Source organism: Carlito syrichta, unplaced genomic scaffold (assembly GCF_000164805.1).
Source record: "Carlito syrichta isolate Samal-C Ts95f unplaced genomic scaffold, Tarsius_syrichta-2.0.1 Scaffold303678, whole genome shotgun sequence".
In the NCBI taxonomy this organism is placed as follows: Eukaryota; Metazoa; Chordata; class Mammalia; order Primates; family Tarsiidae; genus Carlito; species Carlito syrichta.
Genome location: NW_007247774.1, coordinates 469,223 through 538,492, shown reverse-complemented (window position 1 = coordinate 538,492; position 69,270 = coordinate 469,223). Strand labels below are relative to the sequence as shown.

Sequence of the window (69,270 nt, the reverse complement as noted above, 5' to 3'; positions counted from 1 at the left end):
TGCGCACTTGAACATGGGCTGGCTGGGCTTGGGGTCATCTGGTGTTACTTTTATAAGTGAAGACCAATCAACGGCCTTGCAGGAGATATTCTCACCCACTATCTCCTAGTACTGTCACTACTATACCACATACACAGACACACACACACACACACAAACACACATGCTAGAGGACACAGAATGGAGTCATTCCTCAGTTGCTGGCATCAGACTCTGTGGCTGAGCATGAGGTCTCACCATGGTAGACAGACCACCTGACAGCCCTGTGTTACTGAAGACGAGGTGGCACAGCGGTGCTGGTGCCCACCCGGGGTCCATATGAGAAGGATGTGATCCCATGCCATCACCTCCCATGGGGAAAGCCTGTCTAACCCCAGGGAAGAAGGAAGGACACAGTTTCAGGGATAACTTAAAATATAGTGTTTATCATTCCCCAAACTTGGGCATGTAAGAAATATAGCATTGCTTCTCCTTTACAATATTTTCATCTTCTTCACTTATACAAAGATGGGACTTTGAGTCCAGTAGACATACAGGGTGTGCTCTGGAGATCAGCAGCTGGCCACCCTGCCTTGAAGTCAGTGCTTATCTCCACGGCCCCCACAGGCATGCTCCCCATCACGCTCTGACTGTCCAGTTTTAGCCACTGTGCATTGACCCCTCCCGTGGTGAGGAGAATTTGGGTCTCCCTCAAACACACACCTTTCCCATTCCCCGGCTTTCCAGTGATCCCAGGCTTAGGATCAGACAAGGACTTGGTTTACTCTGATGATATGAATTTGACTCCCCACTGAGCCTACAGTAAGCTGTGGTCACCTTTCTCTCTCCTTCTCCTGCAGCTAACATTAGTCCTAATGTTTCATTTGCCTGGTTTTCTGGGACCCCATCATTCATTTAAGCCCAGGGTCTTCTCAGTCATCTGGCCTGTCTGTCTGGCATCTCCCTGAGGATGCCTCCCCAGCCTCCCACAGCTCCATCCTGCATCAGGACTGGGTGCTCTCTGGGGCCCTCCTCCCCTCTCTTGTGGGTTGGGTCTTCTGGTTCTGGGATCCCTTATCTTCCTCTCTCTTGCTTTACTGTCTGTCAGGGGCACATCTTCCAGCAGCTCTCCATGGAAGAGTTTGTGGAAGACAAACTCTGAGGCCTTTGGGTGTCTGGGAGTACCTTTATTCTGTTCTTACTCTTGTTTGGTATGTTGTAGGAAGCAAGCTCCTGTGGGTCCCCGCTCTCCTTCAGGATGGCTGTGGCTCGCTCCCTGGGTGTCCTGCCTCCTGTGCTGCTGCAGAACATTCTGATCCTGTGGATGGGATCTGATTTTGCTCTTTCTGTTGAGCTTTTTCTCTCTGGAAGCTTGTGGGACTCTCTCTTTGCACCCAGTTTTCTTAAATTTTACAGTGATCTCTGCTGCGACTGAACTGCAGCCTGTTTTCCTGCATTGTGCCAGGCCTTGGTGCACCCTGGAAAACCTTAGTCTTCTATTCTTGGCTGTATTCTTTCGTGATTTCTTTGAGCCACTTTGCTCATTTTCTCGGGTTCGCCCTTATGTCCTAGTGTTGGCCCCTCTGGAGTGGACCTCTCAATATTCTCTATTCTCTCTGGTTGTCCAGCTCTTTGCCATCTCATGCCACTTCATGGAAGATTCCATTTGTCTCTTCCAACCCTTCTTCTAAGTCTGCCAGTTTGCTTTTTTATTTTTCATTCCCAAAGGTTCTTGTTTCCAATTATTCTTTTTCTTACGGCATTCTTTTCTTACTTTAGGGTAAAAGATTTCTAATCTCCAGTAGTTTTTGTGAAGTTTTTTTTTTCTCCTAGAATTATCTCTGTTTCATCCAAATAGCTTTTCTCTGTTTCCCCTCATCTTTCTCTCCTGTGGTATATGCTTCCTCTGATCCAGAAACTCTAACATTTGAGGGGCACTCAGCCCCTTGGTCCTGTCTTGTATGGCCCTGCCTCCCTGTGGTCTGACCTCCTCCACTCCATTCCTCTGGAACAGCCCCCATCTGATTTCTTTCAGAGTAGCCTGTGAGGACTCCGTAGGGCAAGGAGCGCTTAACCTTCAAACCTTCCAGCAGGCAAGGGACAGACCTCCACCAACTGCTATAACAAAACAGTAGGAGTTTTCACATGGAAACCATTTGAACAGTCATGTTTTGTCACATTGGTCATAAATTATTTGTCACACACCAGAAATGGTGGCCACACGTAGGGTTAAGCGCCATTAGTCTTGTTCTTTAAGCTGGAAGTCTTCAAGCACTTTGGATATGCAGATGCCTGGTAAACTGAAAGTAGAGCACCAAGTCTTCTCTGTCAGCAGCAATGCATAAATGCATCGAAGACACCTTATATTTGAATATCTTTTTTTTTTTTGAGTCGGAGTCTTACTGTCGCTGAGGGTGGAGTGCAGTGGCACGCTCACGGCCACCACAGCCTCCATCTGCTGGGCTCAGGCGTTCCTTCCGCTTCAGCCTTTCAAGTGGCTGAAACTAGAGGTGTGAGCCACCACACCCAGCTAATATTTGAATATCTTTATTTGAGATTAGTGTCAGCTACCTTGCCATCCCTGCCCCCCCCACACCCAGACACATGCATATGCACACACACATGCACACAAACACAGGTGCACACAACGTGCGCTCATACTCATATGGACACACTCACCTGAATGGATGCCATCTGTCTACCCTACAACGGAGCCTCCTCGCCTGTGAATTTCAGTGGAAGCCACAAGCAAACTGGAAAGAGGATCTGGGCACTGGGTCGTCACTCCTTGCTCTCCCTTTTCCCCATAGGACTTTGTGATGGGGCTGTCCATCCTACTGCGAGGGACAGTCCATGAGAAGCTCAAGTGGGCCTTTAATCTGTATGACATTAACAAGGATGGCTACATCACCAAAGAGGTAGCGGGGAGACTGGGGGCAGCGGCATGTCTCCTCCTTCCTCCCGCTGCTCTACCATCCCCTCTCTTCCTCTCCTCCCTCCTGCCACCCGCCTGTCCACTACTCCTCCCCATCCAGAGAAAGGGCACTCAGCCTGGCCCTGGAGACAGCAGCTAGTGGGCTCTCCTCCTCTCCCGGGCTCCAGGTCCTAGATACCGAGGTACAGAGTGAAGGCTTGTGTGCCCCCCCACACACACATCTCCATCCAGCTCAGCAAGTGTTCTTGAGTCATCCTATCCTTCAGAGATGGCCTCAGGAGTTGCGAGTGAAACTGGGGTCCCAGCCTTGACCCCCACCCAACGAGAGGGCAGTGTGATCCCTTAAGATGGGTGCCCTTAGCACCTAGACAGGTTTTGTTTAACCCAAACATTTTTTAAAAAATCTGAAGTAGTTGCTACCCTGTCAAATGTTGGTGGCTAGCACTTGAAAAATCTGTCTCCAGATTCTTCGGGAGATAAGCTTCTCTTCGTGAATCAAGCTGGTCCCGCTACCACCCACATGGCCCCTCTCACTCACTCACCACTGCCCTGGAGATGGTCCCCCTGCCCTTTGATGTAGCCCCCTTCCCTCCGGCCATTGCAGTTCCCCCAGTCCTTGCGGCAGGTTCATGCCAGCCCCTCCCTCCCGGAGATGCTGGCTATCATGAAATCCATCTATGACATGATGGGCCGCCATACCTACCCCATCCTGCGGGAGGATGCACCCATGGAGCACGTGGAAAGGTTCTTCCAGGTGAGTAAGTTCGACCCAGGTGAGTGAACCCCACCCCCGTGGGAAGGGGAGCCTGGCAGGGGAAGGGACTCTTGCTCTTGGCAACCCTGGGCCACTTGCCCTCTCTGAGCCTTCCTGCTCCCCATGAGGAGGTTAAACTCACCTCTCCAACTTGGCTGGTTGTCAGAATCCCCTGAGAAATGAGGTTGGCTCCGCTGAACCTCATCTCAGGGAGGCTGGGGCTCATGATTCCAATGCAGCTGACCCCCTTGCCAGTGTTCTGGTGACTCCCAAGAGCTTTCCGGCTCCTCCAGGGGGTCACTGCAAGAGGAACGGGGTTGGGTGACCTTTGACCTGTGCTTGTGGGAGGTAGAAGGGCTGAAGCTCCACCTCCCCCTTGCCAGGGGCCCTCTAGGCATGTGGCCATCCTGTGACTCGGTTGCTCTACCTGCCCTGGCTGCATGTCAGGGAGGTGAGGGGGACAGATGAGTGTGGGGACAAATTCTGGGAAGCATAAGCTCAGGTATGCTCAGGAAAGTGGCTGAAAGGGGCAGACTGGAGAGAGGGTTGGGATGGGAGTGGTTAGAGAGGGCACTTTATGTGGCCCAGATGCAGGTAGAGGCAGAGGGGACAAGTCAGGGTGGAGGAAGCTCATCCGCCCCTCCGTCCACTGCCGTGTCCTCAGGCCAGGAGCAGAGGCTGTCCCTAGTGGGGGCACAGACTCACCTTGGGCATGACTTGGGTTGCAGAAAATGGACCGGAACAAGGATGGGGTGGTGACCATTGATGAGTTCCTGGAGACCTGTCAGAAGGTAAGTTGCTTAGAAGGCTGGTCCAGAGTCCAGCAGACACTATGTCAATGGGGTTGGCTGATACCGCCCACATCCCCCAAATGCCCAGTCCTGCCCCTGCTGCCCCAGGGAATACACCACGGATGCCCTCAGCCCCTCTCCACCAACTGGACAGCTGTATCACAAGCTCCACTCTGACTCTTGTCTCAGGCCATCCCCTCCACACCCCCACCCACTCCTGCCAGCTCACAGTCCACTCAGGAAGACCCTCACTCAGCGCTGCCCTTGTAGTGCCTCAAGTCAGAGGGGGCAGATGTGGGGCCAGCAGGAGGTGGTGAGCCCCTGTGCCCCCCAGGAAGGGTTACTCTGGGAGAAAAGCACCCAGAGCCTCCCCAGGGTTACTGCTGGCCCTCCTCTTTCGAGACCTCTTGGGGGGCAGGATACTGGGGCTCCATGGGCCTCACCTCTGTCTCACTCCCAGAGCAGCCTCTCTTAGCCCCAGCCTCCAGTGGTTGTGCAGCCAGGGAGGTCTCATCCATCAGTGAGCCACCAGATGGGATACAGTCAGGCTGTGGGGTGAAGACCGGCTGCCTCTGACCAGTCACTTAGCCCCTTTGCTCTGCAGCTTCCCCATCCACCTACTGGGACAGAGCAATCACTGCAGACCCCAAGTTCCTGACAGGCATCTGCCCAAGGGCGTGTCAGATTTGAGACCACTCCCCCGCCCTCCCACCCCCGCCCACCCAGCACTTGACAGGCCTCTCCTCCTAATATCTCCATGCAGGATGAGAACATCATGAGCTCCATGCAGCTGTTTGAGAATGTCATCTAGGACATGTGGGCAGGGAGCTGGGGGCATTGCCGCCTCCACCCCCAAGAAACTTCAATCCTGCCAGGAGCAGCCTCCATGAAAAACTTTTTAAAAATATATTTGCAAAAAGTGAACTGTTTGCTCCAGACACACACGCACACGCACACGCACACACACACACGCACACACACACCATTCCTCTGGGCTAGCAGAGGGGGACAGAGTTCAAGGAGGGGCTGAGTCTGGCTGGGAGTCAAGTCCAGGTGGTGAGAGCCGTACAGCCCAGGCCAGCACGCGAGGCTGCCTCGGTGAGCAGCTGAAAGAGCAGGTCTGCAGACCATGGCTGCTGGATGTCACCAGGAAGAGGCTCAAGCATCCCTGCAGGGCAGGACCCAACTACAAAGCAAAGACCCCTCCTATGTGAGCCCACCTCACCCCTCCCTCCTTCAGCCCGCTTTCCTGCCACCTGGTGGGCTAGCTACAGGACTTATCCGGCCCCTCCCCACAGCCACTCCTTGCCCACTACCTACACTCCCAGAAAGTACCTCACTGCAGGGACCAGTCAGGGTCAAGGGAGTTCTGACTAGGAAAGAGGTGGTGAGGGAGGCCCAGCCTGCTGCTTTCTGGAGAAGTTTCCCTGGGGTCCAGGACTCCTGCCACTCCACTGACCTGGGACAGCTGGGGCCTGTCCCAGGCCATCCATCGCAGGGCAAGCTTGAGTGCTGAGGGGCTGTTGGTGTCCATTCTCTCTTCATCCCAGAAAGAGAGGCCTTTTAAGCTCGAGGTTTGAGTTTCTTGATGGAGAATCTGCCGGACTGTCTGCCAATTCTGTGGGACAGGGAAGCCTTTTCTTGCCCCAGTCCTGGCTTAGAGGGAGTGTAGGAGGTGGTGCTGTCCATGCCCATTAGCGCCAGACTGTTCTTCCCAAGGCCCTCCTAGGTCCTGGGTAGTCACATGGCTCAGGGAATGGCAGCCGGGGAGCCCAGGACAGTGCTTGGAGAGGCCTGTCTCCTTTCTACCCTATCTCCCTTGGCTCAACAGCTTAGCTGTGTTCCCTCTACTGAAGCAGTGTGGCCATCTTTCTGTCCAGGTTCACCCCAACTCTGTACAAAAAGCACAAGCACCCCCAGTAGCTCAGGCTGCAGCCCATTAGGTGAGCCAAGCACGCTCTGCTTTTCAGAGGCAAGGCCTTCCTGGTGGACTGAGGCCTGGATCCCTGGAGCCCCACTATGGGTGGTCCTGGGAAGCAGCCTGGGGGGTATGTTCTGAGCCTCAGACCAGTGGGGACACAAAGCCCAGCCCAGCTCGCCAACATTCAAAAGCACAAACCCCGAGGACTGGCTAGGCCCTGCTCTGGGGTTGGAGGTCGATATCAGCCTGAAGCTGGAGCCACCAGTGAGGGCTGAGGGACCTGTGGCTGAGGGGCAGGTCAACAGAAACCCCCAGGAGGAGAGAGAGATGCTGCTCCCACCTGCCCAGGCCTCGCCAAGAAGGACCCCGGTCCCAGGCAGCATGGGCCCTTCCAGGAACATTCCCACATGATACATTCCATCGGTGGCCACCCCAACTTGGCTCAGGCCTGGCCCCAGGAGTCCCTGGGTGCCCTCAGGAGGCTAATCCAGGGTGAGTGCGTCCCTCTAAAGAAAGGGGATGGTGGAAGCTGTGGGGACCCCTCAGCATTCACACACAAGTGGGCCTCTGCTCCAGAACTGCACTGACACCCATCTCCAGTCTGACTGGAAGGGGCCTCTCCCTTCCTCCAGGAGGGCATCAGCTTTCCCTGGCTCAGGGATCTCCCCCATCTCCTCACTCCTAGCCCAGCCCTCCCAGCTGGTGTTGCTCTGCTTCTAAGGGGCCAAGGCCATGGGAGAGGGTCACCATCATGCCTCTGCTCCCCTTGGCTCTGGGGCCAGACTGGCTGCACGTCCAACCAGGAGGGGTCTGTCTCCCACACTGGGATACAGACTGGCCGCATGTCTGCATGGCAGAAGCATCTCCCTTGACCACAGCCTGGGAGGGTGGTTCCTGTTCTCAGCACCCACCAATGTTCAGTCCTGTATATTTTAATAAAATAAACTTGACAAAGGAGAGTGACTCCCATTGGCTTTATCCTAACTCTGAACTTCAGTCCAACTCCCCACCCCATGCCTGGTGCTATTTGCCACAGCTCCTGTCCAGTGCTGTGCTGGAAAATGCTTGAGGGCTGGCTTTGGGGGGGAGGGAACACACCTGAAATTCTCGGGTTCCAAATATGGCCTCACCAAGGCTGAGTTGGGAAGATGTGAACACAGTCAGCTGTTGGGAGCCTTTACAAGATACTCCAGCCCTGGAGCCTATTCGTTAACCACATAGGAGCCTATTCATTAACCACATAGGGTGACTTCTTGAGGCTCCACATGTATTTCATCCCCACGATTTTCCTTCTTAGTTTCAGGAAGTCATTCTGGGTGTACCCTTGGCTGGAGGGTGAGGGTCACAGAGCAGAAGGAAGCAGAATTTACCTGACACATTTTCCTTTCCTGGTGTTTATTTTTAAAAAGTGAGAACTCTGTGAGGATTATGCCAGGGAGGACTAAGAAGAGCCTGGGGGAAGACAAGAGAGCTCCCCAATTCATCATTTCACAGATTTAAGAAATTCCAACAAGTCCCAAGTGGGTTAGAGAAAAGGAAATCCTCACCTAGACATGTTATAGTGAAATTGCAGAACACCAAAGACAAAAAGATCACAAAGACAGCCAGAGAGAAAGCAACAGACTGACAGCTGACATCAGTAACAATGATGATAAAAGATGGTGGGGTAGTATCTTCAATCTGTTGAGAGAGAATAACTGCCAACCTAGAATTCAAAAATAACTTGAAAGTGTTATCTACCAATAGATACTCATTAGAGAAGAGTCCAAGGGATTTATTTCATGTGGCAGCAAGGAGACCTCCCAGCTCAAAGGGCTGAGATTAAATAAGAGTGAAGAACAGAAATAACAATTACTATTAAGCCTAAATAAACTCTGATTGATGAAATAGGAAGAATAATGCCTTGTGGTTTTGTTTGTTTGTTTGTTTGTTTGTTTGTTTGTTTTTGGTTGGAGTCTCACTCTGTTGCCCAGACTGGAGTGCCGTGGCTGCTCCCGGCCACCGCAGCCTCAACCTGCTGGGCTCCGGCGATCCTTTCGCCTCAGCCTTCCAAGTAGCTGAAACTACAGGCACGCGCTACCACGCCTAGCTAATTTTTTGATTTACTGTAGAGATGAGGTCTCGCCAAGTTGCTCAGGTGGGTCTCAAACCGCCAAGTTGCTCAGGCAATCCACTCACCTCAGCCTCCCAAAAGCGCTGGGATTACAGGCTGAGCCACTGAGCTCGGCTCCTTGTGGGTTTTTTTAATTAGAAAAAATTTAGAAACAAAAATTCAAGAAAAAAATTAAAATACATGGCATCAGTAATGTTTAAGTTAGGAGCGGGGGAATTCCTTATTCGGAAGGAGGAAGAAGATACTTATTAACTTTAGCCTTCATTAAGGTAGAATTGTAAAGAAATGCAATGCTACTTGCAAAAAAATAAATAATACTGAAAATTGATCGGTATAATTTCAAAACTAATCATAACAATATTTCTAGCCCCACTGCTCTTTCGGACCCCACCACTCCCTCATCAACAGATGGAGTTGAGTTCCCCTACCCTTGAAATTCAGTAGGACTTTGTGTGACCGTCTTGATGAACAGAACATGGCAGAAGTGACACAGCTTGACTTCTGAGGCTGGGTCATCAAAGGCAATATGGCTTCTACCTGGTTCTCTCTCGGGACACTTGCCCTTCGGATCCCAGTCACCATATTGTGAAGAAGCCCAGGCCACATGGAGAGGCTACATGCAAGTGTTCCTGCCAATAGTCCCAAGTGATGTCCCAGCTTGCAGCCAGCAGCATCAACAATCAAGCAAATGAATGAGTGAGGCTTCAGATGATTCCAGTCCCCCGGCTTTGAGCCGTCCCAGATCACGTTGCACAAGTAGAGATAGACTATCCCCCCTGAACCATGCCCCAACTGAAGCTTGATGAGAAAATAAATGTCGTTGTTTGAAGCCACTACATTTCAGAGTGGTTTTGGTATAGAAGTAGACACTAACACAATAAATTAAATGAAAAAAACCTTACGATCAACTTATTAGATACAGAAAAAGCATCAAGAACTTCCACATTCATTTATGATAAAAATTGGGAACCGAAGAGAACTTCCTTAAGTTGATAAAGGGTCTCCACAGTAAACGTCATACACAATTGTAACATGTTGGGAGCTTTGCCTGTCAGTCAGGCACTAGTCAACAGACATCATTGCCTGTAGGTAAAGGGTACTTTGGCTGAATGGCAGAAGAGGTACTCAGACATCTCAGGCTGATGCAAAATCTTGTGCTCTTTTTGCAGAAAGTGGGGTGGCGGGGACTAGGGGGAGGGAGGTCTGTTCAGAATGATGGAACGTCACCGATGACTACAATAGAACACAGGCTATATCATGCCTCATTTAAACATGGTAAGTAGAGTACAGAGAAGAGAGGACCCATTTCTGCCTAGGAAAGCAGGGGCGAAGACGGTGAGCAGGTTGGATAGATGCCCAGGGGCAGGAAGATGACAGGTGTGCTTGATACTTTGCAAGTGGCCCCGCTGGACAGAAAAGAGATGAGTGCGATATGGAATATGGACTGTGAGGTCACCCCAGAGGACCCTGAGTCACCTTAAGCACACAGGGCAGCCAGCAGCCCCCTACCACCACCACGCCCTTGTGACAGTCACCGAGGGTGGAGGCCCTGAAGCCAGTCTGCCAGAACTCAAACCTCAGCTCACCATTCACTGGCTGTATGACCCTGGGCAAGTGACACAATGTCTCTGTGCCTCAGAGGGGGCAAGTTACACAATGTCTCCATGCCTCAGTTTCCTCACCCGTAAAAGAGGCACAGGAAAAGAGCCTGCATTACAGAACCAGGCTTACATGAGCACAGGATGTTCAGGTACAAATCTGGCTCCAGTAATGGGGCTGGGCCACCTTGTGACCTAGTGTGGAGGAGTGGACCATTTCCTGCTCCAAGTACTGCTTCTGTGACACTTGGCTGCTTCTCTGCCATGTGCAGTGTCTTCCTGCTGTCAGACACTCCTCTCTGAAGGGCACACTCCCACTGCCCCCAGAGGAACCAATTGGTCTGAAGACTGCCATTCCTTGTGGGCATGGCTTTCCTTCTGCCACTCTTGCCAGTTGATGGATTGGTTGCCCTTGGAACAGGTGCCAGGAGTGGTCCAATCATCTCTGGGTACCAGGATTATGCCACGCCCATCCAGTTATCAACACAGAAGACCGAACCAGAAGGGGAGGAGGGCTGCCCAGGGTAGTGGGGGTCCTCCTCCTCCCTTCCACCCTCTTCTGGGGGCAGAGAAGGACTGGGTCTGTCCCCAGTACACATCCCTGATAACTCGTTGGCACAAGCCATGCCTCTAAGGCCTTGTGACATCTAGGGCATAGGACCCGTGGTTCCATTCTGGAACTTTCTGTGTCATCTTCAGCATGTCAGTTTATCTTGCTGAGCCTCAGTTTCCCTTATCTGGAAAATAAGCAAAAAATCCTGTAATGGGGCTATTATGATGATTCATTATGCAAATTTACCAGCCTCTGAATACACACAAGCTTCCCCCCATCCTAGCCACTAAAGTTTTCATGTTGTTCCCTTTTCTATGGAAGAGTAACTCACACCGGCAAGCCACTGGAGAAAAGACAGACATTTCAGGAGCTTCTGGGTCTTGGAAATGAATCTGTGCTGGCCCCCAGTTTCACTGGTAACCCCAAAGGCCATCTGGGGACCAGCTGGCTAAGGAGGGGCAGTCTATGCCATCGGGCCACAGCAGGTCACTCACTCTTAGTGCATGGTCTAGCTGACGTGCCACAGAGGAAAGAGGGCCCAGAGTGAGTGCCGGCACCCTGTGGACCTGGCCTGTCTCATTCACCCTCACAAGGGAGGCCCCTTGTCACCTGATAGCACCAAATTTTAAAAATGGGGTCCAGAGACATTGGCTAACACACCCACACTCTTCCCCATTGTGATCTGTGGCACTTTGCAGAGAAACAGCGGTCCCACTTAGAAGACTCCCCGCTCCTCCTCTCCATGTGAGGTTTTACTGGAGACCAAGGAGGGCTGAGGTTCCAAGTGGTGTGTGTCCCCTACTGATCACCAGGGGGCGACGGCTCCACACACCTCTTTCTGGCCTTTGGGTACCAGAGGAAGCTCCTTGGAAGGGAAGCTACTCCCCTTGGTCATTTCCTTGAGTGCTCCAAAGCTGTTTTCGTATTTCTGCCCCATGTTTCACATGGTTCGTCCCCCCCCAAACCAGAATTCATCAGCAAACAATTCCACAAGAGTGCCCCGAGCTGGGTGCTGGGGACGGGGGCATCACGGTGTCCTCCTAACTAGGGCACACAGAACTCCTCACACACGGAACCTGTGGGGCTTCGCCAAAACCTGAAGACATAGCTTGAGGGTCCCACTCGCACTCTTCACAGGCCCCTGTCAGGCCCAAGAGGCTGGAAGGAGGCAGCAGCCCATCAGGGACCCCCACGGGTGGAGCTGTGCTACAGAGCAGGTTTCAAACAGCCAAGAGAGGGTATGATTCTCAGACAACCAGACTTTGAAACAGTCATGCCCCACCCTCCACTCCCCAGGAGCGGAGATCTTTTAGCAACTCTCAGGACTCTCATGTCCACAACCTCTGCTCAGAGACACGGAGCCCTGAAGAATATCCAGTCCTTCTACAGGTTTGTGGCCGCCTTAGAGGCTTCAGAACATCTAATCATTGCACGTATGCTTCTTGCAGAGCTCTTTGCCCTCAGGAGCATCTTATTTGGGCGTGTCTGCTTTGGGGGGAGGGGGCTTTTGCCTTCTTCACATCAGGTGATACACTACATGAATCCCCTTCCCTGCTCCAGTCTATATGTATTAAAGCACAAACCCATACTGTGAGGAGACCACAGTGAATAAGTCACAGTGCCATCAGAATTCTGCCATCAGAATTTCAAATCTTGTGGGGACACCAGAAAGCAATGAGCAAAGTCCCAGGTGGTGATTCAGGCTTTGAGGGAAGTGGCCATGGGGCACAGGTAGGGGGGAGCCTATGCTTGCTGGGGACGATTTGGAGGATTTTAACTTTCCCGTAGAACTGTGAATGAAACATGAGTAAACAGGCTCAGAGTCGGGGATGGGGGAAGCCTTCCTTAGTGAGTGAGTTATCCGTGGTATGTTTAGATTGCTGGGAGCCTTTCTACTTTACCTGCCCTGCCTCCCCCATGGGACACATTCCAGTTTGCTGAGTGAGCAAGACTTTGATGCCTCCCATTGAGGTCCTCCTGGACCCAGTTCTGCTGTCCTGGAAGTGGTTTCCTGTTCTTTTCATTGCTCTCATCAACATTCTCCATCCCAGACAAGCACCCCCAAATCCATGGGTATCACTGCTAGCCCAGAGCAAGCACTGGGCTCTCCCCCTCCTGCCCACTCACCTGGGCCCCAGGGCCTTAGGTTAGGGGAGTATCAAAGGCTGGTTGTCCCTACAGACGGAACAGCTGGTCACACATGAGCCAGCTCTAATTACCTGGACTTTGTTTGAGCCAGATGGTTGTAAAGGAAATGTGCAGAGTCCAGCTGCCTGCACAGTGAGCTTTGCAGGGATCAGAGATTGGGAAAGAGAGCGGGGGCTAGGTGAAGCCCAGTCTTACAAGAAAGGAGGGCATGTGGGCTGGTGCCAGAGTCAGCATGGCCAAGAGTAACCCTATGTCTGAGTGGGGCCAAGTCAAGGGCATCTGGAAGAAACTCTCCTCCACCCCATTCCCGCCACTCACTTGGGAACATCTCATATATCTTGAAGGGGAAGACCGGTATCTAGTCAGTCCTTGGTCAGAGCTGAGAGGCCCTGGAAAAGGGGCAGTATCCTGGGAGTGGGCCTCTTAGGGCTCTGAGAGGGAGTCAGGATCCTCCTGAGTGACACCTGAGTACAGCAGTGGCAGCACCAGTCAGTGGACCTTCCAATCACAAAACTCCCCTGACTGCTGCCTGACCACTGAGGACTCCTGCCAACTGCAGTGTGTTTTTCTGTTCTGTCTGTTCCTCAAGCAGGAGACCCAGCTCCCCTCTAACTTACTGGCCCCAGTCATACCTGCCTTTGCTCCTATACTTTGACCTGTTCACAGAATCTCTTCTGGTCAGCTCCCTCAGCCAATGTTGAGCATAAGCAAACCTCCCTGCGGATGCAGGAGCTATGTCTACCCCACCCCTCTGCCTGGGATGGCTCCCCCATTTCCCTTTAGTAAAAGGCATTTGGGAACATCTCTCTCACTGATGTCCTCAGGCACCATGAGGGAAATGAGAAAGGTTGCCTGCTTGGGCACCAGTCTTCTGCCTTCTCAGCCTCTTCCTTCTTCTGGCAGTAGCCTCCCAAGTCTCACCTGGGGATCGCTCCTTCGCTTTCCACCCACAAAGCCCAAGGGAGAAGAATAAGGCCAAGCCTAAGCCAACTGGTACATTGCCATTCTGAGGTTATGATGATTGGTTGGGGCGGGCACATGACCTGATTACAGCCAATGAGGCCCCAGGAGGCCTTTTCTGGGAATGCTGGGAAAAGATGCTCCCTCCTCCTCACTCTCTGAAGCTGAGGAAGTGAGGCCTGGAGCTGCTGCAACCATTCTGTCACTGCAAGGAACCATGAACATGAAGCCCATGAGGAAGTCCTGACTGAGGGAAGCAGAGAGAAAGAACAAGATCTGAGGGTTCCTTCAAACTGCACCTTAAGCAACCCCCTCCCAATTTCTGGGCATTTGAGCCACTAAATGTATCCCCACCCATCTCACCCTTTAAGCCAGCTGGAACTGAATGTTCAGCACTTTTAATTGAAAAATGACTGACTGCTACGGGCCCTAATGTCAAGATCGTGCATGTGCTTTCCAAAGTCCAATGGGTCCTAAAGGAAGAAGGGCAGAGGCCAACATGCCCAGTGTTGTCTCCCCTGCCAGAGGGTGGACACTTTGCACACAGAAACCAAGGCGTTCAGCCCTCGGTCCCCAGGACTGTCAGAATGGCTAGCACACGTAAATGTTGCAGAAGTAAAGGTCACAGGGAGAGAGACCACTACAGTAGATCAGGAGACCCAGGCAAGGTTCCCAGGGTGGGGCCAGCTCTAGGCCTGGACCAGGGTCAAAGTATCTTTGAAACATCTCCTTTGGCCTGCACTGTAGTGGGGCTCAGCCTGGACACCCACCCTCATGTGCCCACCCCCATGCCAACCCTATTCCTGCTCAACCCACTTTTCTCTCCCATCCCTTCTGGCCATGTTCCAAACCAGGAGTGCAGCAAGTGAAGCCAGGCAGCACTTCTTCCCAGTTTTGAAAAATCACCAAATACAGTAAAACATCCCGAAACTAAAAATAAGGCCCTAAGGATTAGGCCATCAGCCAGTCCCTCACAGCCAACCAGGATTGTGAAATCCTCAAGTTCCTTACTTTGCTGACAAACTTTCCCAGCAGAAAACTTTCCAAGTAGAAACTGGTCTTGGGCAGAGCAAATGGGCCCAGAAGACAGGAATCACTAGTCTCCTCCCATCCTCCGCCTCCCAGCCCCCAAGTCTTTCCCTTTCCCTGCCTCTTGTAGGTGGAAAAAGTAACAAGACACTGGTGGGGGAGGTTCGTCATCACTCAAGCCCCCATCCATCCCACCCTAGTCTCTGCCCCCCATTGACTTCCCATTGTTTCATTCATTCACACATTAAAACAAAAAACACACACAAAAATAACTTGTGCACCCAGTGCTACGCCAGGGATTGGGGATAAAATAACAATATTTGCAAGTCCTTCCTTGGTAGAGCCCATAATTTCTTGGAGACAAAACATTAATAAATTAAGTCATACAAAAGAGTGTAAACTTACACCCAATGTCATGGCCACGAAGATGGGCTCCAGGATTCTGCAAGAACTTTGGAGGAGGACATAGGATTTTGGAGTTCGTCTCTACTCTCTCCTGCAGGTAATGACTCTCCTTTTGAGAAACGGCTTCTGGCTTGCTGTTGGGCTTTGGTAGAGACCGGACACCTAACCATGGGCCGTCAGGTGACGCTGGTGCAAGCTTCCTAAGACCATCTGGGTGTTGTCACAGCCACTGGGCAGAAGCTGAACATACATGGCAGAGATCTGTCATCAAATGGAAATGGTGGGTAAGAGACTGAGCACGGGTGGGGGTGTTGCAGTTTTTTGTCCCGTGAGTTGGCGAACTGGGTCCCCAAGGGATGTTGCAGTTTCCAATGCTGCACTACCAGCCCAGGATCCACACGGTGGCCGGGAACACGACGGCATCCGGATTGGGAAACACAGTGGCAGGGGAATATAGTGGCATGCAAGAACTTGGGGATGCCAACAGTTGCAGAGCCCCCGAAGAGTGTTACACCTCTCTTATTTTGGGGATCGGTGGGCCGAGCCCTGAGAAGCTGCCGGTTCAGTAGGCCAGTGAGTCAGCCTCTGAAGAGTGTTCGTAGCTTTGCCAGTTCAATGGGCCGGCAGGCCAGGCCCCCAGGAGCGTGGAAGCTCTCTCAGCTTGGTAGGTCCAGCTCTTCTAGTTCAGCAATTCCGGGTTCTTGTCTCACACCCAGGAAGAATGAGGGGGGACACCGGAGATTGAGTAAGTAGGAATTTACTAGAAGAAAGAAAAAGCACCCAGCAGCAGGAGGGAATGCGACACAGGGTTGCCACCACTGTCGCTGCAGTCAGGGATGTAGATGGTCTTGAGAGTGTGCTGACTGGTTGGTGGTAGAACCAATCCGAGAAAGACACCATGGTGTGGAATTGAAATGCACCGATCAGGAGAGGGTTGAAAAGGGCCAATCAAGAAGAAGCGCATAAAAGGGGCCGTCTATGGCACTGGAGGTAGGTGTTCTCACTCCAGTCCGTGGGGCTGGCCGCAGAAGTTTTTGCAGGGACCCATCCTAATCTGTCTGCCTGTCCGGTTTCTTCCTTTCTCCTCTCTCAGGGGGAGTTCGGCTAAGCTGGGGGGGGGTGTGGAGTCGGGTTTCTTTGACCCTCAAATCCGGTTGCGCTGCTGCTTCTCCCTCAATCCATACCTATGGTTTCCCGGCATGCTCGTTAGGGCCAGTTAACTGAGGAAGCAAAACCTCACGTGTGATTCACGGGGAAGGATTTTGTGTCCTAGTTCTGGTGTTCTCACTAGGCGGGCTCCAGCATTCCACGCATCCTCCCCGGTGCCTGCCTCCTGCAGGACGCTCAGCGTCCTGGTGCCTGCCTCCCGCCGCATGCTCAGGCTCCCCGGTGCCTGCCTCCACCTCCTGCAGCATGCTTGGCCTCGCTGGTGTCCGCCTCCTGCAGTATGTTCGGCCTCCCCGGTGCTCAGCTCTCACAGCGCCTGGTGCCGGAAGCCTCCCTTGGCACCGCCTCCGTCAAGCAGGTTTATAGCAGAGTGCCTCCCGTAAAACAGTCTCCATGAAGAGCGTTCCCAGTACCCCAGAGGGTGGATATCCAGTGAGTCCCGGAGGGCAGGCTCCAGTGAGTTGCACCAGTGCAGCAGGGCAGTGTCTTCTCTGCCGTCTCCAGCAGGGCCTGGGTCTCACCGTGGGGGCTTCATCCTTGGTGCTTCCTCGGATCTCAAGGCTTTGGTTGCTCCTTATATCTGGTACTTATTTATCCTTTAGTGTTCTCTTCACCTCCTACTAGCCAGTCTTTCGTGATTCCAATCCGCTGATATGGGCAGTACTTCCTTATTCTGGCCCAATTACGGTCTGATTTCTCTCTCCTGATGGGGCCCAGATGGATACACTGTTCCAAGAGAGCCAGGAAATAGTTGTATCACCTCCTGTTACCTAGCTGTTATGGGCTGAATCTTGGCCCCCCCAAAACTCATATGTTGAAGTCCTAACCCCCAGTACCTCGAATGTGACTGTATTTTGAGATAGGGTCTTTAAAGAGGTAATTAAGTTAAAATGAGGCCATTAGAGTAAGCCCTAATCCAGTCTGACCAGTGTCCTCATAAGAAGAGATCAGGACACATGCAAAGACATACAGTGGCACGTGTGCACGGAGAGACAGCCATGCAAAAGGACAGCCATCCACAAGCCAAGGAGAGAAGTCTCAGAAGAACCCAACCTACCGAAACCACAATCTCGCACTTCTGTCTTTCTGAACTGTGAGAAAATACATTTCTGGTGTTTAAGTCTGTGGTACTTGTGACAACCCAAGCAAATGAATGCATCAGGCTTGGAAGTGATGCAGGGTCATTCCATCACACTCTATTCGATAGGAGTAAATTGCTAAGGGCAGTCCACAATAAAGGGAATGGAAATTTAGACACCACCTACTGATGGGAGGAGTGTCAAAGAATGCATGGACATGTTCTGAAATCATCACAGAGGCCAGAGTGCATCCAGCCAGAATATAATGGTGTCCTGGCCTGGGACAATGGGAGGGCTAATGATTCCGAAGATTTGGGGAGGCAAAGTTGCCAGGACATGATGAGAAGTTGGAAGTGGAGTGAGAGTGAGGAAAGAGAAAAGGCTGAACTCTGGTTTGGCAGCTGCCCAGCTGGACACACAATCACACCATCCTATGATGTAGAGAAGAGGACCATATTTGATGTGGAAACATCATGAGCTCAGTCTTAGCCATGTCAAGTTTATGGTGCCCTTGAGACATCAAAAGGGAGAAGTCCAATAAACATTTGGGCTTATGGAAAGATATATATGTGCATCTTTCCGTAGGGGATCATTAAACCCACAAGCATGAAAAATACTGCTTGGGAGATTCTCTTGAGTGAAAAGAGATATAAAAATCATGCCTTGAGAGATGCCATTTACAGGTTGGATGGAGGAGGAAGGGAGTCTGAAAAAAGAGACCAAGATAGAGAAGGGAAATTCAGGATACTGCTGTATGATAGAACACTTAGCTCAGAAAATGTTTGGCTCCAAGTAGCAGGGATCCAAAATAACAGTAGCTTTAACAAAGATAGATTTTTTTCTCTATCGCATAAAATACCAAAAAAGCATTGTACAGAGTTTGTCTGGCAGCTCAACAATCATCCGGGCTCTAATTCCTGGCATCTTCAGCATGTCACCTCAAGGTCCAAGATGGTGCTCATGCTCCAGCCATCACACTCACATTCCAGTCAGCAGGAAGGAGGGAGAGTAAAGAAGAGCCTGCTGATTGTTTTAAAATAATTCCTTTGTGTCTTAAACTTATGAGTAAGGAAAATAACGATTCAGGGTCATGTCCAAATCCTCACTGCTAATGTGAGATGAATTTTTGAGCAGGTAAAGATTGCCCCTAGGGTGACCTGCCTGCTTTGCAGGATGCCTGTGAGTCTCAGTCTTGCTGTACCCCTTATGTTTAAAAATAATAATAATTCCTTTAACTCCCAAACTGTTCTGTTTAGAGCTTATTAACCAGACTCAGTGCCATGGCCAAATGTAGCTGCAAGGGTGGTTGAGAAACAAGTCTGTCTTTCAGGCATGTAGCTAACTAATAAATGGTGTTTTATGGCGAAGAAAGAGAAGGGGAAGGGATACTGGAGGGCAATTTATCAATTCTGTTGCAGAAACCACAGGAAGAGGTTGTTTAAAGCAAGAGGATCAGGACCCGCCTGGGCAACTTGACAAGACCTCATCTCTACAATAAAAAGTCAAAATGAGCCGGGCTCGGTGGCTCAGCCTGTAATCCCGCACCTTTGGGAGGCTGAGGTGAGTGGATTGCCTGAGCCCGTGGGTTCGAGACCCACCTGGGCAGCGAGACCTCATCTCTACAATAAATCAAAAAATCAGCCGGGCGTGGTAGTGCATGCCTGTAATTCCGGCTACTCAGAAGGCTGAGGCGGAAGGATCGCCAGAGCCCAGCGGGTCGAGGCTGTGGTGGCTGGGAGTAGCTACTGCACTCCAGTCTGGGTGACAGAGTAAGACTCCAACTCAAAAAAAAATTAAAATTAAAATTAAAAATAAAACAAGAGGGGACCCGGATGGAAGCAAGATGGCGGGCTGGTGGTGAACCCCGGTCGAGGGATGTACATTGATATTCCTTGAAGTGGAACATAAGAGCGACTTCTCTTCAGAACATCTTTTTTCTCATCACCTGATCCACCATGGCCGGAGCAGCAGTAAAGTGGGTGATGGCAAAGAGGACTGTCTTAAAGCATTTATTTCCAACTCAAAATGGAGCTTTATATTGTGTTTGTCATAAGTCTACGTACTCTCCTCTACCAGATGACTATAATTGCAAAGTCGAGCTTGCACTGACGTCTGATGGCAGGACGATAGTGTGCTACCACCCTTCTGTGGACATTCCGTACGAACACACGAGACCTATCCCTCGACCTGATCCTGTGCATAATAATGAAGAGACACATGATCAAGTGCTGAAAGCCAGATTAGAGGAGAAAAGCGGACATCTTGAGCAGGGACCCATGATAGAGCAGCTGAGCAAGATGTTCTTCACCACCAAGCACCGCTGGTATCCACGGGGACAGTATCACAGACGTCGTATGAAACTGAACCCTCCAAAGGACAGATGATCCTGAGGGTCTTGGGAGTCACAACGAAGGCACCTACTTGCTGTTGAGAGAGTACAGCCTGGTGCATTCACTCATGTGGTATAGAATAAAGTAGTAACAATAAATGTCTTTCATGTATTCGAAAAAATAAAAAATAAAAAAAATAAAACAAGAGGAACTGTTTTCTGTCACTGAAGATTCATTTACCTTTCTAGAGTACAGCAGTCCCTCCCTAGTTGTGGTTTTGCTTCCTGCAATTTCAGTTACTCAAAGTCAAACGTGGTTCAAAAATATTAAATGGAAAATTCCAGAAATAAAAAATGTATAAGTTTAAAGTGTGTGCCATTCTGAGTAGTATGATGGAAACTCACACCATCCAGCTCCATCCCACCCAGCACATGAGTCCTCCCTTTTTTCAGTGTCTCCCCCACCCCTTAGTCTCTTTGGAGTTGGCTGGGTGATCAGCTCTATTGTCATAGTATCTCAGTACTTGTGTTCAAGTCACCCTTATTTGACTTCATAATGGCCCCAATTCAGGTAAGCCAAAGAGAAGTCATGAAGTGCTTCCTTTGAGTGAAAATATGAAAGTCCTTGACTTAAGGAAAGAAAAAAATCCTATGATGATGTTGCCGAGATCTGCAGAAGAAATGAATCTTCTAGCCATGAAATTGCAAAGAAGGAAAAAGAAATTTGTGCCAGTTTTGCCATTGTACCTCAAACTGCAGACATTATGGCCACAATGTGAGATACGTGCTTATTAAAGATAGGAAAAGTGGTAAATTTGGGGTAAAAGAGGTAAACAGAAAAGTGTTCCGGTAGTTGGCAATGTGCTGCACCAGATTAACTTAATCTTAACTAAATTTTACTTAGGTCTGTATGTAGGAAAAAACATAGTACATGTAGGGTTTGATCTTATCCATGGTTTCAGACATCCACTGAGAGCCTTGAAATGTATCCTGCAAAAGGATAGATAAAGGAGAGTTACTGTATGCAAATGGAATCAGAGCATAGGTACTCTCTTTCTTTTTTTTTCGAGTTGGAGTCTCACTCTGTCGCCCAGACTGGAGTGCAATGGCCTCTCCCGGTCACCGCAGCCTCGACCTGCTGGGCTCCAGCGATCCTTCCGCCTCAGCCTTCCAAGTAGCTGGAACTACAGGCGCGCGCTACCACCCCCGGCTAATTTTTTGAATTATTGTGGAGATGAGGTCTCACCAAGTTGCCCAGGCGGGTCTCAAACCCGCGGGCTCAGGCAATCCACTCACCTCGGCCTCCCAAAGTGCTAGGATTACAGGCTGAGCCACCGAGCCCGGCCCCCAGGTACTCTCTTTTTATCTTATTTCACTCAGAATAATTATTTTGCTATATACACATCATATGTCAACAATTTGTCCCTTTTTATTGCTGAGTAATATTTCCTAGTGTGGATATACTACAATTTGTTTATTCATTCACCTGTTAATGGAAAATCGGGCTGTTTTCAGTTTGGGGATATTATAAACAAGGTTGCTGTGAACATTTGCTCGTAAGTCTTTGTGTGGCATATTCTTTTATTTCTCTGGTAAATACTGTCAACAACAAAAAAATCCAGATTTCTTAAAAAGATACTTTATTCAAAAGGATTGTTATAGGGGTGCTGGGGGAGGAGTATTGCAAAGGGAAACGCTCTGACCCTACGATCTTGAAATGTCTCAGGAATTAGGCAAAGGTTTATCTGGTGCAGGGAGGAGTAAACTTTGCTAGAAAGAACTGTTATGGGGAAGTGGGATGAGCAGGAGTGTCATGATCAGACAATAGATCAAGTGTGTCTTCTCCTGTCATCAGCCTCTTCTCAGGAGGCACCCACAGAAGGGCTGTCTGCTGGCTCGAGCTGAGGGTGGGTCAAAGCTCAGGGGCCAAGAGGAAAGACTTTGAATCAAAGTTTGGTTAACAAGCATTTTCTTCCCATTGATCAGTGAGGACAAGCACTTCAGCTAATCAGCTGATGCAAAGAGTGGAAATTAAGAGGGTCAGTGTCTGGCCTGGTCGAGGGTAAACAAAGGAGCATCTGGAAGTCTTATCTAAATCATATGGAAAGTCACTGGTTCTTTCCCGTATGCTGTTTGCTGGAACCCAAAGGGTGGAAGGATTTCTTAACCTTCCCTATTTCTAGAAGCACAAGACTAAGGTAAAATTCAATATTGTCAATATCCAGGAAAGAAATGGCTAGATCATATGGTAGGCGTACGTTTAACTTTCTTTAAAAACTGCCAAATGTTTTCCAAAAGTGGTTGTACTATTTTATAATCCCACTAACAGTGTATGAGAGTTCCAGTTCTGCCACACTCTTGCCAATACTTGGAAAAATCAATCTGTTTGGCCATTCTAGTAAGTGTGCGATGGTGTCACATTGTGGTTGTAATTTCCATTTCCTCAATGATAATGATGTTGAGCATGTCTTAGTGTTCTAATTTTCGATCTGTATATCTTCTTTGGCGAAGGGTCTGTTCAAATCTTTTGTCCGGTAAAAAAATGAATTATTTGATTTTTATCTATTGACGTTTGAGAGTCCTTCATATATTCTAGGTCAGATCTTTTAACACATATATGCATTGCAAATATTTTCTTCCAGTCTGGAGCTCATATTTTCAGAAAGTCTTTGGGGCCTCTAGTCTCAGGTTTCCCCCATGAGTAAAACAGGTGCAATCATCCCTCCCCTCCTCAATGATATGTCAGAATCAGAAGACAAAAATCTTTGTCAACCAGCACGCTGTGACTCGTCTCCTCAACCACCTTTTTGCCCACCAATCAGAACGGTGCCTGGCCCAGAAGCAGGGCTCAGGCGGGAGTGAGGCGGGCGAGGTGACTAGGCCAAAGCTTCAGGTAGCGCTCGCTCGCAGGTTCGCGCAAGACCGGGTCGCCCCGCAGAGACGAGCGTCTCCTGAAAACTGGAGCCCGGGGCCTTAAGGATGAAGTCGACGAGGACCGCCCGGAGACAACCCGCACTCCCACGCTGGGCCCACCCCGCGAGGATCTGGCGCCCTGCGATTGGCTGTCTCCCTGTGACGTCACCACCACGCGCCCGCTTCTCTCCAGTCTTCTCCCCGAGCTGCGGTTCCCGGGTCTACCCGCGGTCACCGGTGCCCGCGGTCAGGCCCCCGCTGCCCTTGACCTCCGGCCCCGCGGGCCCTAACCCTAAGCGCAGGGCGCCCGGCAGGACCGGCCCCCGCGGCCAGGTAGGCTGGGTCTGGGTCAGGCCGAGAGGGTCTCTTTGACGCGGGGCCCCCGCAGAGGGCGGGACGGGACCCCAGCCCCCGGCCGCATCCGACCACACGGACGGGGTGGACACTAGGGAGCACCCACTGACTGCAGAGGACAGAGCAGGGCATATAGGGAAACTGAGACACCTAGGTTCCAGGCCAGCGGACGGCGGGGTGGACTCCCATATTCAAACCCACGGCTCGGGCCTGCGTTGCCTGTGCTGTTTCCACCTCATGTCACTGTCGCTTTGCTTAAGGACTCATGCAGAGTTGGACTGAACTCGGACTGTGCTGCGTAGTGGTTACTGTAGCGGCACCGGGGCCATTTTCTGACTGGTACGTTGGCACGTGACTTCAGCTTATTGAGCCTCAGTGCCCCCGTCTGTAAAATGGGGCGCCCACCTGAGGGAATTGTAAGGTTGGGATGAGCCTGCATGTGTCTGTCACGTGGAAAGGGCACAATCGGTGAGGTATGAAGCTATCTTGCAGAGCAGGTAACCAGCCTTGTCTCTGAGGCAAGTGCCAGGAAGCGCCCACAGTTTCCAAAGATATGGCCGAGACAGTTGGGGCCTCTGGAGCATCTCCTGTTGGAAGTCCCTACTTCTTACCACAGCTTTCTGGATTAAAGTGCCTTTGGTGAGGGGAGAGAGGGTTGAAGCTAAATTATCTTGTGTGCATAACAAGCTTCTGAACTGAGGCCTTAAGTGTCACCTGGAATTGGATTCAAATTCCGGTGCTTTCACCTCCTAACTCTATGACCCTGGAACTTTGGGCAAATCCCTTAACTTCTCTAAGCTTTAGTTTTTTCATCAGTGATGTGGGGCACACAGTATCTACTTTTTGCAGTTGTCAAGATAATTAAATCAGACCACTCAGCATAATACCTGGCATTCAGTGACTGTTCTTTTAGCATGCGGAGTGTCTGAGTGCACTTTGACTCGAACAGCCTTTTGACAGTGATATGGTTGGTGCTTTGTAAGACAGCAGGAGACTAAAAAAGCCTCTAATTTTCTGATCAGACTTGCAGGCCAGGTCAGTGGTGACCTAAATCTAATGAGTCTTCAGCTGAACTAGGTAGATTAAATCATCTGGGTGAGGACCAAGAGTCAGGCTCAGAGAGCTACCTCCATATTTTGTATCATAAAAGGCTATTTTTAAAAACAAGGAACCATGCAGAGGAGGGACTATGTGGTAAGGAATGGAGGCTAGACTTAGATTAAGAACAAAACAAGAAAATGGTGTTTGTTTTTAAGTGGATCTTGGACTCAATACAGGACCTGAGCCCTGTTGGTACTTTCTAGATGATTTGAGGAGAAAAGGTTGGCAAGCACTAAGCTTTCCCAAGTAGTGAAAAGTCAAGTTTCTGCTTCTGTGATTTGTTCATGCAACGAAGAGCAACCAAGAGCCTCCTGTGCACCAGGCACAGGGCTGGGCAGTAAAAGAGACAGACTTGGCCCCTGGGCTCAGGTAGGAGATGTCTGGGTAATGCAGGTCAGACCTAAGCCCTGGTGTTTGCAGCCTCTTCTCTTGGGCAGCCTATGTGCTAGCAGAAGAAACAAAGTAATTACTGTCCAAGAGGCAGGTGGGTTCTGCCTTGATCATGTGAGCTGTGAGCACTGAAAGCATTTTAAGTAGCAGAGTAACAGGATCAAATTAGCACTTTTAAAAGGGCTTGTGGGGGCCAGATGTTGTGGCACATGCCTTTAATCCCGGCACTTTGGGAGGCCAAGGTGGAACGATTGCTTGAACCCAGGAGTTCAAGACCAGCTTCAGCAACATAGCAAGACTGTGACTTCATAAAAAAATTAAAAATTTAGCCTGGTGTGATGGAATGCACCTGTAGTCCCAGCTGCTTGGGAGGCTGAGGCAGAAGGATCGCCTGAGCCCAGAAGGTCAAGACTGAGATGAGCTGTGATCATGCCACTGCACTCTGGCCTGGGAGACAGAGGGAGACCCTGACTCAAAAAACAAACAAACAAAAAAAGACTTATGGCTGCTGTGAAGCCAGTTTCACCAATGGTCACTTGCTGGGCTGCCACTAGCCAATCCCTAGTCCTGCTCATTTTGCCCAGCTCAGCTCCCATCACCTCCTCAAGACAAGGGCAGGGCCCTGATTATCTCTACAGCACTAGTCCTGAGAGCTGAATCTTATGTCAGTTGTTAGCATCTGTCTCCTCTGCAGGTAGGATGGTAGGGCTGAGTTTGTCTGACTTACATTGTTTCCTCCAGGCCCACAGCGTTCTAGGCAGTGTAAACTTTCAGAAAACACTGGTTGACGGTACACAAAATCCCTGGGGCTAGCTTAGTGTCTGACTTGAAGTAGTCACTCTTTAAATGTTTCACCTTATGAAGTATAGCAGGGTAAAATAACTTGCACATCTTGACCAGTTCCCATGTGATGTGCCAGGAACAGATGATGGGGAAAGGAACTTCGGCTCCTGCTTAAGGAACTTCCGAGATCCTGATGATGTTTCTGGGATCCTCTGCCCTTGGGTCCCACTTTTTTCTTTGTAGGTTCTGATGCGGGCCTTCGGTAGAAGGAGGTTGCTTACGGCTTTGCTGCAGGCTCAGACGTGGCCTTTTCAACCCTCCAGAGACATGAGGCTGGTGCAATTCCAGGCGTCCCACCTGGCAGGACCTCACCTGGGCTTGGAGACAGGGAATGGTGGAGGGGTTATTGACCTCAATGCTTTTGACCCCACGCTCCCCAAGACAATGTTGCAGTTCCTGGAGCAGGGAGAGGCCACCCTCTCAGTGGCAAGAAGGTAAATCAGTGGGTGGCATTACCCTGCAGCAGCTGCACTGGTTCCCCTCTCCCTCTTCCCACCCCATCTCTGTCCTGGGAAATAGCACCAAGTAGGTAGATCTTTGCAAGGGTGCAGGATAACCCACCCTTCCTTGTTCATCTGTTCTCTTAGAAAAGAACCTTAGAAATACAACAACATTCTCAATTTATGGTGAGGGAGACTGAAGTCTAGCCAGGGTAATTAACTGTCCCAAGGCCACACATTTGGTGTTGCTTCCTCTTACTGCCTTCCCTGGGTTTAAGTCCCTGTCTGCCTGACAGGTCTGGGTCCGGGGACCCTAAAAGGCATCTTAGGAAGCTGGAGAGTGATTTAGACTCCTAGAGAGGACTGCAGAGAGGTTTTCTCCAAGGGAGTTGCTGCAGGCTTTGCTGGTTTTGAGCTAGATTAGGTGAGGGTGTCGCTGTAGCCAGGATCCCTCTGGATCTAAGGGGTTGATGAACAATAAAACCACTTTAAAATGTCACTTTCATCTATTAAATTGGCAAAAATACAAGTGTTTCACAGGTCATGATATCATTGACGGTATGTTCCCATGCTGTCATATTCTCAAAAGATTGTAAACAACTTCCATGTCTCCCATTAGGGAATTGGGGATATCACTATGGTGCAGTAATATGCAGCCATAAGAAGAAAGAGGCCTGGCGCAGTGGCTCATGCCTGTAATGCCAGCACTTTGGGAGACCGAGGCAAGAGGATTGCCTGAGCTCAGGGGTTCAAGACCAACCTGAGCAACATGGCAAGACCTCATCTCTACAATAAATCAAAAAATTAGCCGGCCATGGTGGCGCACTTCTGTAGTTCCAGCTACTTGGAAGGCTGAGGCAGAAGGATCACCTGAGCCTAGCAGATTGAGACTGCAGTGGCCGTAAGCGTGCCACTGCACTCCAGCCTGGGTGACAGAGTGACACTCTGAGTGGAAAAGGAAAAAAAGAGGAAGCTCTCTAGTTACTGGTATGGCAAGATCTCCAGAATATGTTAAGTTACAAAAAAAGGTGCATATAATGTGCTATCATCATGTACCTTTTTCTAACACTGGTTAACTTTTCTCTCAAATTTGAATTTTTTGCATACAAAAGGAAGGGAAGAGAAGAGGGAACAGGGTGACTAGAAGGGATGAGAGAGAGAGCTTTCCATTTATTCCTATTTGTATCTCATGTGTTTATGAATTCTCTTACATGTACATGAACTACCTAAAGGGGAAAGGAAATCAACAGCAGTGTTCTGATATCAAAGGATGATCTCTGGGCTTGATTTTCATACTCATTCATACTTGATGGTTAAGATATCTAAAAAATATATTTTAAAAACCAGAACTGGGAGCTGCTGTAGGATCTCCCCAGTCTACTCCAGGATTGCTGACCTACTCCCAACCAGCTCCTTTTCTGCTCTGGTCTGTGCAGAGCCCTGGCTGCTCAGCTGCCAGTCCTGCCACGATCAGAGGTGACCTTCCTGGCACCAGTCACACGTCCAGACAAGGTGGTGTGTGTGGGCATGAATTATGCGGACCACTGCAAAGAACAGAACGTGCCAGTGCCCAAGGAGCCCATCATCTTCAGCAAGTTCGCCAGCTCCATTGTGGGACCCTATGATGAGATTGTCCTCCCACCCAAGAGCCAGGTTGGTGCCTCGCCACTGCCCTCCAGAGTCACTGAGGCCCATCACAAGGGCACTCGGAGCTCAGTATTCAGCCTCTGGGAACCACCGCTCGTTCACTAGTGCGTTAAACTATAGGGGATTAGATGTACAGTAACAACACTGACTTGGACAAAAAGAAATTAATTTACATGTTTTCCTGATTACAAAGGTAACACACCTTCATTGTAGAAAGTTAATAATATACAGATAAACATAAAAAGCTAAGTCACCCATATTTCTTTTGCCCAGGGCTTACAATATTATTATTTTGCTGTATAGCTTGCCAGTGTTTTTCTATACCTGTGTATGCTTATACTGTGCATATACTTCTTTTACTTAAGACTACAAGAACATTTTTCCATGCTATTAAATATTCTCCCTGACATATTTTAGGCTACTGTGTAATTTTCTCTGTACCAGTAGCCATAGCTTATTCACTAGTCTCTTATTGTTGGATACTTGTTTCTAGGTTTTGACTTCCATAAATAAATGTTGCAGCTAACAGCCTTGTATAGAAAGGACTTTGCACATCCATTAACACATGATTATTTCCTTTGAATGAACACTTAGGTTTTGAATGTTTGTGTCAAAGTATAGGCAGAGTTTTGAAAAATTCTGCCAAACTCACCATGTAAAAAATTGTAAAAACATTTTACACATCCACCAGCAGTGTTATGTATCCTTACTAACACTGGTTAACTTTTCTCTCAAATTTTAATTTTAGAAATGTTTTAGAAACTGTAGGAAAGTGACAGAATAGTACAATGAACACTCATATACTCTTCACCTAGTTTCATTGTTAATGTTTTGCCATATTTGCTTTCTGTCCCTCTCCGTTACCCACCCCACACATGCAGACACATACTTTTGGGGGTCACGTGGGATAAGGGAGAAAACCTTTGAAGGTAAGTTGCAGACATAAAGACAGTTATATATGCATCTTCTAAGAATAATGACAGTGACCTGAATGACCGTAATACCATTACCAATACTAAGAAAATCAGAATAATATCTAACATGAGGGGGGGCCCCCAAAACCCCAGAATTTATTTATTAAAAATTGTGTATTCTTACATGTTTAAACTTCAGTCACCTTCAAAGACTCTCCTTTTGATGCAATACACCCATCAAGATGCTTTTTCCATTGTTCAAAACAGCTTTTGCACTTGTCAGTTTTGATGTCTTTTAGTGCTTCTGCCATTTTTTATTTCACCTTTTCCACATTAGCAAACTGTTTCCCTTTGAGGACTTTTTTCATCCAGAGAAACACACACAAAAAACGTCAGGGTGAGATTGGGTGAATAGGGAGGGCGGGGTATGGGGGTATTGCCATTTTGATCAAAGACTGCTGAACACTCAGCACCGTGTGGGCAGGTGCATTGTCATGGTGGAAGAACCAGTCACCTGTTTGCCACAGCTCGGGATGTTTCTTCTGTAAAGTGTGATTCAACCTTCCCAAAACTTCCAGATAAAAACTTTCGTTGACCATTTGATCCAGAGGAACAAATTCCAGCTGTACTGCAAGGGGCTCACCCTTCAGAAGATAATTCCATGTTTTGGTGGTCCCCCTCGTATATAGTCCAGTCATCCCAATTCCTAATAATACTCCCAGTTGCTCTAAAGATGACTTTTAATTTTTTGTTTGTTGATCCAGGATCAGTCAAGGCCACACACTGTACTTAGTTATGTCTTTTTAGTGGCTTAAATCTAGAAAAGGGGTCCAGAGACTTTTCTTAAAGAGCCAGTTAGTAAATATTAGGCTTTGAGTGCTATTTAGTCTCTTGCAAAAGTTCACCTCCACTGTTGTAGTATGAAACTCCCAGGGATGATACATAATGAGTTAGCATATTGGAGTTCCAATAAGAAATTATTCATAAAAACAGGCAGTGAGCTGGCTAGAGTTTGCCATTCCCTTATCTCAAACAACCCCTCCCTCACCTTTTCTTGAAGAATGCAGTTATCGCATAGCATGTCCCACACCCTGGATTTGTCCAGTTGTTTCTTCATGACTAGATCTAGGTTGAGCATTTTTGTCAGGATATCTACACAGGAGATGTGCACTTTCTGTCGCATCCAAGTGGGAGGCTCCTGTCAGAGGGTGCCAGAGTCTGACCACTTTGTTTACTGATATTCACTAGATCTGTCCATTGTAAAGATATATTTCCACTGTTGTAATTAATAAGCAGTCTGTGGGTGGTAGTTTGAGACCACATGACTATCTTATTGCTCCCCAGTTTCTCATCCAGGGATCCTGTGGTCTTTCTTACCTGAACCCATTATTGCACTGGGGGTTAGAGAAAGATGACTTTCCCATTATACCTTCTATTTTCATTAGCTGGTATTCTTCTATGAAGAAGAACTGCCTCCTTCCCCTTTTTATCCCTGAACCTTCAGTATCACTGTGAATTCCTCAGTTTCTTTTTGTTTAACTTGTAATCTATCGTTTACATTCTTTTTGATACTCGGATTACCTCAGTGTGACCAGTGAGGAGCCTTCAAGTTGGTTTCCATCCCTATCCATTTGAACACTTCCTTGTTTTCTGGCCAAGACACTCCAGGCTCATCTTGTATTCTCTGTCTTGGATCTGGAATTAGCCATTTCCCCAAGGAACCTAGTTCTTTTTACTGAGGAGTAGTATTAGAGACCTGCATCTGTGTGTCAGGTGTCCTTATACCAACTCTGTTTGTTATCATTAGAAAGAGCAGCCAATTTGAAAGACTAAATTCTATCTATTTTAGTTGCATTTCGCTAATTATGGAAGAGGCTGGGCATTTTTCCATGAGAGACTGATCCATGTACATTTCCTCTTGTGAATTGCTTATCAAGCCCTCTGTCCACATTTATTTTGGGATGTCGATCTTTTTCGTACTACCATTCTAATTAGTTAATACATGAAAGCACTTTGAAACTTACAGATTGCTAGCCATTATTACTTGGTATTCATACTTTGTTGCAGGTATCCCAGGTGACTTTTAAACTCAATCCCCTAGACACTTGCTCTTCTACAGTCACAGTGGGGAACTGTGCCTGCATCCAGTGGTGCTACCTACCACTGCCCAAAATTTATGTTTGCGTCGTGCCTTTCCTGTCATTCACTTGGCTCTGGTTCCATGGGGATGCCTTAGGCCCGGGCCCTAAGGCACATTGTACATCTCCTCTGCACAAGAACAGGCCCCAGAGCCACCACAGCTCACTGCTCCTCTCCCACTCTACAGGAGGTGGACTGGGAGGTGGAGCTGGCCGTGGTCATTGGAAAGAAAGGCAAGCATGTCAAGGTGAGATGGAAAGGGTGGGCTCCCAGGCCAGGGAGCAGAGACTTCTGGTGATCTCACTCACCAATACAGGTGTGGTCGGTTGCCCTACCTGCTCCCTAATGCCTTGTCCTCATCTGCTTTGGCTAGCTGTAGCTACTAACACGGGATAAAGGCTTTAAGATCCTTTGTCAGGGGTTGGTATCACTCATGATCTAACCTCATGTATGACCAAACCCCCTGTTCCCGTAGGCCACAGACGCCATGGCTCATGTGGCCGGCTTCACTGTGGCTCATGATGTGAGTGCTCGTGACTGGCAAGTGAAACGCAATGGGAAGCAGTGGCTGCTGGGGAAAACCTTTGACACCTTCTGCCCTCTGGGCCCTGCCTTGGTGACCAAGGACAGTGTAGCAGGTAGGTCCCTGGTGGTTGCCACTCGTGCCTGCCCTTGACTGGATAAGCAGCGCTCCAGGGAGGAGGATTTGTGGGCACAGCTATAAGTAGTACCCACCCTCCCTAGCTGCCCTTTCGCTGGAGACTCCATAGCGGGCAAGTCTCTCAGCCTCTGCCATGAGTTCTGTGGGCTTCCTTCCTGAGCCACCTATAGGGAACACAATTGCAGAGGATGGAAAACTGCATTCATGAGGTGAATTACAGAGAACAACACTGAACTGATGGGTGGGTAAGGCTTCCTCTAGCTGCCACCATCTAGAAGTCTTTAGTCGGAGGGAAGCAAAACTGGCCCTTGTGGATCATGGAGAATGGCTGGCACAAGGCCCTAGGCAATTTCCACAGTAAGGGAGATGCGAGCACCGAGGGACCTCACCCAGCCACTGTGTAAACAGAACAGCACTAAATAAAAGCAAGACACAGGGAGAGCCTGGAGGGAGGCGGTAGCTCAGAGGGCATAGCACAGCCACTGGGGGAATGTCCACATAGATCAGCTACACTGGTGCACTGGGATGCTGAAGGTCCCAGTGCTTCACAGCACCCTATGCAGAGTCCTCAGTAAAGCTAGAGTGTTCCAGCTGCTCTATCTAAGGGGGCGTGTAGAACACAAAGACCACCACCAAAAAAGTGCTGGTTAGCCAGACACTCTTATGGGCAAGCCATCCCCTGCCAGCATCAGGCATATGAGGCTGCACTGTCCTTGCTGGTGCCATTACTGTTGTTTTGCAGATGCTGAGTCCTTTGTATATTTATTAGGTGTCAGCCTCTGCTGTAGACAGATGTCTTTTTTTTTTTGAGTTGGAGTCTTACTCCGTCGCCCAGACTGGAGTGCAGTGGCACACTCCCGGCCACCACATCCTCGATCTGCTGGGCTCTGGCGATCCTTCCGCCTCAGCCTTCCAAGTAGCTGGAACTACAGGCGCACCCTACCCTGCCCAGCTAATTTTTTTGATTTATTGTAGAGATGAGGTCTCGCCAAATTGCCTGGGCAGGTCTTGAATCCCTGGACTCAGGCAATCCACTCACCTCGGCCTCCCAAAGCACTGGGAAAGACAAAAACTCTAGCCATTTTTCTCTCCCCCTTCAGAGTCTAGATCATCCAAGTTACTACTTAACTCATCTAAGTGACTATTGCCTTGTGCTCTGCTGGATGATGAGGAGGAGGCCCAAAAAGGCCAATGACTATACCAAAAGTTATAGGATAGCACTGAGTCAGCATGGGCACAGACAAAGCCCTTATAACTCCGTATAGTTTTGTTTTGTTTTTTGTAAATATGGGGAAGGACTTGGGGGGGAAAAAGGCATAACCCTAAAGTTATCCCTTTTTTTTTTCCTTTCAGACCCACACAACTTAAAGATCTGCTGCCGAGTGAACGGGGAGGTGGTCCAGAGCAGCAACACCAACCAGATGGTGTTTAAGACAGAGGAGCTGATAGACTGGGTCTCCCAGTACGTGGGGTGGAAACTGTCCTGCTGCCCTGCCCCACCCATCCACACACTTGGAGGCTGAACTGAGTCCTCCATCCCTGGTAGTGGTCACCTCTGCCCCTGGTCTCATTGGGTCCTTTTACTTTGTCCCAGGTTCGTCACTCTTTACCCAGGGGATGTCATCCTGACTGGGACCCCACCAGGTGTTGGTGCATTCAGGAAACCTCCTGTCTTTCTCAAGGTAGGTTAGCTAAAAGGAAAGGAAGCAAGGTCCCAGAAGGCCTGGCAGGCATGGCCCAGACTTGAGAAATGCAGGCCTCTATCTACATGTGTCAGACTGGAGGGCTGACACCCTTGCAATGTGCTCTGTTGCAGAAGGGAGATGAAGTCCAGTGTGAGATTGAAGAACTGGGTGTCATCATCAACAGGGTGGTGTGATGGTTCCTGCACAGGCCCTGCATCTGCTCCCACTCAGCCTAGCCTATGAAAAGGCCCAAAGCTGGGCTCGGTGGCTCAGCCTGTAATCCCACGCCTTTGGGAGGCTGAGGTGAGTGGATTGCCTGAGCCCACAGGTTCGAGACCCGCCGGGGCAGCGAGACCTCATCTCTACAATCAGCCGGGCGTAGTAGCGCACGCCTGTAATTCCGGCTACTCGGAAGGCTGCGGTGGCTGGGAGCGGCCACTGCACTCCAGTCTGGGCAACCGAGTGAGACTCCAACTCAAAAAAAGGCCCAGTGCCAGGCATGGGCAGATGCCAGCCCCTGCGAGCTTCTCTTCTAGGTAGAAGGGAGAATGACAGAGCTTCCCTCAATAAATTTGTCAAGCCAAAGCAGCACCCTGGCTTCTGATACCGTTTGTCTTCTCTTAGGGTTTGTTTTGTGAGATGAGATGGGGCATTTTCACAGGTCTAGGGAAGAAGAGAGCAAAATATACACACATTCGTATAGTTTATCATACCAAAGGATGATGAAAGCAAGTGGCAGCAAGGGACAATCAAACCTCAGATTTTATTGTCCAGCTAAAAGGTTTGTAGCCTCTTCTCAGTCTTCAGCCTTTAGGACACCGCTGTGTTCTGGGGCTGAGAAGTCTCAGAACAGGCTTCACCCCACAGTTTTAGCTACAAATGAACTGCCGGATGAACTGTTCCAGCTTTTCCTGATTGTCTCGACTGGCAAAAGTAGGGGACAGGTGGAGCCTGGGGCCTGCAGGGCTGGGTGTCTGCTGCAGAACCTGGGGCGTGGAAATGGGCTGTGAGTGCCCTCACCAGAGGGACTGTGCCCACAGAGCCCAGCAGGCAAGCCTGTCCCCCAGAAATCTGCCTTGGGAACTCTGGCTTGGGAACTCTGGCTCCCTGTGCCTCAGTGTTTGAGTATAAATGCCGCCTCATTTCTCTCAGACCATCCCAGTGTCCCACTTGGGAGAAGGATAACCAGTGGCTTGGAAGACCAAGAGGGGCAAGAAAACCATCTGCCTTCACATCTATTCCTGGGAGGCACCAAATCCCAGGGTCTTAATGAAGCACCGTCAGGGCCAGCCCTGAGGTGGGAACACAGCTGGGTTTCCCTGAGCAGCTCCAGCAGGGGTTGGGAGCAGTTAGACAGGAAAATGGTGACGCCCCTCTTACCCCTAGGTCTCTGAAGGTCCAGATAGCACTGATGGCGAGATCTGGGTCCACACACTCTGGAGGGGAGGGAAGAGAGAGGTGAAGGCTCGAGGGAGGGAAGGTGGGGTGTCGCTGGACACAGGCTTCTTTTTGCCTCTTGTTTGAAGAAGGAACCCAGGGATAGGTTCAGACTGAACAGAAGACCCTCTACTAGGCAGTCCTCTCTCCTGAAGTTGGACTGTCACTGCCCAGCAGGGGGCAGCAGCCACTGGCAAACCCACCCTTGCCCTCAGGAACTGGGCTGAGCGCTTAGGACTCACCAAAGATCCCTTCCTCTTGGGCAGTAGACTGCAAGAACTGGAACAGCTGCTCTGTGTAGCCCAACTCTGTGGGACAGAGAAGACCTAGACCCAGGGCCCCACACAGAACCTGCCCTGAGACTGCCAGGGAAATGAGGGCCTCACCAGTGTCGGGCAGCTGGCCCTGGTGAAGGAAGGCGGCAGCCTGTGCAAAGGCCTTGAGCAGCGGGCTGAGTAGGCGGCAAAGGAAGAGGAAGAAATCCGGGCAGTGTGACTGCTGGCTAAGCTGTAGAAGACAGGCCAGGGTGAAGGCAGCTCCCTACTGCCTCCCTACCACCCCCCTCCTGGGGCAGCTTCTCCAACATACCCTGAAGTACCGGCCCTCTGCATCTTCAAAGTCATCACTGTCACTATCAGTGAAGTCACCGCTCGGCTTCCATAGCAGCTTTGCACTCAAACACCGTCGCCCTGTGTCGCAGGCCAACCGGAAGCTTGGGGCCTAGGGGCCGTGAGAGGCACTGGTCCCTGACAGGCTGGCCAGGGATCAGCCCTACACCCCAGACCAGGTACGTGCAGGTGAAACAGGTAAGAGTAGACCTAGGGAGCCCAAGGATGCCCAGGGCCACACAAGCCCACAGCACCTGCTGGGCCCATCTGCAGGGTGAGAGGAGTGAGATGGCCCCCTCAAGGGCCACAGCTCTGTGGGCAGGAATTGTGGGAGAAGGTATGCAGAGAACCTCAGAGGCACACACGTCCAGTCCTGTCTAGAGACACACAGGCCCAGGACATGCGGTCATATCCCAAGGCACAGAGTGTAGAGGAGTGACCCAGGCTTTCCTGCTGCTAGGCCGGGGCTGCCCACCCCCCACGGCACACACGGGGCAGAGGAGTACCCCGGGACAACTGACAGTGGGGGTGGAATGCTGGAGGAGGCCAGGCCCCGCATAGGGGCTTCGTCTCCAACTGCCCTGCCTACCTCCTCAGCAACCAGGAGCCCACACTGGATGAGACGGTCCAGCACCTCCTGACAGTAGCAGTAGGAAGACTGGCAAGGCTGGGGAGGAAGAAGCACCTGTTTGGCCTCAGGAGAGCAGGCACATGGGCAGGGGCCTGGCCAAAGACAGGGCAAGGCCAAACCTACCACCACAGGAGGCCACAGGGGTAGGGTTAGAACGGCAAGAATGGGCCGTTCCTACCATCAAGAGGGGAAGGCCTGGGACCAAGCAGGCTGTGGTGGGAGGCCTGACCTGCAGCAGCAGCAGGTCTTGTGGCAGCAGGTGCAGCAGCAGCAGGATCTGGTGGTACAGCTCATTCTGGCTCAGCAGCTCTATGCCCTGCAGCTCCCAGGGCCCCTCGGGTGACACTCTGCCTGCCAGCAACCCCCGCACAGCACAGGCTGGGGAAGGAAGGGACCAGCATGCGGCAGAAGTCATTCCCCTCACCCCTGCAAACACATCCCACCCACCCCATGCCCTGAGGACTCACCACCCACAGCCTCACTCAGGAAGGCGGGCAGCAGCTCAGCACTCAGGTGTGCCAGGCGCATTAGGCCTGGACCAGGTCGCGGCACCACCAGCAAGTCCCCCCAGTGGACGCGCAGGAGGACCACGTGTGCCCGCAGCAGGCTCAGCGTGTGCTGTACCAGGCCCCGCAGCTGGCCAGAGAAGCCCACGTCAAAACTACGCAGCAGTATCTCCTCTGTCAGCCAGGAGAACTCCCCCAGGAGCTGCGACAGGAAAACTCCCTGGTGGGGGCAGAACAAGGCTGAGCAAGAGGGCCGGACTCCCTCGTCCATGCCCCACCACACTGTGCCTACCTTCCGGTGTTTGAACAGCAGCAGCGTCGCCATGATGGCTGTGCTCATCACTGAAGAGCTCGCCACACTGGCTGGGATGAGGAGTGGGGAGATGCTGGTCAGTGCTCCAAGCTCAGCAGCCTGGTCGCTCCATCATATGGCATGTCTTCCCAGCCACACAGCTCCAGCTCCACCCCAGGGAGGGGGAAAGACCCGGAGCAGTGGCCTTTGTCACATGTGTGTGGAAGCCAGGCCAAGAGCTTGGGCACCTTCCCTGGATCTCATAAGGGCCCACCCACCAACCCACAGCCTCTACCACAAGAGAGGCACTGAAGAAGATACTCAGAATTCTGAAGAGCCCTCTGCACAGGCACTGTGGTAAGCCCCTTACACACATCATTCCATTCAGTTAACATCAACCCCATTGGCAGCTAAGGATTCAGCTCAGAAGATGAGGCTGGCTGTGACCTTGGGCAAGTGGCTGAGCCTCCTCAGCTCAGGCAGCCCTCTCTGTGCACTTAGCTGCTCCCTCAAGACTGGCTGTCCCCCTGGGGGTAGGAGGGTCCACTCTTCTTCAGACCCAAGTGTGCCACAGAGGGCGGCTAAGGTGCAGACACTCACTTGGAAAGGAGGGCTGACACAGAAGGAAGGGAAAGCTCAGGGACCCTCCCCCAAAGACCCACATCTAGTTCACCCTCACCACTCAGGACGTGACGGCTCAGTCTCCTGACCAGAAGCTGATCCTCTTCCTTGAGGTCCAGGAGAAGGCCAGTTATGGGGGTCCACTCCTGCTCCTTCTCAGTGTCTGGAACAGCAGTACTGAAAGACACACAGATCACAGGATGAAGGGACCAAAACTAAAAACAGATGTGGGAAGCCTATGGCTTTCTCAAAGGTGAAGGTGTTTTCCCCATCCCAGCCCCAGAACAAGGATAGCTCATGTAACCACAGCATCCTCCAGGCCTCTTTGCCACATTCCACACTCAGGCTATTGGCAAGACGAGTGCCTGGTACTTTTTAGATAATCCAAGGATATTTGGTGAGGGAATGCTGCTGATGTTTGTGTCTATGGAGGAAGGGCACCAGCTACACAAGCTGGTGCCAAAGGGTTCTCTGACTTGTCCCTGAGATCGCATGCCCCTACCATTGGCCCAGCACAATGGGCTGCAGCAACTGCTCCAGGGTCTGCCTGTTGTCCCAGCAGCTTCTTGCATTGATGATATATTCCTGCCCAAAACAAGGCTCTTAGGTGGCCTGCTCTGACCCACCAAGAAACTTGCACACAGTCCACCAGAGGTAGACAAGGCTATTCCTGCAGTGGCTTTGAGGGTGAGGCTGCCAGAAGCCCCATGACAGACCCTCAGACACTCTCAGCCTTGCTCAGCTAGTTCCGTACCTGCAGGGAGAAGGGCTGAGCTAGGAGCACTCGGGCACAGATGCGGCGGTTGCAGCCCCAGCAGCTGTGCAGGTTCCGCAGGACAGCTAGAGCTCCTGTCCACAGCCCCAGGGGGACAGAGGCCTACAAGGAGGGAAAAGCTAAATGCGCTGACTTGCCAGGGGCGTTGCTCTCTGGCACACACCAGGGCTAACCACCCCATCCTGTTCTCCAGAGGTACCCTCTGATCCCAGCCTGCTCAACTTTATCTCAGGCCCAATCTGATGCATGACCCTGCCCTCGCCAAACTCTTATTTTCTTACCCAGGAAACAGGAAAAATCCCTCCCTAGCAGGGGCTTCTGAAGATGAAATGAGATGACAATGGTAATGGCCTTGGTAGGGGCTGCAGAATGACTGTAGGGAGAATTCCCTAAGGGGGACTCAGCCACAGAACACAATATTGTGCCTCCTGTCTAGAGCTGGTGTCCACCTGGGGTCCCAAGGGGCAGAGGCTCTCACATGGTGTCTGTCACATGGTGCATCAGGAACCAGGTCATAGGTGACGGCCACTGGCACCAGCATGGCATCCGGGACAATACCCATTTGAACCGCCTGCACCACCAGTCCCAGCCAGGCCTGGCCCAGTGCTGATAGCCGTGGCCCTGAGGCCCCAGGGAGTTCCTCCAGAAAGATGAGCAGGGGCTGCCCACTGACCAGCAGCTGCTCCATGACCTGGAATGGTAGGGGGTGGGAACAGGTATCAAGGTCAGAGCAGAAACAGACCCCTGTACCCTTGGCCTGGCCCCATACGTAACTACAGGGAGCACTCACCGCATGGACCACAGCCCTTGCAAGAACCCCCTCAGAGCTGTCCAGGGAGAGGTTTGCCTCTGGGGGTAGAAAAAGCCCCCCAAGCTTCCTCAGCAGAACTCTGTGAGACACAGGGCAGAGCCTGGTAAGAGAAGGGGCTCTGGAGATGAGACTAAGCAAGGGGCTAGTGAGAGTCTTGGCTCTGTCCTGTCTGAACACCCTAAAGTCAACCATGGCCCTGGCACCTGTGGCTGATCCTCTCCCTGCGCCTCACAGACTGGCCTGGTGTATGTCCCGGAGCAGAGAGGTCAGGAAGAAGGCCTTTGGGGAGCTACTGCCAGCACATCCCCATACACACCCCTGCCCCAGCTGGGACTTCTCCCATGCATATCTAGGAGCACAAGGCTTTTACCTGAGGGCAGGGGAGCAGGTGCGGGGTTCCCAAGCCACACGGAGCACACCAAGGCCCTGGGAGAGCAGCACAAAGGGCAGGAGGATCCCATCCAGAAGAGACTTGTGAGTAGAGAGGAGGACAAGTGGCCAGCCCTGCTCAGGGGAGAGTCAGAGGAAAGTGCCAACCTGCCCCTACTGAAGACACAGGAAGCCGAAGACCCAGGGCAGCCCCGAAGGGAAGAAGGGAGGGAGGGTTCAGCTGAAAAGTTCTTCCTCTGAGCACATTTCCCAAAAGTAAAGGAGCCTTTTGACGGCTTTTAAGGTAACATCCATTGACGTAATGGTTGTTAAGACCATGATGAAAAGATGTTAGAGGAAGCCCCGTGGGAGCAGGACCGTGAGACATAAAGAGAAGGTCAGCAAAGAGCAGTGGATTTTTTTCCCACCAGCTGATGGTGCTGATCCCAACTCAGGACTTGGCCCAGTCTCTGCTCCCGCCATCCCCATCCCAATGGAGGGCAGGCCTTACCGCCTGGGTGGCCTTGTGGACCATCTTCATCTGACCCTTGTGGAGCTGCACATTCAGAAAGAGGCAGTTCAGGAACCGCAGCAGCACCCAGCTGAACAGCCTGGGGAGCAACCGTGGCCTGAGGTGCAGCAGGGGGCAAGGCTCAGCCCCACAGCAGCTTGGAGGGTCACCTAGTGCTCCTCTAAGGCAAGCACTGCCACTGTCCTCATTTTCAGAAGAGGAGAGTGAGGCTTAGGGAGCTATAAGACCATAGAGACTGCTAAGAACTGGGGGTGCTGGGACTGGAAGGGGGCCTGACACCAGAGCCCACGTCTGGGAGTCTCATGGTACAGCTGCCTCACATCCAATTCAGAGTATCTGCCTCCATTTATCCCAAAGGGGACTAGAGGACTAGGCCTCTCTCCAGGCAGAGCCCCAGTCTGCTCTTTGCCAACTGCCAGGAAAGGGGAATAAAAGGAAGGATCCGTGATACAAGAAGGGAAGGAGCAAAGTCCCTGGCAGGCAGAGGGATTGTCCAGAGGCCCAACAGGGGGACCAGCTTTAATTGGAGACATATTTGTATATGCAGGTAGCGAGGAGAGGTGATGGACAAGCAGCAAATTCCCATCTGATAGCTTCTATTTCCTGTGAAATGAGTCTGAGGAGCAGCCAGGCTGGGAAACCTGGAGAGTGCCAAGTGCCCTTTGACATCTGCACTTACAAAGGAAACCAGTCCACTGGTGTGTGTTTCTCTAGCACTGTTTGGATACTCAGGTGCACAAAGAAGGCAGGCAGCCAGGGTCGTGCCCAGGGACTCCTTCACAAGCGCATTATTATCACAATGAGTCCTGAAATCTAAGCTAAGCCAGGAGGGAAGAAAAAGTGGGGGTGGGGGTGGCTTGCATGAAGGTGGGCAGGTCAAAGTCAAGGAAGTGTCACAGTGGAGAGCCGGTCAAGGTCACCCACAACCTGTTTCCTGTCCTTGCTCAGTTGACCTCTCAGCACTTTCAACACAGCTGAGCCTGACACTGACAGCCCTAAGCCCTCCATCCCTCAGTGAGGCATTCATCCCTTTGGCTCTAAACACCATCTGTCTGCTAAAGCTGTGTGAAATGCCCCTGGTCCCAACCTCTCTTCTGAACTCCAAACTCATATATGCAACTGCCTCCTCAGTGTCTCCACATGTCAGGTGCCAAACTCTTGTGTCCACAACATCCTTCCTGGGCCAATTCGTTTCTCCCCAAGCCTGTCCCCCTCTGAACATACCACCAAGCAGTAGGCTAGAAACGGAAGTCTCCTATGACTTCTTTTCCCCTCACTGTCCCCACCTCCACCGTCCAATCCATTGGTAAGTCTTGTTACTATCACTTTGATTTTTCAATCTGCTTTTTCCAAGCTCTAATGCCCACCATGTCTCACCTGGACTAACAAAACAATCTTCCAGATGGTCTTCTAGTCTCTTCTCTTGACCCCAATTCATCATATTGTCACTCCCTACTGAAAATCTTTCAAGTGGTTTTCACTGCACTTAGAGCTCCAGTCCAAACTTCTTGCAAGGCCCTGCATGATCTGGTCCCTTCTGCCTCTCAATTTCACTGATCATGCCTCCCTTCCCCTCACTTGCCAGCTGCCAACCACATAAGCGTCTTGAGCAAAGCCAACCCTTCCCTGCTCGGGGCGGTAGCTCATGCTATTCCTCTAGCAAGACTATGCCACCCCCCGCCCATTCCCATTATTGAACCCCCAAGGGTGGCTTCTTTTTCCCCTTATGACTCTGAGTTACAAATCTCTTCCTCCCTCTCCAGATAATCCGTCTCAGCCCTTGTTCCTTCCTTCTTGCAGACGTGTGTATCTCAGTTCACCCCACCATTCCCCTGGAACAGTGTCCTGCATCTAACAGGAGCTCAGTCCTGTGCTGGAAGAATGTAGGGAAGGAAGGCATGAGGTGAAGGAAAGCTGCAGCCCACTCTGGTAAACACCATCCAGCTCCTAGGAGGGGATTCCAGTCCTTCCGCAAGCCCAGCCAATATCCACTCTCCAGAAGGACAGAGCCCCAGCCTGAGGTAAGTGTCCCTTAGCATAGTTACCTGAGCAGGAGGGGGCGGGGTGGGGCCTGGATGTGGCCCAGGATGCGCTGCACCTCTTTCTTCACAAGGTTGTGTGCCTGGCCTTCCCCAGCCCCTCCTGGAGCTCTCCCTGAGAGGACATTCTGCACCCTGTGGGGGTGGGAATGATGTCAGACTGGAACAGGCCTGAGGTCTCTCAGGTCTCCTCCCCAAGGCACAGCCTCCAGTCTTCAACCTCCTTAAGGAAGGGTCCCAGGTAAAGCTAATGCTCTAGAAGTCTTGCCCCAGCAAGCCTTCTCAACTGTCCCTGCCTGGAGCTTTTGTCATCTCTTTCAAGATTCCAGAAATGCCAGCCAGACGCCAACCCCAGCCTCCTCACCTAGAGTTTTCGATGATCTTCTGTGGGGCATCCCTGCAGGGAGGTATGTGCTGTTCCAGGGACCACAGGAAATAGCAGAGTCTCCGAACCAGCCAGCCCCGAAACCTGGGCACAGTCCCCAGAGCAAGAGGAAAGGTGGTTCAGAGAGGGCCTGCCCCCAACTAGGGCCCATAGAGGGCTATTTGATCAAGAAGGGATCACATCTCAGTCCCATGTCCTGGGAACACCTGAGCAGGAAGAGGAACTACCTACCCATCTCTACCTCATTCCTATCCCTCTCCCCACTGAGTCAGGTACAAGTTCAGGGCCTGACACACCATGAGCAATCCATACATGCTCACAGAAGGAACCGCCAGGAGAGCTCCAAGCCTGCCTCTCCTCATGGGCGTGGTTATGAAGCAGAGGACAGAGGCCCTTCTTTCTCCATAGGAGGAAAAAAAATGGAACCGCAAAGCAAGGCCCCATCAGCCCTCACCCAAGGGGCCCAGCCTACCTGGTGTTCTCCTCCTTCACCAGGATCACATTGCAAAAGCCCAGATCCATAATGCTTCTGTGGAAGACAGACTCCTGCCAGAGAGAGGACAGAACAACATGTCCTGGGGGGCCTTTGCAAACTGGCAAAGAAAAGGCCCTGCTTTGCCCCTCTGGTCTCTGCCTGATAGCCTAGTGAGTTTTCTAGGAGAATTACAGCACAGAATTTCCCAAAAGATGTTTGACCACAGATCCTGATGCCAGGTCATGAAAAAGGGCTCCCTGCTCAAAATGGAATTGCTGTACCCTGTACAGAATCGCCCTCTTTGAGAGAAGCATATTACAGTCTCTAAGAAGTTATCTCCTCAACAGCAGAGAACATATTGCCTGGATCACCATCAGAAATCTGGGCCCCCTAAGCACTAGCACATGGCATGGACAAAAAGAGGTCTTCAAGCACGTGCTGAGTGCTGGGGAAGTCTGAGTAGGCGGTGTCCCCAAAACTGAACAGGACTCACAGGCACAGTTAGAGTCCAGCCCTCTGTGGATACTTCACTGCTATGCAGGTCCCTCTGCACCTCCCCCACCCAATTCTCCCAGGCCTAGGGGCAAGTCACAGTCCAAGATATCCAGTACCATCACGCTCATTCCTCCAAAGACAACAGCAGAGGCACAGGGCAGGTAAGGGCTACGCTTGGAAGGACATAAAGGAAGCAGCTGCCCAGAGCCATGGCTGCCAGAACCTCAGGTGGGTCCTGGCCCTACCATCACTCACCCAGCTCTTAGGGGTACAGGTCTGGCAGCAGCGACCCACAAAGGGGCGATACTTCCCCAGAAATGGGGTGACCACCTCCAGCTTCATCCCAATGCCTGAAGACCACAGACGAGTCTGCGAAAGGGCATCATGGAGAGGTGAGAGGACTCAAAGTCCTTGGGAGAGGGAGGGAGGAAAGGTGGGGGACCATAGGAGCAAGGGGCACAGGAAGGGGTGTGGAGAGCAGAGAATGCTCTAGGAGTGGGAGGAGCCACACTACCTCCCGGCCATCGTGGCTGCTCCTCAGCTGGGTTTGGGGTCTATCTTCCAACATGGTAGCCATGACAGCCTATAAGATCTGGGAACCAGCCACCTCTGCTGCTCTCCCTCTCTCCACAGGAACCTGAACTAAGGAAAGTTGGAAAGATGGAGCCACACAGAGTCTGAGTCATAACCTAGGAGTTTTGGGGGTGACCCCAATCCCCCACTCCCATGACAGACAGATACCACTCAGGCCAGCAGTGGTGAGGAGAATCTAGTTCGGAAGCTAGGTGCTAGCTCAGATCAAAGCCCTGCCCACCAACCGGTCCCACCAAGGAGCCAGCTGTCTTCAAAAAGTCTCATAGGGTCCAACATGAAGGGGATTGGTTCTCTTGCCATCAACACCCATCCTGCCATCTCCCAGCACAGAGAGAGGCTGTACTGGAGACACAGATCCCTTCTGTGCAGAGGAAAAGAACAAGGGTTGAATTAGCAGGAAGGCGTAAGACTGCAAAGGAAGAACAGGACCTTCGCCATGAGGCCCTCAGGTCCTACCCAGCTGCTCCCCCCCGCCCCCCCTCACCAGAAGACAACCCTTTATCCACCCAATCACTACAGAAATGTGGGCTAGCTACTAGAAGAGGGACAGCTGGGGGTCAGAACACAGAGAAAAGCCACACAGACCTATTTGTAAGTAATGTGCATCCAGTTGGGAACAAGACAGATTTTTCCACAATTGATCCCCTCTCATATAGCATTCTCCATAGAAGACAATACTTGGCATCTTCTTAGCCTCCTCCTTCCCACCACAATATTCCTCTGAACTAACAAATATCTATGTTCCATTAAACAGCATTGAACCCCTCCTGGCCAAAAAAAATGGGCCCTAAAAATCTCTACTCTGATTTCTTACCATGTCCCCTATGAGTCGGCTGGCCTAATTATTTATGTTTTCCCCTTACCACATTGTGCACATGACCACCTGGGAGTGCCTTTTCCTTTCCCAGCCCCCCACCCACCAAATTCTGCATTTGGCTCTAAGTCTGTGATGCCTCTGGAACATTCTTTAGGTTCTCCCTCTCCTCCTTGGGTTCCCCCAGTTCAAGCTCGCTGGGTAAGAAGCTATGTGATATCCCCCTCCAGGGTTAAGGTTTTACCTCCCCACATCATCGGAAAGTGTCCTGATGTCAATGGCTACAACTGACTAATCACTGTATGTCCAGCAGCTCTCCCTGCCTGGAACAGGGACCCAGGAAGAGCTACATGACTGGTTGTAACTTCCCCTTCAAGAATTCCTCAGGTTCTCTCCTCCTTTCCCCACTTAAATCAGGTTAGAACCACGAGGCCAAAGCAGTAACAGGATCACAGTTCCTGAAGTACACACTCTCTGGGGGACTCATCCCAAAGGTGCTCCCTATTTTGAAAATGTTCTCACAGCCCCATTCATAGACATATGGCACAGGTAGGCCACAAACCAAGGTCTTTGGCCTGTGGGGAGTCCTGCCTACTTTGCAAAAAGGATGCCTGCCACCCGCAGCCTCAGATGACCCTCAATCCCCAAATTCACCCCACTAGAACTGTGCTAGCTCTAAAGGGAAAGAGTAAAAGACAGGGCAAGGGGTAACTCCCAACTGCCAATTCACTACTCAGCTCACACAATCCAGAGGTCAGTTCCGGGATTCCTCTTTCTAGCACTCAAGTCCCCCAAACAGTGACCTCTGTCAGTCTGTAGCTCATGCCTTGATGCCCCCTCCCCACACGAAACCTACAGAAAGGTTTCGAACTGGCATCCCAGGGACCAAATTCAAGCATCCCAGGGGCCAAATTCAATTCAAATATACACTTTCTTTGGCTATGCGATGTGCTAAAACATCACTAAATAAAGCCAACATTTAAAACTACAGAGTGTGTTTTTTATATATATATATATATTTTTTTTTTTTTTTTTTTTTAAATCAAAGTTTTCAGCTGATGTTAGAACAAAAAAATCTGAGATCTAGCACCTCTGAGGATATACCCCACAGGGCTTAGGTTGGCTGGAGGCCAGCGGCCACGGTCGCTGCAGCCCAGCAGCATGAGCCCTCCCGTTGCCACACCGATTTTTTTTTTTTTTTTTTTGAGCTGGGGTCTCACTCCGTCGCCCAGGACGGAAAGCAGTGGCACGCTCACGGCCACCCCAGCGTCAACCTGCTGGGCTCCAGCGATTCTTCCTCCTCAGCCCTCCAAGGAGCCGGAACTACAAGGCGCGAGCTACCAGGCCCGGCTAATTGCCACACTGATTATACCTGACACCTGACCCCTGTGCACATCTGAGTGTGCAGCCTTTGAGCAAAGGATAAAAATCTAAACGCATTCCCCTGTTTGAAATGGTTGCGCCCTACCAAAAAAAAAAACACGAGAAAACTTAACTTTAAAGGCTCGGCTTTAACATTGACGTCCTCACCCCACACCTCACCACCCGGGGTTCCATCAGAACTCGGGTCCCACAGCGGTGTTCCCTGAGCTACCCCAAGATAATGAAAAGGCGCCTGCCACACGTCCGTCCTGGACGCCCCCCTCTGAGTCGGGGGTAACAGGAGGCCAAGGACGATGCAGAGTGCTGCTTCTCCCCTTCAAACCATGGGTCCCCCAGAGGGACTCATCTGCGTCAACAGGCCCCACACCATCAGCACTCCGTCCCGTGCAACTCCTGCCGGTCCCCAAAAGGCCGCCGGATCCGGCTCTGGAAACACGAAAGTCCCTGGATGATCCCGGGCCTGGTCCGGCCTGGCCCAGCTGGGGATCAGCCACCGCAGGTCTCACCTCACACCAGCCCCCAACTCCCGCCAAAGCAGCGCCTCAGCGAGGCCGCCGGAAGACACGACTGGCGGCCTCACGTGACGGCCCAAAAGCAGCCCTGAGAGCCAATTGGGGCGCGCGCTGGGTCCGAAGCCCCTCCCCCGGGGCGTCCCGCCCTCCGTCACGCCACCACGTAGTCCCTGCCTCGCTCGACGTGACCACGTGGCCCGTTCTGGGCGGGGCCCCACACTGCTCAGGTGGGCCTTGCGCAAGCGTGGAGACCCTGGCGGTACTCGCGAGCCCCAGGGTGCCTGAAGCCTGCACGGAGTTTCGTGGAGAGCCAGTTTTTAACGAAATCATATGCACTCCGCCTAGGTGACGTCCATGTTCCAGCAAAATTCTGAACTGGGGACGATTCTAAAAGAGAAGAGCACCAAGAGCCAGCTTTGGGTCATGAGAAACAAGTCAGGCCTCCCCAGTGTCACTTTCCTTTGTTAATATGGACGCAGTCAGGGACCTGCTGCAGCCACAGGTGCCTTGGTTTCAGCTGAGCCCATGACCAGTATGTTCGTTCAGGTATTTTGTTAATACCTGACTCCTGGCTCAGCCCTAAGCCCCGTAAGAACAAAGACCTTAAGGGTTCGTTCATCTTTTGTCTGTGTTCCCAGCACCCAGCAAGTGGCTAGCAAGTCGTAGGCAAAAATATATAGAATAAATGGATGAGGGGATGACTGTGCTTTGTTCCTGTACTGTCCCCCATGGGACACCTGACATGCTAGAGGATGCCCAATGGGCCCACCTGACATGCTAGAGGATTCCTAGCTTCAGAACATGTGGCGCTGCGGGACCCAAGAGAACAGAAAACGGGCTCACGTCCCTCCCTCCTCTCTGACTCACCATCCCACCTGCCCCTCCATCTCTCTCCCTTCGTTGTATTATTTTGTGTCTACCCAGGCTGTGTGTATGCATCCACTCAATTTAAACTAGGTTTGCGATGTCCTTCCAATACCTGCAGAATCCATTTTGTGACCCATCTTACATTTCCTTTATATCAGGGGGCCCTGATCACAATGAGACCCTGGGATTCTGAAGCTAAAACATGAAATATATATACCGTTATTTAGAAGTTGTAAGTTGCCTCCTAGGAGTGCAGACTTGGATTTACCTGAGGGCTAACGCCCCTTAGTCCTGGGATCACCATCATTTGCAGTTGTGAACAGTCTCATCTCCTAGGGAGATCTAATGCTGAGAAGTAGCCCCAAGGCAAAGGCTTTGGACTGGAAAGTTGCGTGGATTGTGACACTGCAGAGACCAGACCTGTTATCTAGCAGAGTTCTGTCCTCAGAGGTGTTGCTTCTTTGGGAGAAATGTGTTTTGCTGAGGTGGGGTTTGTTTTTGTTTTTGTTTTTTGCTTTTTTGTTTTTTGTTTTACAGCAACTTGGACATTTAAAAAGAATCATTACCTCTTAGACCTGGATCTTAGTTGGGGTACCAAGGACTCAGTGTGTTCTCCTTCAAACAGTTTGCAGAAGATGTAGCAAGACCTACAGGCCAGCTGTCATGCAGACTAATTGTGACTTATCTGACCCTGAGAGAAACAGAAATCAATTTGTGCTTGGCCTCACCCAACCTGGACAGGACTTTGAGAGTTCCACCCTGGGCTCAGGCCAGAATGTGTTACCCAGAATGTCCTGACACATGTATCTAATGCCCTGTGCTTGTTGTTGGGGACAGATGTTCCCTAGATGTAATGGCAGACCTTCCTGCTGTACATCATCTGGAGAAAAGGACTTGGGCTGGCATTAGACTGGACAGAGGGGTTCTTGCCCCTCTCTCTGGAGATCACCAGAGGGCCTCGGGAAATGGAGATGTATGGTTAATTTTAGGTGTCAGTTTGACTGAGCTAAAGGATACCTAGATAGCTGGTAAAGTATTATTTATGGTGTTTCTGTAGGGGTGTTTCAGGAGGAGATTGGCATTTGAATCAGTGGCCTAAGTAAGGAAGAATCACCTTCACCCAATGTGAGCAGGCACCATTTAATTGACTGAGGGCCAACAGAACAAAAAGAAAAAGGAAAGAATTTACTCTTTCTTCCCTCTCTTCTGGAGCTGGGACACCCATCTTCTCTCCTTCCTTTGGACATAAGGATTCCAGGTTCTTCCAGCTTTGGACTCTAGGACTTGTTCTGGTAGTACCCCCATACCCAGGTTCTCAGGCTTTCAAACTTGAACTGAGCTACACCAGCTTCCTTGGTTCTGTAGCTTGCAGAAGGCATATGGTAGACCTTTTCAGCTTCCATAATCACATGTGCCAGTTCTCATAATAAAACCCCTCTCATCTATCAGTCCATCTGTCACCTACTTATCTTGTTGGTTCTGTTTCTCTGGAGAACTCTGACTGATGAAGGAAACATGCTGAAGGGTCTCTTTCTGAAACACCCTCCTCCCTTCCAGGCCCAGGAGCTCTGAGCACAGCCGCCATAAAGGTAACCATTGGTTGTGCTGTATGTTGTTGAACCCTTCCATTACTCCATAACCTTCCATAAAATCTTGTCAAGCATTGCAGCAAACCATAGCAAAAAATGGAGAAGTAGAATTGGGGTGCTAGTAGCAAGAGAATGGGAGAATTGATGCTGGAAGCTTCCAACAGAGACCACTTTCTCTGGCCAAGTTTGGCAGTCCTATGGTTGAAAACTTCACCCACGAAGCAGAAATAAAGCGAGTGGGAAATCTGAAGTCCTTTTATAATATTAGAGATCTGGGATTCTATGAAGAGCAGAGACAATGTGAAAAAGCAATGGGTTAGTGACCTGAGGGAGAAGGGTACTTCATCCCACAAGGCCCTGTCCCCCACCTCCACATCTTTATCAGTAATGTGGATGGTGACCCAGAAGGCAAATTTAGGCTTCTAGCAAGTGTCATAAAGCAAGTCATAAAAGATACTTGCTGACAGAATTAAGAGTCAAAGATATTTTGAGAAAAAAGGGGAATTATGGATAAAATGAGTCCCAACCAAAGAGGCTGGTGATACCTGTGGAGTGACAGTTCAGTAGAGTGGACTTCTTGCTAGAGTTTCTGTCCAATTGGACATTTTTCCTTTCCACTGAGTCCAATTCATATAAGCTTAAGCCAAAGACGATGAATTGGCTCACATAACACACAGTGCAGCTGGGTTAGCTTTAGGCATGGCTAGATCTAGGTGCTCAAACAATGTTGTCAGGTCTCTGATTCTCTCTCGCATGTCTATATTGCTTGTCTCTGCTTCGTTTTGTTCTTCCTGAAGTCTCTTTCCTAGAATAAGATGACTGTCAGCAGCCCAAGGCTTACATCCACCCTTCCTAGCAACCTTAGTAGAAAGAAACTTCTGTCCCCCAGTATCCATATGAAAACCCCAGGGAAGACTCTGATCCTGCAAGGATCATGTGCCCACCTTCTGGACCAATCACTGTATCTAGGGGGTACCTGGGGGATATATTGTATGGTGCCATGTTGGCTTGACCCAGGACATTGCTCCCTTTTCTGTGTTTGGTGAGGAGGGCACTGTGATTGATCAGCCAGCAGGAACGAAGCATAGAAGGGTTGGTTCTTTCAGGGAAGGATGCTAGCTGACAAAAACTTCCGGTCCCCTATGGTGTCCAGTGTTGACTCTGCCACACTAAACCGGGACCATTTGTCTGGTCTCTGCTCTATCTCAGAGCCCGGTAGAGAAGTGGCCACACTGTGGACTCTTAAAAAATGTTTGTCAAGTGATGTGTGAATGCCTTTCTCCATGGACGTTGGTTGTCATCTTCTGTTGAATGGAGATAATGATTTGTTTACTTCACAAAGTTGAGGCATGGCTCAGTATGGTCATGAAGTAGGCAGGCTTGGTAAAGCAAAATCAATCCTCCAAATGTCAGGGATGAGTGGAACCCAGCCAGTGCAATAGTGTAATGCTGACCAGGAGGGTTGGGTCACCCTAGGGAAAGCCAGGAGTTATTCTGTTGCTTTGTGTCCCCTTGCCCCCCTCTCAGGAGGCCCAATTTCCCACCATACCTGTTTCCTCAATCATACTTGGTTTTTGTCCACTCAGAAAACATAGATTCTGCAACAGGATATTTCTTCCCTGTGGCCTAGCTTGGTTGGGAATGGAGGGAGTGGTGCTGAGGAACAAAGCAGGCCCACTCTTTCTTCCTCCCTGGAGATTTCCTCCCTAGCATTGATTTAGCAAACTCCATCCATTGCCTGCTAATTGGTGGGTGGGAGTAGAGTGTGGGTGTAGACACTCCCCAAGTTGAGTCATCACGTTCTTGGGAGGGGTGGCCTACTATGTGGGGACGTCAGCTCTCCCTCAGTTTATCTGTAACTTACCGTAATCCCAACAACAATTTCTGCTTTATAAACTCACTCTGAAACGAGGAGGAGTGAAGGTCCACAGCTGCTTAAGTAAAAGGGGGCTAGGCAGGGAGTATGCATATATTCAGACATTCAAGCATTGTTGTTGTTTTCAGCAGTGTGGCGTGGTGAGAGAATAGCCCACTCACCGACAGTGTGGAGAGATGCAGTGTGCAGATCACTGGTTGTATAGAGCTTCATATATAATGAAAGGTGCATCGCAAGTCAGTGGAAAAGAGTTGTTGCGAACACTCTGACTTATTATATGGAGAAAAATGAAGCAATCCCCTACAAGGTGGATGCTCAAATGATGGATTAAAGAATTAATGTGAATGGTCAAATTACATCAATAGGAAAAACACACACACAGAGGAACATCTTTGAGACCCACAGGGAGTAAAAGATTCTTAGACAAAGAAGCACAAACCGTAAGGGAGAAAAAGGGGGAGGGAGTTTCATTATGTTAAAATTAAATATATCTGTTGCAAATGACACATGACAAAATGAAAGAAGATATGTGCAAAGTCTAAAATTGGCAAGAGATTAGTAGCCTCAGTATACAAGGAACTCCTGAGAACAAGAAAAAGAAATGAGCAAAGGATATGAGCAAGCAATTTTAGGAAGAGGAAATTCCAAAAGCCAAGACGCATATGAGGAGGTGGCCAAAATCACTAGTAGAGAAATGCAAATTATAACAATAATAAATATGAACAGACATTTCTCCAAAGAAAATACACAAATGGCCAATAAGCACATGAAAAGATGCTCAGCACGTCAAAACCACAATGAGATGTCACCTCACATCCACTAGGATAGCTGCTATCAAAAAACCAGAGAATAGCCAGGCTCGGTGGCTCAACCTGTAATCCCGCGCCTTTGGGAGGCTGAGGTGAGTGGATTGCCTGAGCCCACAGGTTCGAGACCCACCTGGGCAGCAAGACCTCATCTCTACAATAAATTTGAAAAAAAAATCAGCCAGGCGTGGTAGTGCATGCCTGTAATTCCAGCTACTTAGAAGGCTGAGGCGGAAGGATCGCCAGAGCCCAGCAGGTCGAGGCTGCGGTGGCCAGGAGCAGCCACTGCACTCCAGTCTGGGCGACAGAGTGAGACTCCAATTCAAAAAACAAAAACAAAAAACAAAACCCAGAAAATTGTTGGTGAGGATATGGAGAAATTCGACCCTTGTGCACTGTTGTTGGATACATGAAAGTATAGCCACTATGGAAAACAATATGGTGGTTCTTAAAAATAGAATGACCAGGCCATTACCTTACTAAACTCTGGTGTGGCCATGTGCTCTTGGAACTATGGCCACTGCCATGTTTCCTGGCTCTGACCCCCTCCCCTATCTTGGGGAGGTGAGTCTCCTCTTTCTCTCTCTCTCATTTACTTTCTAAATAAACCATAATTTTGAATCTAAATTAAAAAAATAGAATGACTATACAACTAAGAAATTCCACTTCTGGGCATATACAAAAGAATTTAAAACAGGATGTCTACGAGATAGATATTTGCACATCTAAGTTAATAGCAGCTGCATTCACAGTAACCAAAAGGTGGAAGGAAGTGTCCATCCATGGGTGCACGGAAAAACAAAATGTATATATGCAGACAATGGAATATTATTCAGCCTTTAAAAGGGAGGAAATTCTGGCATATGCTACAACCTAGATGAATATTGAGGACGTTATGCTAAATGAAATAAGCCAATCACCAAAAGACAAGTACTGTATGATTTCACTTATATGAGATACCTAGAACAATCAAATTCATATAAGCAGAAAATGGAAAGATTTCTAAGGGCTGGGAGAAAGGGGGGATGGGAAATTAGTGTTTAATGGATACGGCATTTCAGTTTTGCCAAATGAAAAGAGTTCTTGAGATGGAGGGTTATGATGGTTGCGCAACAATGTGAATCTATTTAATACTACTGAATTGTATGTACACTTAACAATGGTTAAGGTGGTAAGTTTTTGTTATATGTGTTTCACAACTTAAGCAACAAGATATTACCTTATACCTACATGATAGGCAAAGTGCTAAGATGAGTTCCAACGCACAAGCCTTTATGTAATCCTCTCCCCTTAAGCGTGGACAGGACCTGTAACTTGCTTCTAACCAATGGAGTATTACAAAGGTGATGGTTATCCTATATGGAAAAGGTGAAAGGGATTTGCCGATGTAATTAAAGCCCCTGATCAGTTGACTTTAAGTAATCAAAAGGGAGTTTATCCTGGGTGTGTCAAACCTAACCAGGTGAGCCCTTTTTAAAAAGAATATAAAGGTCAGAGACTCTCTCCTGCTGATCTTGAAGAAGCAAGTCACCTTGAGTTCTACAACCCCTAGGAAACAAATTCTGCAAACAACCTGAGGCAGCCTGGAAGCAGCTTTTACTCCAGTAGAGCCTCTGATGAGACTACCATCTGGCAACACCTGATTGCAGCCTGAGCAAAGGACTAAACCACATGCAGATTCCTGGTCCACAAAAAATGTGAGAGGAAAAATGTGTGGTGTTTTAAGCCACTAAATTTGTGGTAACTTGTTTTGTAGCAGTAGAAAACTAATGCCGTCTATTAGACAGGCAAAACTTGACTGGGTAAGGACAAATGTTGAAATTGGATGAGATGTCGTGTGCCCATCGTCCCAGCTACTTAGGAGGCTGAGGCAGGAGTATTGCTTGAGCCCAGAGTTCAGGACTTCAGTGAGCTATGATTGCTCCTGTGACTAACCACTGCACTCCTGCCTGGGTGGCATGGCAAAACCCTATTTCTAAAAATAAAAAAAAAAAAATTTTTAAGTATTTGTGTTGGGTGGAGATGTGGGGATGTTGGTGAGGGCCCTGTTTGTGGAGAGTGGGCCAGAGCGGCCACTGTGGAGGGAATTTGGTCAATAGTATGCAGCCCCTACAAGCCTGCTGTTCCTTTTTCAAGAATAGATGCAAAAAAAAATGGACACAAGTCCATAGGACGTGCACACCAGTATGCTCGGTGTGGAGTTCTTTGTGGTGGAGTGGAGGGTGGAGAATGGAGGCAAAGAAAATGGAAAGGCAAAATGGGAAAGGTTCATGTCATGGAGAATCATGTAATGATGAGAAGGAGCAATGAAATGTACACAGAGCAGCATGGATGGGCTGTAAAACGGTGCTGAAGTTAAAAAGCGAGAAGCCATGTGAGAACCCAAATGCTACCATTTGCAGAAACAAAAAACACATAGACGATTTCCCTTTTGCAAGAGCATAAACAGCAGGGTGAGAGTGAGGGAATAAAAGACTCGAGCAGGTTACCCACGTGGGGGATGGGAGTGGGTGTGGAGAGCAAAGAATAAATAAAGCAAGAGGGGTTTTATTGGCCCCAAAATGGTAATACACCGACAGTTTAGCTCAACTTGAAAACATAATTAACTGCACCCAGATCCAGGGGCAGCTGAGTGGCAGCAACATCCACTCCCTGTGGAGGGGAGTCAGCCACACAGGGAGGGAAATGCCAGGTGTTAATGAAGTGGGTGCCTCTGAACTAGGGAGAGCAATAAAAGAGAGATTAATTCGGCCTGAGAGGGACTACGCCTTTGTACTACTAATGACTTTCCCCTGTGAGTGACAAAGCCCAGCTCAGATAGATTTTTTTTTTTAAAGCCATTTATTGACTCAAGTGACTGAAAAGTCCAGAGATGGGTTTCAGGCATAGGTGGGTTCAGGTGCTCAAATAACATCCTCAGGATGTCCCTTGATGCCATTCCAACTGCTTTCCTCTTAGGCCGACTCCCTTGGGGGGGAAAGATGGTCCCCAGCAATGCCAGGTGTATATATTCTTCGGCTAACAAACCAGAGATGTGGGCATGCCTTTCCCAGAGTTTCCACAAAAGCCACAAAGCAGACCCTCTTGTGGCTCAGAAAGAGTCACAAGCCTGCACCTGCACACATAAAGGAGTCCTTGCACAGGGGTAGAATGTGCAGAAGCTCAGCCACAAGGAGGTGGGAGTCTTGGGGAATTAAGCTGAAAAAGGGGCGAGGCTCCTTGACTGCCCAACTCAGGCGTGACCACCCCAGAGGGTCACAGGGGCCATAGTCTCACATTCCACTTGGCAGCGAGTGGGGGGTGGCCGCATTTCCTTCTAGAAAGAAAATGCTTCAGAAGCACCTCCCTCCAGGCCCTTCTCTCTGCCAAAGAGTCCCATTCCCAGAAAGCACGGAGGCGGAGGGCTCAGAGTGTTCTCAATGTGAATGGCGGGGGGAGGGCCCTCGTGGGCACCTGGTCATTGCTAGAGAGAGCACATGTGGAAGCAAATCCATATAATCAGTTGCGAGGAACGTACTGCACTGGCCTGTATTTATCCTGCACCAGGCAGCTGCGGGAGATAGAATGGTCATGGGCCCTCAACAAAAACCCATTCTGGCCTAGCCCCAGGGCCTGGGGATTCTCCAGCACTTAACCAGCAGCCTTTGCACCATCCCCTCTTCCCTGCACCTCGAGCAGCTGATGGGTGGCCACTGGCATTGTCCCTGGGGGCACTGGGGGCAATGTAGAAAGCAGGGCAGGGCTGTTGGGGGTGGGGGGTGCAGGTTCTGAAGGTCAGCAAATGGGCTTCCTTTATGCAGTCCCCAAACCACTCCTCCCCACTGCTGGGGTTTTGAACACAGTCCTCGGCTTCTGTGCGGCTGTGGTGGGCAGCATGATTATGAAATGAGCAGTCAGTCACACAAAGCTGAGCAGTGACTGTGCAGGCAAAGAACAAGGAGTGCTGCTTTTCCACAGAGTGGGGCTGCCTGGTACTGATCTACGCCTGCCTCTGGAGCAGGAAATCAAGCAGAGGGAATAGTGTGGATTGGTTAGAGTGCTTTCAGCTGCAAAGAACAGAAAGCCGAACTCAAAGGGGCTTAAACAAGAAAGATGTCTCCTATACCAAGCAGCCCAGAGGTAGGAGAGCTCAGGGCTAGTTAGTTCTGTGCCACAGTGACATCATCAGGGACTCAGGTTTCTTCCTGTTTTCCGTGCTGCCCTTCTCAGTGAGCCAGCTCCATTCTCAGGCCAGCTTCCCTCGTGATCGCAAGAAGGCTGCCACAGTTCCAGGCATCATGTTCAGATATGACAACACCCAGGATAAGAGTCTGCCTCTTCCTGGATAAATCAATTTTAACAGGGAGAGAACTCATCCCAGAATTCCCCCTAGTGCCTTTTTGGTCATGTCTCACTGGCTAGACTTGAATCACACACCTATTTTTAGCCAGTATCCAACAGGAAGAACAGGAAAACCATGACTGCTTTGCAGGGCAGGGACGTCCCCAGTAGCACAGGAGTCTGAAACTCCAGCAGATGCTGCAGTGGCATCTGCTGCACCTGGAGGCAGGGGTTCTTCCCACTCTGGTCAGTGGAGAGAAGATTGGGTTCTGGTCCTGCTTTTCTTCATGAGTCACTGTCTGACCCTGGACAAGTCAGGTCCCCTGTCCATCACCCGCCGGCAGAGAGGACCCCAGCAGGCATCCTCTCTTCTTACCTTGCCAGCACAGTCCTAATGTGGCTTGATGGCAATATGCCTAGCAAGGGATGGATCAAAACTGCGTAAAGAATTATGGCAGCACCACTGTGCTTTGTTGAATACTTATCTGGACAGCCTCAACTGCAACTAGGAGTAACCATGTGACCGATTCCCAGGCTGTAAGAAAGGAGGACTCTGCTGGGGTCCTTCTGTGGAAGATTGTCCTCTAAAAGGAATGCCCATTCCCCCCTTACCCCCTGTGTCCTTCTTTCTTTCCAATTGTGTTCACCTTAAGTGAGGATGTGATGTTTGGCGCTGTGGCAGCCATCTTGCAATAATGGGGGAAATGTCAAGAAAAAGTTCTGACTTGCCAATCCCATGCTTTGACTTTTTCTGGTTGTGAGGAAATCCTGGAACCACATAGATCCCTTGTGTGAGTAAAATAAACTCCTGTTCCATTAAGCCTTTATTAGTTGAGTTTTCTTACTTGCAGCCCAAAGTACTCTGACACAGCTCAGTTTCTTCATCAGTAACATGAGAAGAAAGACTCCGATGGTGGCCATTCTTCTTTGGGCTCTTATCCTCTGTAATGAAAAAATCCTTCTAGAATTCACCCACAAGAACATTGAGAAGATCGACCTCCTGATGATTCATTTGTCCTTGAAAACTTGAAAGAAAACTGGACCCCGGGCAAAATGATGAGATTGGAATGTCCCTGATCCTTCCCCTTCTCACCAGAAAACTCTATGAACAGAATTCCTAGAGGAAGAAGCTGAGACTCAGTTACAAGTGAGAATAACAAAAACAGAAACCGTACAACAGTGTCTCAAGCAAATAGGGTTTGGGGGCTTTTTTTTCCCCCCACTCAAGTCATGAGAGGTCCAGAGTCCAGGAGGCTATGATGGTCACTCCAACGTGGGTTGGAGTGAGGCTCTTGGAGACCAGGGTCCTTTCCGCTCCCTACTTTGCCATTCTCAGCAGGTGCCTTCATCACCAGGATCACAAGATGGCTGCTGCACCTTCAGACAGAGTGCTGGGCCCTAGGGAGGAATATGGGGGAGGGGGAGGGCAAGGGTGAAGACCCACCAAGTGGACACCTGCCATCGGTTGTACTGAGTTGCATAGGGGCCCTTGGCAGAGAAAGGCTGTTGGCCAGACAGTTAGTTGCATGGGCCAGTAGGTGTGAATTCAGGAGCCCTGGGACTCAGCCCAACAGTGCTTCCTCTGCCTTTGGTAACCCTGGGCAGTGCAGGTTATGCCACCAGCCTCGGCAGCCTCCATTGCCTGGCACAAAGGGGAAGGGGTGAGAGGACTGCGTCCGCAAGCGTCCCCTAAGGCTGAGGTGCTGGTTTGCCCTTTCCCTCTCTTTGGGGCAGCGGGACCTACGGCAGGTGTGGGATTGGCCAACATGGCTTATTCAAGGTTCTATTGATTTCAAGTGATAGAAATGCCTTCAACTTATCTATAGGGAAGAAGGATGTAGGCGGGGGAATTTATTTATTTCAGTTATTTCAGACCCAGTGGGCAAGAGAAGCAGTCAGACCTCAGGAAGGACTAGACTTCAGGCTAAAGAGCCCTCAGAGACAGAAGCAGCTGCTCCCTCTGGCTCCCCTGGCCTTGGGTTTGCTTGCCTCTGCTTTTCTCTCCCCCACCCCCACCCCATACCTTCTTTACCTCTGGTTGGAAAAGGCTTTCTTGGCCCCACAGCGCGTGCTTCCTGAGACAACGGGCTGCCAACTTATTTGAATTTCTGCCTCAAGTTCCTGGGAGAGAGTATCCAGTGGTCCAGCTCATCCTGGTGTCTGTGTCTTGGCCAATCAACTCAGTCATAGAGTTAGAGCAATTCCCAGAAGAGAAGTCAGATGGAGCTGACCCGCACACTAAACCTTGACTCCAGGGAAGGAGAAGCAGGGGCAGGATGGCCCTCTTTGGGATCTAGGGAGGGAGGAATGGGCATTTCTTTAGGACCTGTGCCTCAGGAAGGGGTGGCCGCTGGTTGAGGACAGGCTTTAGGTGCTCTTATGTGTCCTGATCAAATACAGCTTTTGTTTTTGTTTTTTATTTTTATTTTTTTATTTTTATTTTTGAGTTGGAGTCTCACTCTGTCGCCCGGACTGGAGTGCAATGATCTGCTCCCGGCCACCACAGCCTCGACCTGCTGGGCTCAGGCGATCCTTCCGCCTCAGCCTTCCAAGTAACTGAAACTACTGATGCGCACTACCACGCTCGGCTAATTTTTTTGATTTATTGTAGAGATGAAGTCTCGCCAAGTTGCCCAGGCTGGTCTCGGACCCACAGGCTCAGGCAATCCACTCACCTCAGCCTCCCAAAGCGCTGGGATTACAGGCTGAGCCACCGAGCCTGGCTTGTTTTTGTTTTTTAGAGACGGGGTCTCACCCTGTGTCCCAGGTTAGAGTGCAATGGCACAATTGTGATTCCCTGCAGCCTCAGACCCTTGGGCTCAAGCAGCAAATACAGTTTTAATCTCACTCTGTGTCACACCAAATCTTTATTTTGTAAATAGCAGGCAATTCAGTGCAAATAACTTAGCCAATAAAGGACATTTGTGGATTCACTTAATTGAAAAGTGACAGCCAGAGAGAGACTCAAGCATGGTTTGATCCAGAAGTTCAAGATGACACTATTCACTTGCATGTTTTTCATATTCTTTCTTTCATGCTTTCTTTCTTTTTTTGTTTGTTTAGAGACAGGGTGTTGTTCTGTTGCCCAAGCTGGAGTGCAGTGGCACAATCATAACTCACTGCACCCTTGAACTCCTAGGCTTAAGTCATCTTCTGCTTCAGCCTCCCAAGTAGCTAGTGTTGGTGGCATGTGCCACCATGCCTGCTTAATTTTTAACTTTTTTTTTTTTTGTAGAGATAGGAGTCTTGCTTTATTGCCCATGCTAGTCTCAAACTCCTGGCCTCAGGCAGTCCTCTCACCTTGGCTCCCAAAGTGCTGGGATGACAAGTGTGAGCCACCACACATGACCCATTTTCATTTCTATTTTCATTTCTTTGCAAGTCACTGATTTCTATTTCTCTGCAAGACACTTTTATTTCAGTCTGGTTTTCCTCCTTCAGCAAAAATTGGCTGCTTTATCTCAGTGAAGTTCTGAGACTTGCTCTGCTTGGCCCAGCTTTTGTCACATGCCTCCTCCTGAACAGATCACTTCCTGTGTGTAGAGGTGGTGGGATGTAGTTTGCTAATAGGCTCAGTCAAGCCACAAGTTCCCTTCTCTCCACCCTCTTCAAGGATGGAATCACCTTCCTTGGGGTCACATGATCCCCATATAGATCTCAGGGGACCGTAGGAGAGGGAGAAAATAAAGCAAGTGTCCCCACATTCTCATCTCCAAGATCTAACCAATCTGAACAGAACAAGAAGACATATGTACAGGGTACTGGCATGTGAGAAGCAGAAGAACAGCCCCCAAAGATGTGCAAGTCCTGACCCTGGAACCCATGAATATGTTAAGTCACATGGTAAGGGGATATTAAGGTTGCAGATGGAGTTGAGGTTGCTAATCCTCCGACCTTAAAATAAGGAGCATATACTGAATTATTCAGGGGAGCTCAATGTAATTACAAAATTTCTTTAAATGTGGAAGAGGGAGGCGGGAGAGTTAGTGAGAAATGTGCAGAGAAGGACTCACCAACCATTGCTGGCTTTAGAAATGGAAGAGGCCACGAGCCAGGGAATGCAGGCAGCTCAGAGACAGGTTCTCCTCTGCAACCTCCAGAAGGGAACACAGCCCTGATGACACCTGATTATAACCCAGTGACACACGTCCCACTTTGACCTCTAGAACTGCAAAATAATAAATGCGATGGTTTTGAGCCACTGAATTGGTGGTAATTTGTTACAACAGCAATAAGAAGCAAATACATGGCAACCCAGGGAGGGGTTCCCCATGGCAGAAGCGAAGGAGATGCCCAGTGCAGCAGTGTGCAATAGAAGCATAACACATACCTCATTTGTGATCTTAGGTTTTCTAGTAGTCATGTTGGGAAAGTAAAAAGAACAGGTAAAATTTATTTCAGTAACAATATTTTGAATAAAATGCTATTATTTTAACTTGTAATCAATATTGTATATATATATATTTTATTTTTTTGAGTTGGAATCTCACTCTGTTGTCTAGGCTGGAGTGGAGTGGCCCATTCATAGCTTACTACAGCCTCAACTTCCTGGGCTCAGGCGATCCTTCCACCTCAGTCTCCTGAATAGGTGCATGCCACCACACCTGGCTAATTTTTTTTACTTTTTATAGAGACAAGGCCTTGCTATGTTTCCCAGGCTACTCTTGAACTCCTGGACTCATGTGATCCTCCCACCTCAGCCTCCCAAAGTGCTGGGATTACAGTTGTGAGCCACTGCCTAGCCCAATATAAAAAATATTAATGAGCTATTTTACATTCTTTTTCATCCCAAATCTTCAGCATATATTTTATACCCACAGTATATGTCAGCTTTTCTTTCTTTGTTTGTTTTCTTTTTTCTTTTACTTTTCTTTTTTTATTTTTGAGTTGAGTCTCACTCTGCTGTCCAGGCTGGAATGCAGTGGCACAATTACAGCTACCACAGCCTCGCCTTCAGAGTAGCTGGAATTACAGGCATGCACCCCCCACCAATGCAACTAATTTTTTTATTTATTGTAGAGATGAGGTCTCGCCAAGTTGCCCAGGCTCGTCTCAAACCCCTGGACTCAGGCAATCCTCTCCCCTTGGCCTCCCAAAGTGCTGGGATTACAGGTGTGAGCCACCATGCCCAGCCTCATTTCAGCTTTTCTGACCTCATTTCAAGTGCTTGTTAGCCACAGGTGGTGGTGACTGCTGCTAGGCGGCAGAGGCCTAGTGACTGTACCTCTGGTCATAAGGGTGGCAGCCACTGGCAGCCAGACAGGAATTTGTAAGAGAGACAAGAGAAACTGCCAACTCCTGCCAATCTGTGAGTCATATTCTATTCTAATCAGGGCCCCTCTAAGGACATGAAGTAACCTCCGATTGTCTATCCATCTCAAAGTCCAAAGCTGGTGGGAAGGAAGGGCCCTGGACAAAAGGGGTTAGGGCTGCTGGGTTTGTAGGCTGAAAGGAGTGGGGAAAGATGGAATATGCACAGGCTGGGAAAGAAAATTTAAAAGCTTGTGCCTAGAACATTCTGCCTCTAAAGAATCGGGTGAGATCGCTCAGAGCAGGGAGCCAACTACAGAAAGCAGGTAAGAGGGATTTGTGTTTGGAAAGTGAAAAGAAAACGATTGCTCGGGTTTTGGATGCAGAGCATCAGAGGCTCCAGGAGAAATGAGATCAGCTAGGGAAAAAAAGGGGATGGTTTGATGTTGCCGGCCAAATGGGAACAGTGGGGAACAGGCTGAAAAAGGAAGAGAGAGCAGTTGACAGCTTCCATGGCTATTCCTGATGCAGAGAAGTGGGGCCAGTTCAGAGAACAGGCTGATGGGAAGGGCGTGGCCAGGAGAGGTGGCAAAGTTGAGGTCTGCTATAGGTCAAGGGGGCAAAGGGAAAACTTGTGCTGCTGACGGGTTCACAAGCATCACTGATGGCTTTTGGGCCTTCAAGAGCCAGGTAAAGCCCTGTAATGCCAAGAGAAACACTCGTGGGTCCAGCCAGCCCTTCTAGGTGAGGGTGGGGGCCATAGTCCTAGAGGAAGCTGGCCAAGCCTCCCCAGAGGGCACAGCCCAGCCTTTAGCATCCCGTGGACCTGGCCCATTCCCATGTGGGCACAACCTTTGACCCTTTGCTCAGTATTGCAAGATTTCCTCCTGTTAACAATGGCCCATTGAGTGTCCCTTACCTGGCCCTTGGCCTGTGGCAACATTCCTCTCTGTTGGAGGGGGTGTGGGGTCCAGGAGCTGAGAGTACTCTTCAGTCAACTTGTATATCATCTCTCTTAATGTCACAATAACCATTCAAGGCGAGTATCATCATTCTTACCCACTTTATGGATGAGGACACCCCGAAGCTCCCTGAGGTGAGGGTGACCCTAGATAATAGTCAGAGTAGGCTTGGTTACACTGCTATAACAAACAGCTCTAAAAATCTCATAATTTGACAAAATAGTTTACTTCACTTTCCCACTACATGTCTCCGGTGGGGCTGGCAGGAGGAACTGCTCCATGCAGGTCCCTCAAAGAATCAGGCTGATCAAGACTCCACTATCTGGAACTGTGGCCTTCTCAAGCTCCCTGGCAGGGGAGGACACAGTTGGAGGTTCATGCTGACTCCTTTCTGCTCTGGTATGACCCTGCCTAACTAGAAAGGAACGGAGGCATCTGGGCAGCAGCTGGGCTGTCTGAAGAGGCCCATTCTCCAGTTAGGAAGTAGCAAGACATAACTCAGGAGTGTCTGAAGTCAAAGCCCTTACTGTTGCCCCTACATCACACAACTTCCCCCTAAAACAGCTGTGAAAACTCATGAGCTGTATGGTGAGATGCAATTCCAGGGGTGGCAACACCATGACTCCAGATATTCTCATAAACTATCTCCTTACCCAGGCAGAGCAGACTCTGCAAAGCAAGAACCCCTCAGGCCAGGGAACAGTCAGATGACACCAGTCATCGCTTTTTGGGCCTGCCTACCACCCTTCTAGCCTGTTCACTGTGTTCCTGCTGTATCTCATGACCCTCAGTTGCCCTCAGGCTCCCGAGTCCAAAGACCCCTGTCATTCCGGAGGAATCTGGAGCCCCGCCCTCCTCCTTGCAGTGCCTGCCCTGTTCCTCATGGGCACTGCCAGCGCTAACAGCCTTGCTAATCCGTTAATTATCTGCTTCTACCAGAGAAGCCTCTTAATTGAAAACTCAGCCCCCTCCTTTAATTGCCTGCCTGCCTCTGGGTGTCTGGCTTCCCCTCAGTTCTCTCCATGCCCCCGTCCCCTGCCTCTCCGCCTTCGGTTTCTAATTTCTTTCTGGCCAATAAAGGCTCTTGTTGCCACCTTCTGCAGAGCTGGTCATTGGGGCTGCTAAAGCCCCAGTGTGAGAATCGGGGTTACCCTTCCCACAAGTGACGCCTCCCTCTTGCCTGTTCAACTGTGGGAGGCAGGAAGGCGTTTAAAGCAATTTGCCACAAGAATTAAGGGAGAGGTACCGGGCTAGTGGGAGGACCCAAAGGGGGAACAGATTTCACGGAAACCAAAGGCCAGACTCCTGCTCAGAGCAAGCCAGTGGGGCCAGCTGCCTGGGGGTGGGGGAGTTGCTGGGAGCCTCAGAAGGTGCTGTGCCAGGTGTCTGGATGGTTCGCCCTGACTCTGAGTCTCAGCCCTGCCTGAAGGATTTTCTGACTTCAGTCCTTGGAGTCTGGAGACACAAGGACCCAAGGTGACCCTGACCTTGTCCACCACTTCTCTCCCTGGCACCAGATTGGCCAGGGAAAGGCAGAATTTGGCAGTGCCAACAATCTGAAGAGTAAAAAAAACAACCTTTAGAAACATGGTTACAATATGATCCCATTTTCTGATAAAACTTGTGTGAGGTATTAGGACTCTTGACTGAAAGCAACCTAAACCAACCCAGGCTTCTATAATTAAAAAAGGGAGCCGGACTTGGTGGCTCAGCCTGTAATCCCATGCCTTTGGGAGGCTGAGGTGAGTGGATTGCCTGAGCCCGCGGGTTCAAGACCCACCTGGGCAGCAAGACCTCATCTCTACAATAAATCAAAAAATCAGCCGGGCATGGTAGCGCATGCCTGTAATTCTGGCACTTGGAAGGCTGAGGCGGAAGGATCGCCGGAGCCCAGCAGGTCGAGGCTGCGGTGACCGGGAGCGGCCACTGTACTCCAGTCTGGGCGACAGAGTGAGACTCCAACTCAAAAATAAAAAATAAAAATAAATAAAAATAAAAAGGGGGAGTGGTTCACAGAAGGACACAGGTGATTTTTATGCCTCCAGACCTTAGGCAGGAAGCAGAATACTGGGGAAGTCATTGCATCTCTTCTTCCTGTGTGGTTGCTCCTTTCTCCCTCTTTGAAAAATGATTTCTCTGCTTCTGCATTCTCATGATGAAAAATATATCAGCCAGGTTGACATCTTAGGGACCTAGCCCATGAGAGAGGCCTAGGTTCTGATTCTAAAATCCTAGGCAAGAATCTTATTGGCCAGCCTGGCAACTGTATCAGTCCAGATAGGCTGGATTATGTTGCAGTGACAAGCAGCCCCCAATTCCCAATAGCTTAAAAAATCAAGTTTATTTCTTGCATAGGCAACATGCCCACTGTGAGTCAGCAGAAGACTGTGTATCATAGTCACTCAGTGACCCAGTCTGATGGAGACTTCATCCCAACAGGTATGTCCAGGATCTCAGAGACAAGGAAAGATAATATGGCAGAAGACAAGTGTGCTCTTTGAGCTACTGCCTGAAAGCAGCATTTTACATTACTTCCATTCATGTTTCATCGGTCAAAGCAAGTCACATGGCCAAGGCTGAGTTGAAGTGAGTGGAGGTCAACATCTGCCATGGGCCAGCATAAAGGAGACTTGAACATTTGTGAATGGTCCCAGTGTCTACCATAATGACACATCACTAAGAGCCCCTGCCCTCTTCCCTTTTACCTGCACCAACACTACAGGAATTCCCACTAATGCTAATGAAATATGGCCTCGCAAGGAGGTAGAGATTTCGCGGGAGGATTCCACTTTCTGTTGCTAGATGACTCCTTTTCTTTGCCTTCCCCCCACCCTAATCATCATGGCAGAGATCTAGGAATCCAGCAGGTTCCTAGACTCCCTAGGGACCCAGAGAACTGCTAAGCCCAGTCCCTGGGCCTTGAGTTCCCATAGGGCAGCTTTCTCCCCAGTCCAACCATTCCCCTCCTCTGGCATGAGAGGCACACTTTTGAAGGTTAAGGCAGGGTGGGAGTGAGGTGGGAGTGAAATGGGACTGGAGGACCATTGGCAAATTCTGCTTGAACATGAAGTGCAGTCCCGGTCTGCTTTGCTGGTCCTCCCTGGCTTTGCCTTCAGAGACATTACCTCCAGGTGGTTATTTAGGAGGTGTCGGAAAGATGTGAGCTTTAGGATCCAGAGACCTGGGTTCAAGCCCTCATTCTATCACTAACTAGCTAGTTCCATGACCTAGGCAGATCAGTTAACCCCAAGAGCCGCAGTTTCCTCATCTGTAAACTGGGTTACTTGCAACGTCTGCCCAAACATTGGCCTCTCTGGATTCTTGTGAAGACTGGCTGCTATGGTGGGTGTCACATTTCTTTGTACAGTCAACACCTGGGCACACATAAAAGGTTATCTTTGTGTTGTGGTGGCCTCCCTGGCGTCCTCACCAGGAACTGGCCCTGTCCTGTCTCCATCCTACCCCTGGATGGAGGATGGCGGACCTTGTCTACATCCTGCACCTTGTCTCCTGCTACCCCACCCATACATGAAGCAGTCACTCTGCCAGCTCTGGAGAACTCATCTCTGAGATTTTAGACAGAATAATTTCCTCTCTCTCTCACACTTGCCTGTCCGGGAAAATCACACAACCCACACATTCCCCCCACCACGTGCACCCACACCCATTGTTCCCTCATCAGCCAGCAAAAAAGTAGAGTGAGGTATGGGAGGAGGAGGGAAAGCTGAAGGAAGGGGGGCCAACACTCCCGCCTCTAAGGGGCTCCTAGCACCAGGCCAGGGGCTGATATCGACATTGGGAGGCAGGAGCCAGGCTCCTTCCAGATCCCCCTTCCTTCCTGGGTTCCAGCCTGTATCCAGCCAGCCACCCTCAGCATCCTGCCCTGCCAAGGCCTCAACCCATGCTGCCACGGGAGCTGCACGAGGCAGCAGGTGCATGTCCTGCTGAGAACAGAGGTAGGGGCTAGATCCCACAGCCTGCTGGGGGCAGAGACTGAATGAGAACTCCCAAGTCCTAAGCTCTTTCTGCACTGCTTTCCAGAACCTCCTGCCTCGAGAGGCCTGGAAACCCTTTGGGGCTCAGCCAGCTCCTAGAAATGTCAGGCCCCTCCTCCCACGGCTCCTTACAATGCAGGACTCCATGGGAGGGGAAAGCCTTGAGGTCCCCATACAAGGGTGGCACCCTCTGAGTTGGTTGACACCTCAGACAGTGATGGTTCTCCCCAAGATTGGAAGGTTTGCCTACAGGGGGACACTGACCACCCTGCCCCCTAGTAGGATCCAGGTTCTCGGAGAGACCCCAAAGTGCCAACGTGCACCATCCCCCCTCTACCACCAAGGCTGGCAGGTCTGGGGCTGATGGTAGGGAAAGACTATCAGGGGGCTGATATGTGAGGGGCAGAGGTAGGGGTCAGAGAGGGAAGGCAGACAGATCTCTGTAGTGATAAAGACCTTTTGCTCAGCAGTTGGTTTCCCAGGCAATTCTCCAAAGACATGGCCCTCCGCCCCAGATAAGGCACCGAGGAATAGGGTGAGGAACCGGTGTCCTCTGCCTTTTCCTAAACACACTTCCTACCTGGTGGGTACTGCCCCCCTCAGAGACTGGGACGGAGGCTTAGCTGGAGGGAAGTGCAGCTCCAGGACAGGAGAACCATCTAGAGAAAGCAGGGGGCTTCTGGGAGAGGAAGCGCCTTGCTATACACCCAGGACAGGGCTCCTGGCCCCAGGGACACATCCTGTCTCCACCGTTCCCACAGCTACCTCCTCCTGCCTCTGCCCCAGACTCACACCCCACCTCCAGCTCCCTTCCAGTTGTGCCCACCCTGTGCCTGTCAGGAGCCAGAGAGAACATTTCTGGGTGGCCAGGCTAGCCTCCAGTACCAAAGAGAAGGCACTTTCGTGGGCGTTTGCTCAGAGCTAGACCTCAGGGGAAACAGAGAAAGAGGCAGTCCCACCACATCCAGAGCCATAAATACGCCGTGCTCTTTGACCCACTAATCCCACTGTTTGGAATTCCTCCCAAAGACATAATTGCAAAGGGAAAAATAGCTATACGTGCACAGCTGTTTATAGTAACATTATTTATAATAGTAAAACAGTGGACTCAGCCAAAATACTCCACAAGTTGGGGAGGGGGAATGGTGTGTCACTTAGGCAGAATATTTATTATATGTCCAAGAAAAATTGCTGGTAAACTTGGAAAATTCTTCCTAAAATAATGTCAAGGAAAGTGAGAACACAAACTTGTACATATTTATTCAGGGGCAGATGATGACTGTACCCCTCGTCTGAGCCACGAAACTGCTCTAGGTGTGGAGAGACTACCATGAATAGGGCCAAGTCCCTGCTATAGTGGAGGGAACATTCCAGAGGTGAGCTGCATGGTAAACAATGAATAAGAGCCACAGGTGCCAGGCGCGGTAATCACGCCTGTAATCCCAGCATTTTGGGAGGCTGAGATGGGAGAATTGCTTGAGCTCAAGAGTCGAGACCAGCCTGGAAACATAGACCTTGTCTCTACAAAAAAAATAAAAATAAAAAAATTAGCCAGGCGTATTAGTGCACTCCAGGGTTTCCTGCTACTAAGGAGGCTGAGATTGAAGGATCACCTGAGCCCCGGAGATGGAGGCTGCAGTGGGCCATGATCAGGCCTGGGTGACAGAGTGATACCCTGATTTAAAAGAAAAAAAATACACAAATAAGTCCTTCTCTAAGGCAGAGAGATAGAACCAAGTATTATGTGCCCTGCTGTCCCCTGTCCACTGAGGGCTCTGTCCTGCCTGGGCTGGTGGGTCACCAGGGAGTGGCCCAGCAGAAGTCCATGGCATCCTGAGGCAGGAGCTAGACCAGGACCTAGTCCCAGAGTGTGGAGGGAGCTCCCTGGGGTGGGCGGGACCAAGGCACAGAATAACAGGGGACCTCCCAGGTCCAAAGCCCTAGGTGGAGCCGCTGGCTGTGGGCAGGGCTAGGAAGTAGGGCTGCCAGCCACACCCCACTCCAGGCAGCTAAGAGATTCCCAGCTCTGGGCCCGTGGGAGGTACCAGGCAAACAGAGGAGTCAGCAAGCTAAACATGCTATTAGCAGCGATGGAGAAGTGCCGATTATCTGCACAGCTGTCAGAAGCATCTCCCTGCCCCCTCACTTCAGCACCTGGGGCGGGGCCGCCACTCCTCTGCCTTCGCAGAGATGCCCCAAGCTGGGAGAGAAAGGCCAAGAGGCCAGACACTCTGTGCTCCCTCACCCTCTGTCCCGGCCTTAGCCCCAGGGATCTGGCCCTTCATCCAGTGATGGGACCTGGAGGCGAGGCCCACCTCTGCACCTGCCCCTGTAGCTGGGCCTTTGCTCCTTAAACTGTAAGGAGGGGATGACAGAAACACTACCTCACAGAATTGTCCGGAGGGTCCAATGAGATATTTTGTCTCAAAAGCACCTTGCCTGCCGGGCATGGTGGCAGCTCATGCCTAGTAATTCCAGCAACTCAGTAGGCTGAGACAGGAGGATTGCTTGAGACCAGGAGTTCAAGACCAGCTGGGCAACACAGTGAGACCTCATCTCTACAAAAAGAAAGAAAGAAAGAAGGAAGGAAAGAAGGAAGGAAGGAAGAAGGAAGGAAGGAAGGAAGGAAGGAAGGAAGGAAGGAAAGAAAGAAAGAAAGAAAGAAAGGAAAGAAAGAAAGAAAGAAAGAAAGAAAGAAAGAAAGAAAGAAAGAAAGAAAGAAAAAGAAAGATTAGCTGGGCATGGTGATGTGCACCTGTAGTCCCAACTATTTGGGAGCCTGAGGTGGGAGGATCACTTGAGCCTAAGAATGTGAGGCTGAAGTGAGCCATGACGGGGTGACAGAGTGAGACCTGGACTCTAAAGAAATTAAAAAATGAAAACATCTTGCAAATGGTAAAGGACTCCAGAATCACTGCTGTTATACTTCTTCCATCAAAAATCTAATCTGCCAGGGCTTTCACTATCTGTTTCATTCACACAGAATGAAATTGATGCTCAAGCAGTTTTCATGATGTGACCAAAGTCACACAGCTGCAACAGAAGTGGGTGTCGGTTGTCAGCATTTGAGCCAGGAGGAAGCTCAAAGCTCCAACCCCCATCCTGTAAAAGGGACTTGAGGCCCAGAAGTGGAAGATGATTAGCCTGTGGCCACAGAGCAGGACAGAGGACAGATAGCACCAAAGGCCAGCACTGCCCACTCTGCTGGGCACCCTTCTCAGACCACTATGGATCTGGGTCTTTCCCCAGGGGCTGCTTCTAAACAGCCGGAGAAACAAATCCATGACAGAGCACTTAAGATCAGCCCGATCAGCCTCATTCCAGGGAAGGGCATGACTTGCCCAAGGCCACCTATCGAGGTAAGGGCAGGGCCAGGTGTCTCACCTAGGGATTCTTCTCTCCGTGTTTTCCCCCCTAACTACTGAGAGTTTCTGTGTTGGAGGTCCATAGGAGCAGCAGCAGAAGCCCAGAGCCCAGG

General features: G+C 50.2%; 4 protein-coding genes across 6 annotated transcripts in view; 3 read left to right on the top strand and 1 right to left on the bottom strand.

The window, feature by feature from the left end:
- The window catches only part of KCNIP3 (potassium voltage-gated channel interacting protein 3), a 90,437-nt gene extending 85,167 nt beyond the window's left edge, over positions 1-5,270 (top strand). The window contains exons 6-9 of one of the 3 annotated variants that reach the window (XM_008059040.2): positions 2,790-2,896; positions 3,563-3,668; positions 4,397-4,459; positions 5,223-5,270. In XM_008059040.2, the coding sequence (XP_008057231.1) occupies positions 2,790-2,896; positions 3,563-3,668; positions 4,397-4,459; positions 5,223-5,270 (324 nt within the window). Of the gene's footprint in view, positions 1-2,789; positions 2,901-3,562; positions 3,669-4,396; positions 4,460-5,222 lie in introns of all 3 variants that reach the window. The other 2 variants (XM_021712879.1, XM_008059041.2) reach the window with 2 other exon arrangements.
- A 14,016-nt stretch (positions 5,271-19,286) lies between these two features.
- On the top strand, positions 19,287-19,933 carry LOC103261402 (39S ribosomal protein L42, mitochondrial). Its single transcript, XM_008059039.2, has one exon. It carries the CDS (start codon positions 19,388-19,390, stop codon positions 19,814-19,816), a length of 429 nt encoding a protein of 142 aa, XP_008057230.1. The 5' UTR covers positions 19,287-19,387; the 3' UTR covers positions 19,817-19,933.
- Positions 19,934-22,870: 2,937 nt separating this feature from the next.
- On the top strand, positions 22,871-33,439 carry LOC103261401 (fumarylacetoacetate hydrolase domain-containing protein 2A). Its single transcript, XM_008059037.2, has 9 exons — positions 22,871-23,007; positions 25,546-25,796; positions 27,239-27,455; positions 30,690-30,749; positions 30,978-31,140; positions 32,517-32,625; positions 32,758-32,845; positions 32,980-33,095; positions 33,334-33,439. Exons 2-8 carry the CDS (start codon positions 25,552-25,554, stop codon positions 33,040-33,042), a joined length of 945 nt encoding a protein of 314 aa, XP_008057228.1. The 5' UTR covers positions 22,871-23,007; positions 25,546-25,551; the 3' UTR covers positions 33,043-33,095; positions 33,334-33,439.
- Positions 33,440-33,550: 111 nt separating this feature from the next.
- GPAT2 (glycerol-3-phosphate acyltransferase 2, mitochondrial) lies at positions 33,551-46,178 on the bottom strand. The gene is made up of 22 exons (XM_021712872.1): positions 46,122-46,178; positions 43,339-43,461; positions 43,080-43,193; positions 42,327-42,400; positions 41,834-41,938; positions 41,476-41,604; positions 39,410-39,509; positions 38,900-39,033; positions 38,509-38,608; positions 38,197-38,409; positions 37,698-37,820; positions 37,446-37,528; positions 37,002-37,120; positions 36,323-36,393; positions 35,992-36,250; positions 35,754-35,902; positions 35,483-35,560; positions 34,874-35,005; positions 34,672-34,792; positions 34,528-34,593; positions 34,229-34,284; positions 33,551-33,834 (listed from the first exon to the last, which is right to left on the bottom strand). Exons 2-22 carry the CDS (start codon positions 43,399-43,401, stop codon positions 33,718-33,720), a joined length of 2,406 nt encoding a protein of 801 aa, XP_021568547.1. The 5' UTR covers positions 43,402-43,461; positions 46,122-46,178; the 3' UTR covers positions 33,551-33,717.
- Positions 46,179-69,270: the final 23,092 nt, after the last annotated feature.

Excerpts from the sequence above, each read along its gene's own strand:
- LOC103261402 (XM_008059039.2), top strand. The coding sequence starts at position 19,388 with ATGGCCGGAGCAGCAGTAAAGTGGGTGATGGCAAAGAGGACTGTCTTA.
- LOC103261401 (XM_008059037.2), top strand. The coding sequence starts at position 25,552 with ATGCGGGCCTTCGGTAGAAGGAGGTTGCTTACGGCTTTGCTGCAGGCT. Across the intron at positions 25,797-27,238 it reads ACCCTCTCAGTGGCAAGAAG|AGCCCTGGCTGCTCAGCTGC; the intron begins GTAAATCAGTGG and ends TGGTCTGTGCAG. Across the intron at positions 32,626-32,757 it reads CTGATAGACTGGGTCTCCCA|GTTCGTCACTCTTTACCCAG; the intron begins GTACGTGGGGTG and ends ACTTTGTCCCAG.
- GPAT2 (XM_021712872.1), bottom strand. The coding sequence starts at position 43,401 with ATGGCTACCATGTTGGAAGATAGACCCCAAACCCAGCTGAGGAGCAGC. Across the intron at positions 36,251-36,322 it reads TGCTGTTCAAACACCGGAAG|GGAGTTTTCCTGTCGCAGCT; the intron begins GTAGGCACAGTG and ends TGCCCCCACCAG. Across the intron at positions 35,006-35,482 it reads GGCTCCTGGTTGCTGAGGAG|GCCCCAAGCTTCCGGTTGGC; the intron begins GTAGGCAGGGCA and ends CACGGCCCCTAG.